Source organism: Musca vetustissima, unplaced genomic scaffold (genome assembly GCF_032173495.1).
Source record: "Musca vetustissima isolate MV318-11 ecotype Yass unplaced genomic scaffold, APGP_CSIRO_Mvet_v1 utg72596, whole genome shotgun sequence".
NCBI classification, from domain to species: domain Eukaryota; kingdom Metazoa; phylum Arthropoda; class Insecta; order Diptera; family Muscidae; genus Musca; species Musca vetustissima.
The window spans coordinates 1-54,997 of NW_026876166.1; the positions used below are offsets into that span (position 1 = coordinate 1).

Here is a 54,997-nt window from a genome sequence, read left to right on the forward strand (position 1 = left end):
TATAATATCTTCCAAATTAAAAGTATTAACAATTAGAACACTATTCTAAGTTTCAACAAACTTTATTTATTATGACATGATGTGACCTCATATTCGTGCAACAAACACTTCAAATTACATTCTCGTATAAAATGAAGAAAAAAAAAACAACAAAAACAATAAAGTACTTCCTTTGTCCTACTGACTTCGTAAACAATTCTAATAAATTTCTTTGCAAAATTACTCCTCAAAAAGCAAGGTAATGTTCGACTGGCATACTAACAATGCTGCAGCAGACATTTTTCAACCGAAATAAAATATCCTGTATTGTCATTTTTCATGCCATGCAATCAACGTGATGTGGCACTTGTGGCTTAGTTACTCCTCCTTTTGGCTGGCAAACAATATTCAAACACACATCCATATATACAATGTGCATAGTTTTGAACAGGTTGTTGTGAAGAAGTATCTCGTTTTCTTGTATTGAAGGTCTTTTGTGGTTAGTTCGTTATTTTTGTCATTTTAGTACTATTTTAAATTAATGGTAACATTTCAGTTAAGGAACTAGATATGTTTAAAAACAACATGCAAAAGGCTTCGCAGCCCCCACTAAAATTCTGTAAATAAATGTATATGAACATATAGCAATGCACACGTATAAAACCATCTATATGAATTTGGATATTCAGTTTTCAGTTCTTAAATTCGGTGATATTTGCGCTTGTTATTTCCTCTACAACTCCTCGAAATATTACGTAAGATATATCCGTTTGATGTCACCCACATAAAGGTATGCCTTAATACAGGGTCGCCCATATTCGACGGACCCATGTTTTTTTTTTTAAATCAAAGAAAAAAATAAAAAAATTATCGGTTGGCAATGTTAATTATTTAATTCCGAGTAGATTTGTTTACATCAATTTTTGAATATGATATCTCTCAAATGGCCGCCTCTGTAGTTGATGACGTATTGTGCCCTTTTTGCTGCATTTTCCATCGTTTTTGCCAACATTTCGCCCGGAATAGCGGCTATTTCTTCACGAATGTTGTCCTTGAGCTCTTCTATGGTCCTTGGCTTGTTAACGTAAACCTTTGACTTCAAATATCCTCACAAGAAGAAGTCAGGCGGCGTCAAATCGGGCGAACGCAGTGGCCAAGTGACCAGTCCACTTTTCGACATCAAACGGCCCGGAAACAAATTCTTCAGAAAATCGAAAACCGACTTGTGTGCGGTGGAGCACCGACTTGTTGAAACCAGAACTGCCTCATATGCTTTCGACGAATAATTGGCATCACAAAATTGGTCATCATGCCGCGATAACGCTCCTGATTGATTGTAACAACATGACCATTTTCATTTTGGAAGAAAAACGGCCCAATGACCGTTTTCGCACTAACGCCGCACCAAACTGTGACTTTTTCGTCATGAAGAGGCACTTCTTGAATCTCCTGAGAATTTTCAGTGGCGTAAAAACGGCAATTTTGCTTATTTACGGTCCCATTCAGTGCGAAATGGGCTTCATCGGACATGATAAGTTTGTTCCAAAATAGGTCGTCATCTTCGGCCATTTCGATGACCCTTTGGGCCCATTCCAATCGACGAGGCTTGTCCGCAGGCAACATTCTTTGCGTCAATTGAATTTTGTACGGGAACAAATGCAAATCAATGCGAATAATCCGTTGTAAAGTGGACCGAGCCATGCCCAACTGCTGAGAACGGCGATTTTGGGATGTTCTTGGGGACCTCTCAATACTGGCTCGTACGGCAGCGATATTTGGTCGACTTTTATATGGCCTCTTAGGATTAGAAAGAGCCTTGGCAGTCGAACTTTTTTCGTATAAACGCTTAATGGTGTTCTTAGAAGGCGCACTTCTCACTTTTTTCTAATGTTTTAAAAGCACGTTGAGTTTTTACAATTGACTTCTTCTGTTGAATGTAAATTTCAACTATTTCAGAGCGCTCACGTGGCGTGTATTGGTTCATGGTAAAAATCTGCTTGGACTGACGCTTCAAACGCGGTATGTCATTAAGCGATGTTACATCTCTGTCAAAAGTTATGGCGTTCCCAGATGGGTCCGTCGAATGTGGGCAACCCTGTATTTGATATTTGGCTGTAATTTTATATTTTTGATTGAGTAGGAAATACTCCTAACAGTATTCGACAAGCTTCCGAATAGTCCCCACATCATTCGATGTTTTGGAGGGGTTGGAAATGTTTTTCAACCTAATCAGCTGTAATTTGGTACTGTAAATGGGATATATCGGTCCAAGTTTTGGTGTAGCCCCTTACAACGGTACCCCCCATATATTCGGTAATTTTTATACCCTTCACCACACTGTACCTAGGGTATTATGTCTTTGTGCATATGTTTGTAACAAGCAAAAGTAATAGAGATAGACCTTGGTTCCTTTTGCATAGAATCACTTTCTAAGTCGATTTACGCATGTCCGTCCGTCCATGTATTTTTGTTAACAAAGTACAGGGCGCATGTATGATCCGATTTGGATGAAATTTGGCACAGTACACTATTTTGGACCAAGGACGAACCCGATTGAAATTTGAGAAAATCAGTACAGTACGCCAAACTCCAAATATTTGTCCGATTGGGACAAAATTTTTGCAAAGATTACTGAATTAGGTCCAGACTGATGTCTGCGAAGTTTTGTTAAAATCAGTTCAGATATAGATCTAGCTCCCATATATAGTTTTGTCCGATTTTTTGTGAATGATACACCAAACTCTCGATATTTGTCCGATTGAGACAAAATTTTACACAGAGTACTGAATTAGGTACAGACTGATGTCTGTGAAGTTTTGTTAAAATCGGTTCAAATTTAGATCTAGCTCCCATATATAGTTTCATCCAATATTTTGTGAATGATACACCAAACTACCAATATTTGTCAGATTGAGACAATATTTTATACAGAGTACTGAATTAGGTACAGACTGATGTCTGTGAAGTTTTTTTTATACCCTTCACCACACTGTGGTACAGGGTATTATGTCTTTGTGCATATGTTTGTAACAGGCAAAAGGAAACGAGATAGACCCATGGTTCCTTTTGAGAATATGCATAGAATCACTTTTTAAGTCGATTTATGCATGTCCGTCCGTCCGTCCGTCTGTACGTCTGTCTGTCTGTCTGTCCATGTATTTTTGTGAGCAAAGTACAGGTCGCATTTATGATCCGAATTGGATGAAATTTGGCATAGGTCACTTATTCGGCCCAAGGACGAACCCTATTGAAATTGGGAAAAATCGGTTCAGATTCAGATATAGCTCCCATATATATATTTAACCGATTTAATGTAAACGGTCCCTATATATCATTCGATTTGCACGAAATTTGGTACAGCCTAATCATTTAGGTCTAAAATGATGTGTGTAAAATTTCATAAAAATTGGTCCAGATTTAGATATAGCTCCCATATATAGTTTCGTCCGATTTCATGTAAATGGTGCCCCAAAGTCCTAATATATCTTTCAATTTGCACGAAATTTGGCATAACGTACTGAATTGAGCCTAGAATGATGTGTGCCAAGTTTCGAGAAAATCGGTCCAGATATAGATATAGCTACCATATATAGTTTCGTCCGATTTCATGTAAATTGTGCACCAAATCTCTCTATATATCTTTCGATTTGCACGAAATTTGACATAACGTACTGAATTGAGCCTAGAATGATATCTGCCAAGTTTCGAGAAAATCGGTCCAGATTTAGATATAGCTCCCATATATAATTTCGTCCGATTTCTTGTAAATGGTGCACCAAAGTCCCTATATATCTTTCGATTTGCACTAAATTTGACATTACGTACTGAATTGAGCCTAGAATTATGTCTGCCAAGTTTCGAGGAAATCGGTATAGATTTATATATAGCTCCCTTATAGATTGATTTTAAGTAATTGACGCACCAAGGAGCCAATATATGGCTGATAGGAACAAAACGTACTGAAATTAGTATAACTTAACCTGTACCAAGTTTCGTTGAAATAGGTTCATTTTAGCATCCATATATAAGTAAATTGTGCATCAAACTCCTCATATTTGTTAGATTGACATCAAATTTTGCACAACGTACAAAATTGAGCATAGAATAACGTAGTTGGGTTTTCTAGAAGTACAGACATAGCCCAATGGATTAACTATTGATATTTTTTTGAAGTCGATTTACATACTTTTGTCCCATTGTAAGAAACGAATGACATGTTTATGGATAGATCTAGGTCGTTTCACATTTAGATAAATATCACATATTTTATTTCATACAATTTCATGATAATAGTCCTGTTTAATATACCCATAGTGGTGAAGGGTATCATATAGTCGGCCCCGCCCGACTTTACTACTTTCCTTACTGGTTTTTTTTTTTTTTAAATCGGTTCAGATTGCAATGCAAGTGAGGAAACAATTATATGTGATAAGGTTTGTTGAAATCGGTTCAGATTTTGATATAGGTATTATATATATTTTTTCGTTCTATTTTATGTAAATGGTGCACCGAAGGAACTATGTTTTTTCGTTTTACACGAAATTTGGCAGAATATATTGAATATAGAGTGATAACAAAAAACAAATGGTGTATGCAGCGGTTGCTTCTTTAGGTCCATGTGTTTTTATATAGCTCCCATACATAATTTTACTCGATTTCATACAAATGGTACACCAAAGAATCCAAATTTGACATGCAATTTTTTCATTGATTTCAGAATGGTATGTGTATGGGATTTTTTCAATTGGTTCAACTATCTATGTTAATTTCGCCCGATTCCATCTCAATGGTTCTCCAAAGATTCAGGAATATATATACTTTACGGGGTCTTCGACGATTATTTCAAGGCATGACAAATAAAAGTTGAATTGTTTAGTAACATATTCCGGCCCAACCTAATGTCTAGAGAGAATATATTTAATTCACTCATCAAAATGCAAATACGCTTGATTCCAAACAACAAAAACAGTAGCAAAAGGCAAATCAAACACCGATAGAGTATTTTGGCCACAATGTGGTGTTCTCTGCTCTCTTCGCCTAAAGGTTACTGCGACCACGACAACAATGATGATGACGTTATTTAATGATTAATTGTGATGGGAGAGAAGGGGGGGCGATCCCAAAACAAGCTAGAAAGCAGACGTGAGTAAATTATAAAAGAAAAATGAAAACAATTAGACTGCCGCCGTGAGCTGGATAGAAAGAATGAAACAAACGAACGAACGAATAACAAAATATAAAAATAAATATCCAGCTAGCTGTTGAATCAAACAAATTGGATGAGTGTTACAAGGTGCACGCTTGACTGAATGAAGGCCGGTTAAGCTGTTTTCGTTTGTTGCCCAAAAATAAAACCGGAATACTACGTCATTATATTTTTGTTAGATGAAAATAACAACAACAATAATAACTACCGACAGAAAAGCCCGTATCAGTAATGAAAACAAAGCAACAACAATAAAAAGATATCAAAGCCATATAGAGGTATGTCTAAATTGGCATTATCATAGACGGCGATGAAGAGTTGAGTTGTTCACCAACAAACACCGACTGCTCTCCAAACGGCGTCACCATCAGCTCTTGAGAGCTCTTCGCAAAGCAAACAGCTAATGGGGAGCACCTTCTATTCTATGGAATATTGAAACACTGTGCCTTTGATTCAGTTTTGAACGTAACGCTCGCGTGGACACACACTTCTACGTTAACTGAAGTGATATTCGGTTCGGAAACGAAAATAATCAAACCACAACAACAATTTCGCGCTTTTATATTTAAAACCAAAAAAATAAATACGAATTAAATGAAAACATATTTGTTTGTTGTTGTTTTTCCTCGAATAAAAACAAATATGAAAGAAAAATTAATTTGTTGATAACGAAAAAGTGAGAATATTAAACAAATATCAGACCAAATTAATTAAGTGAAATATTAAAAGAAATACAACAAGAAAATAAACCGACAAATTATTATTAAATGAAACACATTTTTATCATAAAACAACACACAGAATCGATTAATAAAATAAAATGTTATCGCCGCCATGATGTCATAGAAATAAGTGCGAGTCTAAAGTCTTTAGCATTTTTAAATTATCCAAATAAAGACACATAGGGATGTGTGTTTTTTTATATTAACAAGTTAAGATTTAAACAAGATACCCAAGGCCAAGATTAAAATGTTTGAACTTGTTTTATTTGAATTTTTTAGTTAGTCTATAGTCTATAAGTGGAATATTTCCTAGGCAATATTAACTATAATAAACGGGTCTCTCTTACCCAAATATAGATCGGACGAAAATATATATGGGAGCTATATCTAAATCTGAACCGATTTTCACGAAACCTAACACACTTCAGCGTAGACTTTATTCAGTACACTATGCCAAATTTCGTGCAAATCAGACTTTGGTACACCAAATACATAAAATCGGACAAAAATACGAACGAAATATATATGGGAGCTATATCTAAATCTGAACCGATTTTCATAATTTCAATATGGTTCAACACATCGAGATATTTACGGGTGACCCCATAAAGTATATAAATTTTTGATCAGAATAAAATTCTATACCGATTTACTGGTATCCGACTGTCTGTCTTTTGAAATCACGATATGGATCGCAATATTTGAGATAGAGCTTTGAAATTTTGCACTGGCATTGCCATTACTCCCAGGACGATTCGTATTGCAAATGGTCAATACTTTTTAACAACAAAATTGGCTTTAATTTGCTTTGTTTGGATCTCATTGGGTATCAGATATTCCTAATGAAAAAGATCAATATTGGTCCCCTTTTTTAGGGCGCTACGGTACCTCCCACTATTGGTATTTTGGGTGATTTTAGATATATTTTTCAACAGAATCTGCTGTAATTTGATATTTATGATTCACTTTGGTTTCAGATCTTCTAACGAATAATAATCAATATTGGCGTATGTTTCGGGGTAGTCCCCATGAATAGGTACCCCCAATAATCGGTATTTTTATGGTTTTGGTTGTAATTATACCCTTCACCACACTGAGGTACTGGGTATTATAGTTTTGTGGATGTATTTGTAACAGGCAAAATGAATCGAGATAGACCCATGATTCCTTTTGAGAATATGCATAGAAGCACTTTCAGATTCGACTTATGCATGTCCGGCCGCCCATGTGTTTTTGTGAAGAAAGTACAGGTCGCATTTATGATCCAATGTCCATGAAATTTGCACATGCCACTTATTTGGCCCAAGAATAAACCCTATTGAAATTGGAGAAAATCGTTTCAGGTTTAGATATAGCTCACATATATATTTTCGTCCGATTTTATTTAAATGTAGCACAAAAATTCATATTTAGGCCGATTGCACAAAAATTCTGGACAGCGTACTGAATTAGGTCTCAATTATGTTTGAGAAGTTTTGTTGCAGTCGGTTGAGATTTATTTTTAGCTCCCATATATAGTTTCGTCCGATTTTATGTAAATGTAGCACAAAAGTGTCATTTGGGCCGATTGGCACAAGTAATTTGCACAGCGTACGGAATTAGGTCCAAACACTGTATGCAAAGTTTTGTTGGAATCGGTTCAGATTTAGATATAGCTCCCATATATATTTTCGTCCGATTTTATGCCAATGGCGCACCGAGGAGTCTATGTTTATTCTATATTCACGAAATTTAGCAGCGGGTATGGAATTTAGTTCAGAATGCTTTCGTTAAGTTTGAAATCGGTTCAGACTTAAATATAGCTCACACATATACTTTAGTCAAATTTTATGTAAATGATGCACCATAGATCCTGTTCTATGTTTACGATGTTTTAGTATTGAAATTGGTTCAGATTTACAGGTCATCAAAAAGCTAGCAATTTGCGACTTTAGTCGCACAACGGTAATCCTGATGAGGGAGGCTAACTTAACAGCGTGTTTACTTGTTGTTACTTTAGTGTTTTATTTAGATGAAATCGTACGAAATATAATTACCATATAAACCGATTTCAACAAATTTCATTAAAGTTGGTCCTCTTGTTCGCACAGACTTTTGCGAAGAGGTCCAACAGCAATTTCAGATGGTAGATGTTGTGGAAACCGTCAATAGAAAATTTCTATGCTCGATCTGATATCGATTTGTTAGGCATACTCAGCCTGCACTGCGTCTACAACACTAACGTTAACATCATAAAAATTTACTTCTACAAAATTCCACTTTAATCTCTACCTAGAATTTTTTTATCGTAACTGAAAATGTTGTTTTGGTCCAAGTCAAGATTTCAGACCCAGACCGCGACGACCTACATTTGCTAACTACCGGGAATCATAGGTATGTGCTTATAACGTTTAGACTGGCGAATCCATTTCTGTAGAATGTGTATTTTTTGCTCGTCACTTACGTCGATTGTAGGGGTGTTATATAAACAAACATTTAGGGCATATGCTCCATGTAAACATAATGTGTGTGTATGTCAAAACGCTCAAAAGATAAGCAGTTGTAAGATCAAGGTTATTAAACAGAGTCAGTTGTTGCTTATGAACGATATGCATGAGTTGTCACACAGCACTTTGATATTTCTGTGGGAGTGAATCCATACAAAATAAATTGTCTTACATTTATTCAGATCGTATTTCAAACATGCGGAAGATGTTTAGGAAAAAGGGGGATTTTAATGTTGAAGGTTAATAACATTTAATTACGTTTAGGCCCTCTTTATATTCAAAGTAGTAAATAAATATATGGTACCCTACATTACTAATTTTTCTCTAATTATATATTAATATTAAGATTGACCTAAATGCTGGTAACAAAAATGACATATTATAGTAAATTTGGCAAAAAATGAGTTTTAAACTACTTACAAGTTGTCTAACCATTTTATACCCTTTACCATAACATGGAGTAAATATTTAGTTTGTGGAGAAAATTCACAGATGATTCTGTGCGTCCATCTATTGCCAAAAATGCTAAAAGTTCGAAAAAAAAAGTAATTTTGAGCAGGAAGATCAAGTTGCACGTGACAATTGCCCCATTTTCGCATCCACCAGTGCAAAATCCATCTTACAATGGCAACTTTTCCTGACTATGTAATTGTTATACCTTAAATATGTAATTTCGTTCCCAACACCACGAAATATGCCTTGGAGACGCCGTATATATTCTTGATGAGAATTCATGCACGTTCTTCTATTGAAATCACAATAGAGGTCGCAATATTTAAGATAGAACTTTGAACATACTTTACTGCTACTCCTAGGATGGTTGGTATTAAAAATGGTCCAATTTCATTGAGTAGAAAATCTCCCTATTAAATATGGACCCAAGTTTCCGGATAACCACAATATAATGGTACCCATATTTCAGTATTTGGTCGGTTATTGAACTGAATTGGATGCAATTTGATTTTTTGTCGGCGTGTAACATATGCTGTTTTGTGTGCAGAGTGTCATTTCTGTTCACCTGTGCCTCTCGTATGACCTTTTCCAGCAGGATGTTAAAAAAGTCACACGAGAGGCTGCCATCTTGTCTCAAACCTCGTTTGGCATTGAACGGCTCCGAGATGTCCTTTCCGATTTTAACTGCTGACCTAATGTCATTTAAAATTATCCTCCATAGCCGTATTAATTTTACAGGAATGCCGAACGCAGACATGACTTTAAAACCCTCTGAACGGAAAGGGCTGTCGAATGCGGCATTATAGTCGACGAACAGGTGAGGAAAATGTAGCCGATTGTGAATTTGCCAGGTTTGAAGCCGCATTTGAAGGCTTTAGCTCGATTTTCCTATTGATGTGGTAGTAATTTGTTACAAAGGGGGTTTGAAGGCAGACAAACATAACGCCGGTAAGACTGCATTTTGCCAGGACATTTTTAGGTCCTGCCCCACGATACAGGCCACAGTTATCTTCACGAAATTTTGCATGAAGGATGGGTTCTGGTTAATGAAGACCCCTATTGTTTTTGGTGAAGATCGGTTAATATTTAGGGGATGAAATGGGCCAAATACATAATTCTTATCTGTTTTTCTGGTCACTCCAGAGGCCGCAATTTTGGCCCCAACATCACGAATTTTTACATGGAAGAATAAGCATGCCTGTTTTCAATATTTAGCGGGTCAAATGGACCTTGACTTTTGTGTGAAAAATTACAAAATTTGTATTTTTTGGCGTATATATTTCCTCCTGAAGAACGGGTCTATGTTCTTCAGGAGGAAATATATACGTCAAAAAATAGTTGAAAGGATATCCAAGAGGAGTGGTTGGGCTTTAAATTGATACCAATTATATTGACCTATGTACTCGGATGTGATAGTTAGACTTAAATACGTTACAGGTGCTAACGTATTCAGATATTATTTAACCCATTACCACACTGGATGACGGAAATATAGCGATGATCGCTTTGAAATGTTCCATGAAGTTCCAGTTATGGTGAAGGACAACGCCAATAATTTTCGGCGATGATCAGATAATAATTTTGGTATGAAGTGGACCGTCGTCTTAATTTTTTGTGTTTTTTCGAGTCGATATGTAGGCCACAATTGAAAGCCGTACATCACAACACAACCCACGGTGTGTGGAATATGGACAAGTAATTAGAAGGACTGAACAGAATATTAGGAAAATATGTCAGTGTAAGGAACAGGGGGTAGATATCACGAAATATTGCCGCAGAATGTTACAGTTCCGTGGCAGTTTTGTAGGATATCGTATGGTCGGCCCCGTCCGACTACACTGCTCCGCTCACTGGTTTAGGTTAGGTTTCCATATAAAAACCAGTAAGGAAAGTACTAAAGTCGGACTGGGCCGACTATATGATACCCTTCACCACTTTGGATATATTGTACATATGTATTCTAACAGTTTCATGTCAATGTTCCCTCGAAGGAACATTGAAATGAAATTGAACGAACTTAAATATGCGATCTTTATCCTAAGTAAACCGACTAAACTCAATTCCAACACATGCCATTCTGCAACCTATTCTTAACTTTGTAAATAAATTTTAAGCGGAATTTACACACTCTATTTGGTATGATTCACTGTTTAAAATGTTACATCAATCATACACACATTGATTATTTGGTGTACAATCAATATAAATAGGTCGAAATTATATATCGAAGCTATGCTATGTATGTAAATCTGAACTGACTTCAAGGGTACTTGCAGAGATTAATTTCAGTACGCTTTGTCAATAGGCTTAGTCTTTAGTGCACCATTTACTTAAAATCAGACGAAAGTATATATTGGTGCCCCATTTACCTTAAATAGGATGAAAATATATATGGGAGCTATATCTAAATCTGAACCGATTTCGTTGAAACTTGGCACACACCATTCTGGACCTAATTCAGTATACTATTCAACATGTCGTGCAAATCGAAAGGTACTTTGGTGCGCCATTTACCTTAAATCGGATGACATTATATATATGGGAGCTATATCTAAATTTGAACCGATTTCCTCAAAACTTGGCACACATCATGTTGGACCTAATTCAATACTCTGTGCCAAATTTCGTGCTAATCGAGAGATATATAGGGACTTTGGTGCCCCATTTACCTTAAATCGGGTGAAAATATATATGGGAGCTATATCTAAATCTGAACCGATTTTCTCGAAACTTGGCACACATCATTCTGGACCTAATTCAGCTCTATGCCAATTTCGTGCAAATCGAATGGTATATAGGGACTTTGGTGCCCAATTTGCCTGAAATCGAATGAAAATATATATGGTAGCTATATCTAAATCTGAACCGATTTTCTCGAAACTTGGCACACATCATTCTGGACCTAATTCAGTACTCTGTGCCAAATTTCGTGCAAATCGAGAGATATATAGGGACTTTGGTGCCCCATTTACCTTAAATCGGATGAGAACATATATGGGAGCTATATCTAAATCTGAACCGATTTTCTCGAAACTTGGCACCAATCATTCTGGACCTAATTCAGCTCTATGCCAAATTTCGTGCAAATCGAATGGTATATAGGGACTTTGGTGCCCCATTTGCCTGAAATCGAATGAAAATATATATGGTAGCTATATCTAAATCTGAACCGATTTTCTCGAAACTTGGCACACATCATTCTGGACCTAATTCAGTACTCTTTGCCAAATTTCATGCAAATTGAATGATATATAGGGACTTTGGTGCACCATTTACCTTAAATCGGACGAAACTATATATGAAAGCTATATCTAAATTTGAACCGATTTTCTCGAAACTTGACACACATCATTTTGGACCTAATTCAGTACTCTGTGCCAAATTTCGTGCAAATCGAAAGATATATAGTGACTTTGGTACCCCATTTACCTTAAATCGGATGGTAGCTATATCTAAATCTGAACCGATCTTTCCCAATTTCAATATGGTTCGTCCTTGGGCCAAATAAGTGACTTGTGCCAAATTTCATCTAAATCGGATCATAAATGTGATTCTATGCATATTCTCAAAAGGAACCATGTGTATATCTCGTTTCCTTTTGCCTATTACAAACATATGCACAAAGACATAATACCCTGTACCACAGTGTGGTGAAGGGTATAATGACATGAATGGACACATTAACAAATATATGTAGATTGATTCAGCTCGTCGAAACATTTTAGAACATTTTCAATAACGGACTACGTTATATTTCAAGGTGCAATTCAATTTTTTGTGTTTGAAAACTTATTTGGGGAAAATTCTACTTTTTCTCTATATTACGGCACGGGTCCATTTTCGATATTTTGAAGTTTTTAACTGCATATTCCATATTGTTTCAATCTGATAGTATAACCATTGCATTTAAATCTATGACACAAATTTAAAATATCATTATGAATTAAAAAATAATATATGAAAAACAAAAAAATTCTTTACAGTTCTTTCCAACCATAACAAATACACTGGATAAATGAACTTTCGATACGTTTAATTGGCAACATAGAAACCATATGTGACCTATATATGCAAATAGTTTTATATACAAATGAACATGCTCTCTACTTGGTATGTAAATAAAATAATGGTTGTATGAATGAATGGATCATTATGGCGATGGTTCATTGATATTTATGTGCGCGTACTATTACAATTTCCGTCCATCAAGTGAGCGTTGTGTGTGAAGTGAAAATTCTGAAAAAAATGTCGAAATAAATAACCGACCGAACGATAACGAAAAGAGAAGACTTGTGTGCGTTTGTGATTGATCATCAGCAAAAAAATTTAATAGCACTATCAACATCAGCATCGCTGTACGACGACGTCATTACCACCAACTGCAAAACATAGAACATCTGGTCATGACACCAATGCTGAACTTACAAATTTGTTCATCAGTTTAATGCTCTACAAGACGAAAAACCAGCTCCGATTAATTTAAGCAGCTATATTCGACACCAATGATATAAAACCTTCACCAATCTGGATTTGTTTACAAGTTCTGGTTTCCTAAAAATTCTGTTTTGTGTATTCTCTTTTTTCGATTTAAAGAACCACGGGCTTTTATTGCCCTGTCTGTGTTCTTATGAACGGCCATTTGCACTTGTCTACCGCGCTAACATCATCATCATCATCAACATTGGCTTTAACAAAGTTTCAACATAAGTCCCCAACTCGACTTTATTGTCGAAACTGAAAAGAGAGAGTGAGAGGGAGAGAACGAACGAATGAAAAACATGTATTCTGCTGGTAATTAACCCATTAATTTTATTCCAAACGGCTTTGAATGTAAAACATATTTAATTTTATGCGTATAACTGTTTTTTGGAACTGTGTTTTTTATTTATAAATATAAATTTATTTAAATGTATTTGTCTTTTGTTAAAATAGTGTTTGTTGTTTTCCTCATTAGCATCACATTGTCATCATTATGGAACTTTTAAATACATTTATTTCATGTTTTTTATTCTGAACGCAACATAATATTAATGAAATGTGATTAATGTCAAATTTTGAAGTTTTGAAATTATAAAAAAAAAAAATGGTTAGTAACAATAATACCTAAGAACAAATAGGGTCATAACAAAATGTTTGATAATGTTTTTATTTTCAGCTAAGGATTATTTATTTAAACTACTAGGTTATATTAAGATCTATAGAAGATTTGAAATATTTTTTCATACATCCTTCATTATATGCAAAGAATATTATAAAAATGAAAAAAAAAAAATCTGTTCGGCCGTCCCCATCTCTTTATAACCTGCACCATAAGGTAGACTAAAAACAAAATACATAAAATCGATCGGAAATTTTATGCGGGGACTATGCCATTGCACCCAATGAGGAATCAAAATGCAGCCACATTGATTGAAAAAGGTGTTCAAACTTAAACAAGTGCAAAAGCGAATATTTGGGGTTATAAGTATATGAGGGCTATGTTTAATTAATGACCGATATACGTCAATTTCTAATCCAATATTTTTGTTTCGTGTCTCAATTCTTTCCTTCAGGAGGTATAATTATATGGAGGAGATGCCTAAATGATGGCCGATATATTATTATATTATCGTCTAGTTCGAGTTTTTTTATCACGATTTCCTTAGAATACAAAATTACGGCGAATTCAATTGAAAAGCGCGCTCAAGAACGCCAAAATGCGGAGGCTACCCGAAAAATGGGCCTATATTTATAATTTTTAGTTAAGAAATTAGGTACCCAATAAGAACCCATTGTACCAAATTTACACGAACTCGGTTTAAAAACGCGCTTAAACCCCTTAAAATACCACAAATTGGCTACCGTTATATGGGGGCTACCAGAAAAATTGGACCGATATTTATCATTTTTAGTGGAGACATTTGGTACCCAATGTATCAAATTTCAGCGAATTCGGTTGAAAAACGCGCTGAAGAACCCCAAAATACCGAAATTTGGCGGGTACCTTTATATGGAACTATGCCAAAACGTGGACCGATGTAGCCCATCTTCGAACTTAACCTGCCTGCAGGCAAAATACGACTCTATGCAAAATTTTGGCGATCTATCTCAATTCCTTCAGATGATAGCGTGTTTACAACAGATGGACGGACGGACAAACAGACGGGCGGACTTGGCTAGATCGTCTTAGAATTTTACCCTGATCAAGAATATATGCTTTATAGGGTCGGAAATGAATATTTCGATGAGTTACAAACGGAATGACAATATTAATATACCTTACATACTTTGGTGGAGGGTATAAAAATACCGAAAAATTATATGAGTCGTTTATTTTGAAAGTGGTTTAAGTCAGTTTTAGTTTCCGATATAAATCTTAGTTTTATAATAGTTTACAAAACATATTACGTGATATTTTCTAACATGTTCAAGGGTACAACTTATGAATATTTTTGAAACAAATCAAATCCATAACTTTAAATATCATAATATAAATAAACGACTTGGGGTTTTGTACCCCGGAATACCAAATTACAGCTACATACAGGACTATGAAAAACATAAAATAGAGCCGGACCTTATATATTATGTTAAATCATGGGCCTGTTAAGAGGTTTTTTATCCACCTAGGTATTTTATCGATCTATCGATGTCGCGTTGAAGGTCTACAGCATACAATACACATTCAGAAGGTATTATATAAAAATCAACTATAGATAGTCTTTCATCTGTCTACGGAATTCAGTCATTCTATGGAGGACATACTGAACTTCTCATATCTATAGAAAATAGAAGCTCTTTTATTTATAGAATAAACGATCTACTACCTGAAGAATTCAATCGTAGAATTGATGGTTCATCCGCCGCACAGCTCTAACTTGGACCTAATTATTTTTTTTATGTTCATACAGTTTCAATAAATATGTAATTCAGATGATATTGAGATAAAAACTGTAACGTCAGGTTCCATAATGATCTATATTGGCCCGCATTTAGGCTTACCCATATAATGATATCTACCGATTTTGAGTATTGTTAATATTTAGCGTGAAGGAAGGTATTGTTATGCAAAAATGCTAGGTTCGAAATTGATGTTTATCGATCCTCAATTAGGCACAGCACCTCATATAATGAAAATTCCTACATGATGCAATACATATTGGCCCCGCTTTAGGTATAGCTTCCAGTGACGTACGCATACAAACATTTTTTTCTGCAATGGATATAAACTAAGATTTATACCATAACCCATAATGGACTTAAACCACTTTCAAAACAAACGACATAAATAGTTCGACCATAGCGTACCAAATGTTATGTTTACTTAGTTTCTCCTGTATCCCGCATAACATTTAGACTTTTGGAAATATGAACGCATTTCATACCAGTTTTTACCTGAAATTAAATGTAATTAACCATTGATGTCATTATGCACACATATGGGCGTCAATCAATGTCTTTATAATTATAAACATAAATCCATTTCAATTATTCATTACTCTGATTGAATTTAGTCGTTTTTTTTCATTTTACTTTCCATTAAAATATTTGTTTGTTCATTTGCATGCCGAAACGTTCCAACCTTGCGTCTGCCTTTTATGAACTCATAAATATATTGGGAAAATGTGTGCGCAGTTTATTTTATTCTTAATTTTTGTATACAAAAAAATATTTTATATCCACTAAAGCAATCAAAAGTTGGCACGTAATTATTAATTGTTATTATTCTTTAAGATGTTGCATTTGAATTTAATGATTATAAGATGAATTTTTAAGAAGAAGATAAAATCACAAAACGTTGTCAATTTGTGAAAGGTTGGCCTTTAACCTGAAATCTATTTTATTTTTGATGTAGGAGGGCCGATAAGGGAGATATGCTAAAATTTTTTAATTTTCTCCATATTCTAATATTGTATAATTTAACCACACGAGAGAATGAAAATTTTGCTAGGATGTTAAGGTTTATTGTAGGTTATCAAAGGGTTGGCCACTCCAAATATTCTGCTTCTCTTACTTGTGTCCAATCTTTTAATTGTGAGTTTTGGCGAGTTTTCTCGCATTTTCGGAAGTGATTTACACATTTCGTCTGTCTCTTGTAATCTAAGCGAAATGTGATAGATCGACTAAATTTAGCATATAGTTGTCATTCGTCTGCAGGCAGGGTAAGTTCGAAGATGGGCGATATCTTTAAGGCGTAGCTCCCATATAATAGTACCCCCCAATTATTAGTATTTTGAGGTTCTTGAGCGCATTTTTCAATGATTTCGCTAAAAATTTGGCATATTGGGTTATTATTGAGTACCAAAAAATATCAATATATGCCCTTTTTTGGGTTAGCTAAAAAACAAAGGTACCCTCAACATTTTTTTGAGTTCGTTTTTTAACCGAATTCGCTGAAATTTGGCACTTTGTGTTCTTACTGGGTATCAAATCTCTACACTGAAAATTATCATTATTATTATTAAAGGTACACCCTAAAGTATGCGGTTCTTGAGGATTTTGGGCAAGTTTTCCATCAAATTTACTGTAATTTGGAATGTTGGGTACTAATTGGGCACCAAATCTTCCCGCTAAAAGTATTGGTTCAATTTTTTGGGTAGCCACCATATAACGGCACCCTAAATTTTAGGTATTTTCTTAATGTTTTGAGCTTCTGTGGAAGGCTGGAGGTATTCTTCTTCCTATAGGAGAGCTTGAGTCATTCTTCTTCCTGTGAAATGCTGCAGAAATTCCTCTTCCTTTGGAAGAGTTGCTAGTATTCTTCTACCTGTGGAATCGCTGCACAAATTCGTCTTCCTGGGGAAGCTCTGCGGGTATTCTTCTTTTTGTGGAAGAAATGCAGGTCTTCTACTTCCGGTGCTTCCTTTGAAAGATGTATGTATTCTTCTTCCTATAAGAGTGCTGGGGGTATTCTTCCTCCTATAGCAGAGCTGCAGGTATCCTTCTCTGGGTTTAATTTTTGTATACAAAAAAAATTATATCCAATAAAGCAATCAAAAGTTGGCACGTAATTATTAATTGTTATTACTCTTTAAGATTTTCCAATTGAATTTTATGATTCATCTTATGAAGAAGATAAAATCACGAAAAGTTGCTAGTTTATGAAAGGTTGACCTTTAATCTGAAATCTATTTTATTGATATAGGAGGGTCGACAAGGGAGATATGCTAAATTTTTTTGCAAATTTCCCCATATTCCCCATATTTTACCACACGAGAGAATGAAAATTTGGTAGGAAGTTAAGGTTTATTGTAGGGTATCATAGGGTTGGTCACTATAAATATTCTGCTTTTTGGCGAGTTTTCTCGCATTTTCGGAAGTGATTTACAAATTCCGTCTGTCTCTTGTAATCTAAGCGAATTGAGATAGATCGACAAAATTTAGCATACAGTCTTTCGTCTGCAGGCAGGATAAGTTTGAAGATGGGCGATATCGTTCAGGCGTAGCTCCCATATAGTAGTACCACCCAATTATTAGTTAATTAGTGGAGTTCTTGAGTTAATTTTTCTACCCTCAACATTTTAATATTTGGTAGTTTTGAGTTCGTTTTTTAACCGAATTCGCTGAAATTTGGCACTTTGTGTTCTTACTGGGTACCAAATCTCTACACTGAAAATTATCATTATTATTATTAAAGGTACACCCTAAAGTATGCGGTTCTTGAGGATTTTGGGCAAGTTTTCCATGAAATGTACTGTAATTTGGAATGTTGGGTACTAATTGGGCACCAAATCTTCCCGCTAAAAGTATTGGTTCAATTTATTGGGCAGCCACCATATGTTTTGAGCTTCTGTGGAAGGCTGGAGGCATTCTTCTTCCTATAGGAGAGCTTGAGTCATTCTTCTTCCTGTGAAATGCTGCAGAAATTCCTCTTCCTTTGGAAGAGTTGCTAGTACTCTTCTACCTGTGGAAGCGCTGCACAAATTCGTCTTCCTGGGGAAGCTCTGCGGGTATTCTTCTTTCTGTGGAAGAAATGCAGGTCTTCTACTTCCGGTGCTTCCTTTGAAAGATCTATGTATTCTTCTTCCTATAAGAGTGCTGGAGGTATTCTTCCTCCTATAGCAGAGCTGCAGGTATCCTTCTTCCTGTGTAAGGGCTACAGGCGTATTCTTCCTATGGAAGAGCTGCAGGTATTCTTCTTCCTGTGGAGAAGCTGCTGCTATTCTTTTTTCTATGGAGGCATTTTTCTTCCTATAGGAGAGCTGCATGTAATTTTCTTCCTATTGGAAAGCTGGAGGTATTTTCCTCCTATAAGAGAGCTGGAGGTAATTTTCTTCCTATAGGAGAACGGGAGGCATTCTTCTTCCTGTGTAACAGCTGCAGAAATTCGTCTTCTGAGGAAGCGCTGCGGGTATTCTTCTTTCTGTGGAAGCGCTGCAGGTCTTCTTCTTCCTGTGGAAGAGCTGTTGGTACTCTTCTTCCTATGGAAGACCTGGAGGTATTCTGTATGTAATTTTCTTCAATTGAATTCGTTGTAATTTTATATTTTGTAATCGAATTTGGTGAAAAGTCTCCCTACAAAAATTTAATAATAACATTCACCTTCTGGATATCCCCCACGTGTTGGGGTTATCCCCATATGGGCGTATACCACCATAGTCTGGGGAATATGCTTTACTTGAAAATGTCAGTTTAAACCCTACAATGTATTAAACTCAACGACGAATTACGCATATGTTGTAATCATTCTACCATTGGTGGATATCGATATAAAAACATGAACCGGATTTAGGCAAATCCCCCAATCTGATTTTCGGTATTTTTAATATTTAGCGTGAAGGAAGGCATTGAGATATAAAACTAAAATTCTACCTTCGCAATTTAAGCTATAAAGGCCCCTAATTAGGCATAGCCAATTATATAACCAGTGAGGGGAGCAGTATAGTCGGACGGAACCGCGCATACGATACCCTACACAACTACAACGGAACTCTAAATTTCTACGGATGTTTATTCCAAGCTTGGGCAATATTTCGAGATATTTGCTCAATCTGGCACCCCTTTCTTACACTGACATATTTTCCGAATATTACTATTCATATTCAGTACAGCCCTTCTAATTAATTTTCCAGATTCCTTCCCTGGGTTGTGTGGTGATGTTCGGCCTATTATTGGCATTGACTCAAAAAACACAAAAAAATATGTTTTCGGTCCACTTCATCCCAATATTATAATCTGATCATCGCCGAAAATTATAGGCGGTGTCCTTGAACATATCTGGAACCTCATGCAAAATTTAAAAGCGATCAGCGCAATATTTCCGCCCTCTAGTATGGTAATGGGTTATTAAATAATATCTGAATACGTAAGCACCTGCACATAGCACTCCTCTTGGATATACTATCAACTTCCCGAGTCTATGTCCTTCAGGAGTAAATATATACCCTATAGAATAAAAATTTTGTAATTTTTCACACAAAAGGCAGGGTCCATTTGACTCACTAAATATTGACCGATCTTTATCAAAACAGACATGCTTATTCTGTGGCCCGATCCCCTTCTACAAGTAAAAATTCGCGATGTTTGGACCATAAGTGCGGCCTCAGGAGTGACCAGAAAATCACACAAAAATAAAGTTTTTGGTCCATTTCATCCCCTGGTCCATTTCATCTTTACCAAAAACATTAGGGGTCTTCATTGGCCACAACCCATCCTATATGCAACATTTCGTGAAGATTGGACCATAACTGTGGCCTGTATCGTATTTACAAATTATAATGGGCAGACGGACGGACGGACACACATGTCTAGATCGACTGAGCTAGTCAAGATATGACGATCAGTATACTTAAAGGTTGGTCTAGGACCAATATTTCGCTGCATTACAAACTCTTGGGCCTGCACAAAGCTATAATACCCTAACAACATAGTTGTGTAGGGTATAATGATAACTCCAAATATTCGCTAATTCTTACACGATAATCCATATTGGTCCCTCTTTATGTTTAGTGTCATTTTACTTTGCCCTCTAAATTGCATTATTTTGAGGATTTTATACACATGCTAGTGGTTTATAACAATCGATTGGAAGAAATGCTGGCCTAGGTCCACTTTATGGTATGTTCCCAATATTTTCAATTCAGTTCGAGTTCGAATTTGATATTTTGAGTTCTCATTTGGTGGCTAATCTGCCTACCAAGAATTTTAAATTGCGGCCATTTTTTTGTATAGCCTCCATGTATATAGATGGAGCTCCTTTATATCTATCTTTATGGTTCTCGGTACATTTTTAGCATTACGAAGTGGGATTTCCAGTCTATGTTTCTATAAAACTCCTAACAAAGATCACTCGTGATATCTGCCATCATGAAGGTCATGGTCCAATTTTCCAAACTGAGTGTTCGTAGTCTGATGTTACGGGTATTCTTGGTAATTATTTTGATTGTCCAGCTGATATTAGGTTAACAAGTCAACTTCAATACATATTACGTTATAAACGTAATTCTATATAACCTTCCCACGTTGTAAAAAACAATATATGAGTTCAATAATTGATGATAAAAGAATTGTTTATCATTTAATAACAATAAACCCGAAAGTAAACACTTTTCACCATCCATAACAAACACAAACATTATCTAATACCCATATCAACTAATCAATTACAAACCTAACATTACTGTCTGTCATCGCACACCCTTTGTCAATAGATGTCATTGTAATAAATTATTTATATTCGATTGGCTTGTCCAGTTTCTGTTTAATTTTCATTGTTGTTATAAAAAGCAAGTAGTTCTATTGTTTTGTTTTATTGATCTTTATCCATGTGTTAAATGATAGATATTTATTGATTTTTCCAACATTTGTTTATATTTGCAGTTCGTACACACGACTACGATTATCCCGAATCGGAAATGGATGATCGTGAAAGTTTATATTTTGATACCATCTCCCTTGCCGATTCAGAGGCTGCAGCGGCCGCAGCCGCTCATCGCAAATCGTTGTCACAATCGCGCAACACAATTTACTATTCGGCGGCAGATTTAGCTGGTGATGAAACACCAGCTAGACGTTCGAACAGCATACGCCTTGAAAATGGTCTAAAGGCACGCGCTTCATGGAATCCCAATTATCGGCACTCCTCACCACTGGATCAATACATGCCACCGAATACCAATGGTAATGGAGTAGCCGCGGCATCAGTTGGTGGTGGCGGTGTTGCTAGTGCAGATTACACAGATGCCGTTATAGCTGCACAGGTAATGGCTCTACAGAATGGTCGAACAAATTACATGAATGCGACAGGTGCTAGTGAGGCAGCCCTGCACACGACGATGACCAACGATATGGAAGTGTCTAGACGTCTGATACAAAATAGTACACAGAATAGTAGAGATAAGAAATTGCCCATTACATACTCGCAATGGAAATTTAGGGTAAACAATTCTTCAATATCCCTTGATTTTTTTTTAATACAACACTATTGGTTTCATGCAAAAAAACAACAAATTCCAAATTACACTACAATTCTATATTTCCAAATTTTATTTTGCATCTTTTCATTTATATTGCACAAAAACTACAACAAAAATGCACAAAATTTTGACTTATTCCTCTCCTACTTCTCCCTTTTCTTTCTGTCATTATATTGGTTTATTGCATCATTTTGATTGGTTTTTCTCATTCCATCACTAATTGGTTACATACTTTTGGTATTCACTGTATTGGTATTTTTTTCAAATCTCTTTTCTTAACCTTCTTGTTTCCAAAAAAATGCCTTGATCTTTTTTATTATTAATAATTTCAAATTTGTTTCTATTTTTATGCTCTTTTGTGTATGTATGTGTGCGCGCGCTCTCTAAACCAGAATATTATTAAAAGCAATTCTTAACTTACACCAAACAAAAACAACAACAAAAAATTTGTTTAAAGAAAACGCTTGCGGGAACGGGTAATGGCAATTTGTTTTCTAATTTCATTTATTTGATTTTATTCGAATATTTTTAGCTAATTTAGTTAGAAATTGTTTTAAGTAGTTTTTTTTGGCTTTGATTGATACGTACACAAAAAAATGTATTTAGTTGATAACACATTTAACGCTTGACTGCATGGACACTTTGTTGATAACGATACGATTATATTGACCTCGTTAATACATTTTATATTTAGGCCAAATTGTAAAGCTTTTAGTATTTAGCATAATTAAAAACTAAATCGAACTGAAATTTGAATCTTTCATAGGGTAATTAGCAAATTTTTAAAATTTTTGAAGACCAGTTTCAACGAAACTTTCCACACGTTAGGTTATACGAATTTTAATACCTTGTGTAAAATTGTGTGCCAATCGGCTATATTTTTGGGAGCTATATCTAAATCTGAACCGATTTCAACGAAACTTCCCACACGTTAGGTTATACTAACTTCAGTTAGTTGTGCAAAATTTTGTGCCAATCGGTTTATAGATATTAAACAATATTACAATACGAAGCCACCTGTAAGTACTTATGTAAAACTCCAACATCCGAGCACATACAACAATATAATTGGCATGGATTTAAAGGTCAATCACTCCTCTTGGATTTACTATGAATTTGTCGATCAATACAAAATTTGCAATTTTTCATACAAAAGTCTTGTTCGATTGTTATGGAAAGAGACATGATTATTGTTTAAGCAAGAATTGCTATTTAAAATCGTTACATATTTTGCCTTTAAATCAAAAGGCCGTAGCCGTTGAAATCTGTCTACTCATTTTTATACCCTTCACCACAGTATGGTACAGGGTATTATGTCTTTGTGCATATGTTTGTAACGGCAAAAATAATAGAGAGTCACTTTCTGAGTGGATTTATGCATGTCCGTCTGTCCGTCCCTCCATGTATTTTTGTTAACAAAGTACAGGTCGCATTTATTATCCGATTTGGATGAAATTTGGCACAGGTCACTTAATTGGCCCAAGGACGAACCCTATTGAAAATGGGAAAAATTGGTTCAGATTTAGATATAGCTCCCATATATATTTTCGTCCGATTTAAGGTAAATGGTGCACCAAAGTCCCTATGTATCTTTCGATTTGCACGAAATTTGGCACAAAGTACTGAATTAGGTCCAGAATGATGTGTGCTAAGTTTCGAGAAAATCTGATCAGATTTAGTTATATCTTCGTCCGATTTAAGGTAAATGGTGCACCAAAGTCCCTATATATCTTTCGATTTGCACGAAATTTAGCATAGAGTACTGAATTAGGTCTAGAATGATGTGTGCCAAGTTTCGAGAAAATCGGTTAAGATTTAGATATAGCTTGTATCAAACATTTCGCGGTGTTACAAAATCCAGGGGCACACAAAGATTTAATACCTTGACAACATACTTGTGTTGGGTATAAACAGTAGAGAAAGGACGACCGTTGGACGGAACCCACTATACGCCACTCCACACCTCTTAAGAGAATAAAAGAGTTGCAACACATTAGAAATTATATTTGATGCCACACATATCGACATAAGCAAATGTTGATACATCCGATTCTAGACTAAATTCAGAATTATAAGCAAAATTGCGGGTAAATCGGACCAATTTTTGGGGGTTTTTATATATACCTTAATCATTTATATATACCTTAATCTGAACAAATTTCGACAAAACTTCACATACATCAATTTGTACTTAACAAATACGCTGTGAAAAATACTGAAAATCGGGGGCTACATTTTTCAGCAACATATCTTAATTGGTTTAGTAGTTATTAATTTAGCGGCACCAAATCAGTGATTTCGAGCCTGTGCATTGCCGAAACAATTAATATGATTACGCGAACAATACATTTTGTTTGTTTAGCTTAGTTCTGATCGTTTTTTATCACATTCTTCAAGATGGGTTGGTCGAACATCGTTTTTATACCCTACACAACTATGTTGGGTATTATAGCTTTGTACAGCCCCAAGAGTTTGTAACGCCGCGAAATATTGGTCCTAGACCCACCTTTATATATACCGATCGTCATATCTCGACTAGCTGAATCGATCTAGACATGTGTGGCCGTCAGTCCGTGTGTCCATTATAATTTGTAAACACAATACAGGCCACAGTTATTGACCATGGACCAATTTCTTCACGAAATTTTGCATGTAGGATGGGTTCTGACCAATGAAGACCCCTATTGGTTTTGGTAAACATCTGTTAATACTTAGGGGATGAAATGGACCAAAAACTTTATTTTTGTATGATTTTCTGGTCGCTCCAGAGGCCGAGAATGGGATCGGGCCAAAGAATAAGCATGCCTATTTTGATAAAGATAGGTCAATATTTAGGGGGTCAAATGGACCCTGACTTTTGTGTGAAAAATTACAAAATTTGTATTCTATGTCGTATATATTTACCCCTTGAGCATGTAGACCCAAGAAGTTGACAGTATATCCAAGAGGAGTGGTTGACCTTTACATTGATACCAATTACATTGTCGTATGTAGTCGGATGTGGGAGTTACACTTAAATATATATAGGTGCTTACGTATTCATGTATTATCAGATAATAATATTGAGATGAAGTGGATCTTAAACTTATGTTTTGTGTTTTTTCGAGTCGATCTATAGGCCACAATTAAAAGATGAACATCACAACACAACCCACGGTGAAGGGAATATAGACAAGTAATTAGAAGGGCTGTACTGAATATTAGTAATATTTGTTAACCTCTAGTCGGTCACGAGGGTTCAAATATAGCGAAACATTTTCCATGCTCAGAATATAGAACCACAGATTTAGATTTTCGTGGAAGTTGTGCAGGGTTTCATATGGTCGGCCCCGTCCTTATTTTGGACATCAATTCCCCGTTCATTTTTTTGTTTTCCCCCTAAAAGGTATTCTGAAACAGAACTCACAGGCAATTTTTCGCATTTTCATTTTCCCTTATTCTGAATAAAGTTCGAAAGCGAAAAAATCCGCTTTGGGGAAAATTTGTTATTCTAGATTACAGGGAGTGGCAGAATGTGATGACATTTTGCGCGAAATTTTTCCCAATACATTTAAAGGGAGCTGTTGTAGTTGTTGCACCAAATTGCATCAAAACAATAAACAGCTGTTTCACACGCTGTTGTATGTTGCCATATTTTCAAACATTAGCGGATTATTGGTATTTCATATTTATGTTGTTATAAAGTTTAAATAACAACAAAGAAGTAACACTCAAAAAAAAAAAGAATAAATAAAATATTGAAAAATATTACAAATTTAAATTACAATTACAAACATTACAACTTAAATTACAATATGACAACACACATTACAACTTAAATTAATATGGCAACACGAATCTTTTTTTAACAATCATTTTCAAAAATTCGAATCCGCACCTCGCATTTCTTGCTTCTCCTAATTCATTCAGAATAATGCGAGAATGTGAAAGCGAACATTTTTTACATCCAGAATAAGGCTGATAATTTCGTTATAAAACTGTATATCTCTATTTTTTATATTTCGTTTCAAAAAACGCATATTTTATTTTTTTCTTCAATTTGAATCCCATACAAAAATTTTCAACTGTTGTGACTATAAAAAAATGCTAACTAACATTCAACGGAACACCTTATTAGTCTGGGGCAAGTTCAATAATATATGTCAAATATATTACCGGCAAGGCCAATTTAGTCGAATTTAGGTCATGTGGAATGTAAATAATAAATGTACACAACACAATTTATTTTTTGTTGTTGTTGTATTTTATTAACAATGAAAGAGAAATTTTTATTTCGTTGATATGGGGTTGCTGTGATTTTGATATCCATGTCATAATCATGGGCGATGATTGTACATTTAATTCATTAATGTAAACAGTTGTAGCAATAAAGAGAATATTAAATGATCTACAATGGAGACTTGGAATAAAAAGATATTTATACTGTATGGATCGGATCTTCAAATAAATGAAACAAGTAGCAGAGACTTCTATAAGGGGAATATGCCATCGTATATTGCTACCAGAAGAAAGCGAAATACCAGGGACATACACTCTGACTGAAGAATTCCGCCATAACCTTGAACAAACCAAATAGGGTGATCTATATAGAAATATTGAAAATGGGAGATTCCATATTACCAAATTACAGGTGTTTCGTAATGGGCAAATATGGCAAGGAGGGCTTTACCCAGAGATCGACCAATATTTAAAATAGCTTGGTGGGAAATCATCCTACCAAAAACATTAAATTGGAGCCTATTCGGTTATATGGGAATACCCGGAAGTTTAGTCCGATATTTAAAACTCCATATTAAATATTTTAAGCTCTAAGTTGTTTTCTATAGACGAGCTGAATCGATATAGAATTTTATTTTTATTATGAATATTTATCGGTTCTCCGGTGAACATTTCGAGGTATTCATCCACCCTATGTTGAAGTCATGTCGATCACAGGCGTAGCAACTTCAGTGCACCATTGACATGAAGCCGGACTATATCTAAATTTGAATCGATTGCAATAGAACTTGAAAAACATCATATTAGAGCCGATCCACTGAGCAATGCAATATTTCGAAGATGGTACATCCGCCACAAAAAGATTAAAATTTTATTGAAAATTAATTTCATAATATCATGCGAACGGACTATCCGATGTACACCAAATTTTGAACCACCTACTGTTTTATCCAAGTCTGTATAATTTTCGAAGGAATTTTGGCTTATCAGTCGCCTCCTTCCAGTACCCAAACACACAATGGGTCAATTTTTCGAAATCTTATAAATCTCACATGAACCGAAAGTAATATCAAATTTGATCGGATGTCTGCACAGCGTAGTATTTGTATACACTCCACCATATGGTGAAGTATATATTAATTTTGTCATTCCGTTTGCAACACTTCGAAATATTCACCGCAGACCCCAAAATCTATATCTATTTATTCTAGATGAAATTAAAATTATATGCCTATATCGGCGCCTCTGAAAATTGAGTTTTTCAGTAGAAGCTTTCAAAGTATGGAAGTTTCTTTTATCGTACGTGCCATGCTAAGTACATTTTTACTTATAACTCCTAGAATGTTTGGTATTGCAAACGGGATATATCGGTCCATGTTTTTGACCGATATATCCCATTTTTTTGGCTTTAATTTGGTATTTAGGGTTCTCATTGTATAGCGCATCTCCGCACTAAAAATTATTAATATTTACACAAGTTTCATAGTAGCTTCCATATATTCGATATTTAGACGAGTTTCGACAAGCGTTTCAACCGAATTGGCTGTAATTTTATATTTTGGATTTGTATTGTACATCTCCATTCTAAACACTATGCATATTGTTCCAAGTTTCAGGGTACCCCCCAATATTCGGTATTTTGGAGATTATGGACAAGATTTTTAACCGAATTAACTGTAGTTTAGTATTTTGGGTTCTTAATGTATACCACATGTCCGCACCACAAATTATTAATATTGACCCAAGTTTCAGGGGGGCCCTATTTAACGGTACCGCTAAAATTCGGTATAGTGATAATATTGAAATAAATTACGTTTACTACATGTATTAGATTTTATAAAGGTTTATGACTTTTACGCCTTTTTGACAGTCGAAAACCTAAAACTTCGTCACTCGGACCATCCCTGGTATATACATTTCGTCCGATTTTATGTAAAAGATTTGCCAAACCCTCCACGTTTTTCCGAATGCCACGAAATCTTTATATGTTTGCTTGGCATCCAAATATATAGTTTTTGAGATTCTCAAGGAACCTGGTGTATATACTCAAAGTCGGACCCGTTCGACTTTTGTCTCATCCTTACTAGAAATTTTCTTTAAGAAGCAATATTTTTGATTTTATGCACTTGTCTTATGCGTGTCATTGTTAACTAAAAACCGTACGGATTTTTTTGTCCATATACATATGTGCAAGACGGTGACTTTTCAATTGGCATATTCTATTTACACAAAAAATCGTCTTTAAATCATCCTATCACTAGCTATGTGTGTACAATGTATAAAATAAACTGTAGGTAAAAATTCGAATCAAAACCAGTAAGGAAAGTAGTAAAGTCGGACTGGGACGACTATATGAAACATACGCATGTCTTTCTACAACCTATGATAAATTTAATTTCATTCGGGCAGACTTAGAGTCGTCTGTGTACCATGGGACAAATTTATGTAAAACGTTTTATAGCAAAATTGATACACGTTATTCGTTACGCCGCACTGTTAAAATTTTAATTTCAATCAGACACCTGTTCGAAATACATATTGAAGCTATGTCCGCATCTGCACCAATTTCAACACAACGCATTCAAGTCTCAATTTGTCGTGTTAATCGGAGAAACATTAAAAGTTTGGAGCGGAATTTATGTAAAATCGGACAAATATATATCAATATATGAGAGCCACATAGACATCTGAACCGATCCTAACCTTACCAAATGTCATGCACATCGAAGGATATAAAGGGACTTTGGTGCACTATTTACCCAAAATCGGACGAAAATATATATGGGAGCCATATCTAAATCGGAACCGATTTTCACAATACTTAATGCACACCATTCTAGACTCAATTCAGTACGCTGTGCCAAATTTCGTGCAAATCGAATGATATATAGGGACCATTTACCTAAAATCGGACGGAAATATATATGGGAGCTATATCTAAATCTGAACCGATTTTCTCGAAATGTAAAAAACATCGTTCTAGACTTAATTCAGTACGCTATTAAAATTTTCGTGCAGTATTTACCTCAAATCGGACGAAAATATATATGGGAGCCATATCTAAATCTGAACCGATTTTCACGAAACTTAATACACATCACTATAGACTTAAATTAGTACGAAGAGGCACGAATACACCTCATTTTATTATAAGTCTTCTTTCAAGAGAAGAGAACATACACATTCTCTTCAAACAAATGAGTCAATTGAGATCCCCCATCATGCAAATGTGTTCCACAGCCCACAACAAAAGACCGGTAGTGTCACCTAAAAAAATGTACCCAGTTTCTGATGGTATTGTTTTTGTTGTTGGTTTTTTGGCGTCTCATCTGTTCTTCATAGAATTGTTCAAAACAGTTGATTCAGTGTTCTTGTCGGTGTTTCGACAGAGCAGCAATAGTTGCAAAGCCGAAGAAGCGTGAAAAGAATTCGAAAATTATCAATTTTTTTATTTTGTTTTTATTTGATATTTTTTACAAAACAAAGGCTGTTCATAAAAAAAATGTTCCAATGAAATACAAGAAAATATTAGCTTTAATGACTCAGGGCAATAAATCTTCCGGTGTTTTGTTTGTTTGTTTGGTGCTTTCCTCCTAATGTTTTGTTTTAAAAATAGTAATTAGTTCTAAAAATAAGAGTATTGCGGACCATGGGAAATTGTATGGAATTATTTTCCAATCTCGATACGGTAGTTGGTGATCCACGAGTAAGAAAATATTTATATTTGAAAATATCAACATTTAAAAATTCCAATTTTCAATATTTATAATACAGTGGAATTGTGTTGTGGCGATTCTTTGGCAACAGAATTTCTTTTCATGTGTTTGGTTAATTATGAAGAAAAAAATATATTTTGTATGATGATACATATTGACTGCCAATTAACACCTATAATTTATTTGTAATAAGCTATATACATGTATTTCGTTATTCAACAGGTGGTAGTTATAACTATGTATGTTTGACAGTATTTAATATAATTATTTATTATTATTTGTTGTTTTTGTTTTAATGTAGTGTGGCTTTAGTGTTAGGTTGACCATCCCCAAAATATGCTTATGTATACATTTTATTTATATATGTATATTATGTTTTTATATTTAGACCAAGTCATCCAACAGTTTATTAATTTTTGTATTTATGAATAGTTTTATATATTCTAGAGCATAGGAAAAGAAACACTGAAAATCTGAATAATAATAATTATATATATTTTTCGTTCTCCCCTCTTTAGACTCGACGACGTTTCCAAGATGGTGTACGTGGTGTTGACTATGTTCTGGCCTACAATGGTGCCGATCACAAATTGGACAATATCAAAAAACGTGAAACATTCGAAGCGAATTTAGAAAAAGAAGGCCTCCACCTAGAACGTGATAATACCCAACGGATACATTTCATTAAGATTCATGCACCCAGAGAGGTGTTGTATCGTTATGCTGAAATACTTAAAATTAAGCTGCCAATGAAAAAGGTGTGTATAAAGAAATTGTTAAGATTGATAGCTGTGGAATTTGTGCAAATGTTATTGGTGATTTAAAATACATTGACATTGGGTTGATAAGTGAATCCCTGTTATATGTACTTCAATCTGTTTCTGCATTCTGACAGTTTGACTAAAAGTAATTGAAGAAGGCGTTTAGTACCCTTCATCGTTCTATGCTGAAAATTACTTTTAATGACGTTTCCAACCCCACATGGAGCTATACTACACTGCTTAATTATACTGAAACTAGTGCAAATATTAGTTATGCTTTAAACCACTGTTCACCAAACAGGCGCCCGTGGGCGCTTTGGGAGAGTATCAATACAATCACAGTTCTGTGTTCGAACTCAACATTATTCTCGACATCGAACATGTCGTATGCTTTGCAATGCTTTAACATAGACGATCTGTACCGAGAGAGCGAAAATTACTCTCCCAACGGATCTATGCGTGTGTCCAACACAATCATAGCAGTTTGCATATGTATTGTTGGCTAACCCTGCTTTAAACCAACGTTCACCAAACAGGCGCCCGTGGGCGCTTTGGGAGAGTACCAATACAATCACAGTTCTGTGTTCGAACTCAACATTACTCTCGACATCGAACATGTCGTTTGCTTTGCAATGCTTTAACATATACGATCTGTGCCGAGAGAGCGAAAATTACTCTCCCAACCAAACTATGCGTGTGTCCAACACAATCATAGCAGTTTGCATATGTATTGTTGGCTATCCCTGCTTTAAACCAACGTTCACCAAACAGGCGCCCGTGGGCGCTTTGGGAGAGTACCAATACAATCACAGTTCTGTGTTCGAACTCAACATTACTCTCGACATCGAACATGTCGTTTGCTTTGCAATGCTTTAACATATACGATCTGTGCCGAGAGAGCGAAAATTACTCTCCCAACCAAACTATGCGTGTGTCCAACACAATCATAGCAGTTTGCATATGTATTGTTGGCTATCCCTGCTTTAAACACACATTTCTATTAATTCGATATATACATTCTGCTTATAAGCGCATCAAACTGGATTTATGTTCGTTAGGTTCGGTGCAGTACCGAACTTTTTTACACTCCACCATGGGTATCCTGACATTTACTTCAAACAAAGTTTCACCGTTGATCCATTTATATTTCCTAATTCATAGGGTAATAACAATAATAATAATAATGTAGTATTTTTAATGTAATGTAGCCGCTTTTGATATCAAAATTTCCTAAAATTTAAAAATACTGACATTAGGTATATAATGACATGGAACAATATTGAAACACAGAGTGTCTTCATAGGTACACTGACATTTTTATATGCAGTATAAAATCGAGCAGAAGTCTAAATGAGCTAGAGGCTCTGATATGTTTTATGGGATACCTGGAGGCTGAGTTCTCCATATAAATAAACTAGAGACTGGAGGTTCAGAATCTTTATAGACAGTCTAAACCTCAGAAAGAGAGCTGAAGTTTTATTTCACAAAGGAATATGCATAAAATCATTTTCTTTTGCTTGTTACAAACATATGCACAAAGACCGCAGTGCGTTGAAGGTATAATAATAATACTACATTGCAGGCACTTTTCCTAAAATTTTAAAATACTGGAGATTAGGTTTACAATTACATAGAACAATATTGAAACAAATAGTCAAATAGTCTTTAGAAGTGAGCAATTGAAGATTCATAAAGTCCTTATAACAGTGTTGAAATCTCGTGGAGTTGTTATAGAGAACTTTAGTAGTGCGCAGAATGCTCTGGTATTCAATATAAGTGAGGTCATAAGCAAACTTAAGTAGTGCTGGAGGCTCAGTGAGTATTTATAAGCGAGCTTAAGATCAGAAGAAGTTGCTAAAGGTGTGCTCGTGGAAAATGTATATACGAGCTGAAATTCAGAGGGTATATTTAAAGGCGAAAGAATGGCTCAGATAGTCCATATAAATGAACTGCAATTGTAGGAAGATTTTTCACATAATATGAACCTAAAATACAAAATAAATAAATAAATAAAAAATTGTCGCCCAATAAGAATTCAAAACCTCAACTTACAAATTCCATTGAAAAAGATATCTGAAATCCTTAACATATCCAACAGATATTGATAATTTTTGGTAAAAAAATGATTCGCTTAGTGAGGACACAAAATATATATTTACTTCAAATTTGACTGCAATCAAAAGATAAATGTGTGAAAAATTTATGTATAGCGTGGTTTGCACAGGCGGACACGGTATGCAAATTTTTCACTAGGGTAGTTGGTCGATGGTGACCCAAATACCTAAAATTTTTCGTATCGATACCAACATTTTAACAGCGTGTCAAATTGAGTCTCTTAAAATCGTCCGATTTCATGTAAATAGTGCACCCAAAGTGTGTCCGATTGAGACAAAATAATGCACAGCGTATCCAATTGATAATTGAAGTTCAGAACCATTCTTCAATGATCAATTGGATACGCTGTGCATTATTTTGTCTCAATGTTGTTTCAAGTTTTAGTATAATTTAAAGTAAATGACGCACAAAAGATATTATGTTTGTTCAGGAATATGTACTCTATAATTCGAAAATGAATATTTCGATGAATTACAATCGGAATGACAAAATTAACTTTCATACTGTTTTAAAAATACTATTTCCAGAAAAACACCTTGATAGTTTGATAATCACTTTTGACGGCACTTGATGCTAAATCGGCTATATCTTCAAGAGTTGTTAAGACTTTAACATGAAATTTTATAGGAACATTATTGAAGTAGTGTAGATTCGGCATAAATCAAAAACCAATAGTCATTTTTTTAAAACCTATAATGGGGGTCCCCTCATTTCATTCTGTCCGAAAGTAATAAAATTTAGGATAGGTTAGAGAATGGCATGTGTATGGATTTATTTAAGTTGGTTCAACGATTACATATTTAACTTCGTCTAATTTCATGTCAATGGTCCTACGTTATTAGGATGCATCTGTTGAAGTGTATCATATTGTCGTCCCCCGTCCGATTTTACTAGTTTCCTTACTGGTTATTTTATTAATTGTTTATTCTTATATTTCAGATACCCGGTCAAGATCAAATCTATAGAGAAGAATATGAACTCAGTGATAGTGTACGAACGTGTTGTGGCAATTTATTCAAATCAATACAACTGAATCCTGAAAAGTTTCCACCTAAACCAAAACGTATTCATTTTGAATTTCAACGCAACTATGAGCATTTGTAAGTATTTATCCACTGAAATATTCTTAACACATGGTAACTCAAAAAGTACCAAATTAACCTTTTTGGACCGATGAATATCTCCACTTTTTTAAACTAACTATTAATCGGTCACAAAATTACTGCTTTTTAACTAGTTGAAATGTGACTGAATATTGCCCCGCTCATCCCCATGTAAAAATAGTCAGTTGGTCCAAAGAAAAATAATCGATAAATGGACTAGTAGTGACTATTTTTAAATTAGTTTCTAGTTAGTTTAAAACTAGTTCATTTCCCTACAGGGTAATTACTAGAGCATTATGTGTATGTAAGTCATTAACACACGCATATAAACATTTCAAAACACATCTAAAAGTTAAAGATTCTATGAATATCCTCCTTCTGAATTTTACTAACATAGGTACAAATCGTACAACAGTTTGGCGTAGGGTATAAAAATACGATCGCAATATTTCAATACACGTTTGTAAGGTCTTCACAGGTTATGAATTAGGTATCTATGCGTATGAACACGGAATAATACTGATATCAAACGATGTTTATACCCTCAAATGGATATTTATACCCTAATGAGGGTGTATAAACTTTGATACGGTGTAAAATGTGCCCAATCTAAATATTGGCTCCAGACCCCATGTTTCTTTAAACCAAATCCGTTTCAGAAAACTTGGATTTCATCCAAACTTTGCACAACCTCTTATTTCTTCCAAACACTACAAAATACCAAATCGGTTGGAAAACGTGCTCAAGAACTCCAAAATATAGAAAATTGGATTGTACCCTTATATGGGGGCTATCCAAAAAAAAATAACCTGTATTCATATTTTTTTTTGTGGAGAGATGAACAACCTATTAGGAATTCAAAATACTAAATTACAGCCAATTCGGTGGAAAAATACGATAAAAACCTCCAAAATACTGAAAATTAGGGGGTATCATTATATGGGGGGCTACCAGAAAAAGTCTACCTATAATTGTAGTCTTTTGTTGAGAAATTTAGTACCCCAAAAGAACCCAATGTACCAAATTTCAGCGAATTCGTCTGAAAAACGCGCTCAAGAACCCCAAAATACTGCAAATTAGAGGGTACCGTTATATAGAGGCTACTAGAAAAAGTGGACCTATGTTCATAATTCTTTGTGGAGAGATTTGGTACATATTAAAACAAATCTGGTCAAAATCCCCGCAAAAACTGAAAATTGGGGGTACCAAATAGGGGGGATACCAGAAAAAGTGGACCTATATTTATAACTATTACTTGAGAAAGTTGGTTCCCAATAAGAACCCAATGTACCCAATTTCAGCGAATTCGTGAAAAGCGAACTCAAGCCCCAAAATACCGAAAATTGGGGGGTACCCTTATATGGGAGCTATGCCTAAACGTGGACCGATATAGCCCATCTTCGAACTTGACCTGACTGCAGACAAACGGCTCTATGCAAAATTTTGGCGATCAATCTCGTTTAGAGGCTAGAGTGATTACAACAGACATACGAACATGGCTAAATCGTCATAAAATTTTACTCTGATCAAGAATACATATACATTATAGGGTCGGAAATAATTATTTCGATGAGTTACAAACGGAAAAACAAAACTAATATACCCTCCATACTATGGTGGAGGGTATAAAAGTGAAGGTCAAAAGAATTTAATTTTGTCGTATCTGTTGATAGATGTAACTGAGTTTGTTCAGATTTCATTACCAAAAGGTCGTGCATATGAACTCAGCTGGAAATATTTGAAATCTCATAATAACTTTTGTTCAATACATAACTTTGTTCTCCTTACAGATTTGATTGTGAGCAACCAAATTTCTTTGATGCCGGTACTCGAATTTATATAATCAATTTTATATTGGAGCGACAACATTTTATAGAAGGTGAAGAAACTCCCGATAATTTAGGTATAGAAAAACTTTTAGCTGATGGTGTTTATGAATGTGCATATACGCTGCATGACGTAAGTTTCGGAATTTCAATACACATATGAACTTTCTTAATGGCTATATAATATTTCAGGACACTGATAGAGATTTACTGTTAAGCGAATGGGCCAATATAAGAAAATGGAAACAGTGAGTTTGAAAATTTAATTAAATTTATCATATACATCTATTAACTGTATCTTGCTTTTAGTTTACAACCACTAGATGCAATAAAAGAATACTTTGGTGCCAAGGTTGCCATATATTTTGCATGGCTTGGATTTTATACACACATGTTGATACCGGTTAGCATTTTTGGTATACTCTTCTTTATTTATGGTTTTATAACGTGGCACACTGATCCAATCAGGTATGATGACGAATACGCTGACACACCTATTGCAAATCAAATTTTATTTTGGAATTTTTTTTTTATATTTTTGACAGTCAAGAAATATGCAATGCAAACAAAACCACCCTAATGTGTCCGCAATGTGATCGTAATTGTGATTATTGGGAACTGAAAAATACCTGTGCAGCATCGAAAATGAATTATCTGATAGATAATAATATGACAGTGTTGTTTGCGTTTATAATGTCAATGTGGGGTGAGTATCAAAAATTAATAACTGAATAAAAAATAGTTTTTGAAAAATGAGTCTTCAATGAATCCAATTTTTATACCCTTCACCACACTGTGGTACATGGTATTATGTCTTTGTGCATATGTTTGTAACAGGCAAAAGGAAAAGAGATAGACACATGATTCCTTTTGAGACCAGTAAGGAAAGTAATAAAGTCGGACGGAGACGACTACATGATACTCTTCACAACTTTGGGTATATTAAACATATGAATCTTAACAGACTTCATTTTCAAAGGACCTGTAAAATTAAATTGGATCCATAAACATTTCATTCTGCAACCGATACTAAATTTTTCATTTGTCCAGATATGGAAAATATATCTAAATCTGAATCGATTTCAGGAAACTTAACTCACATCATTCTAGACCTAATTCATTACGCTGTGCCAAATTTCGTGCAAACCAAAGAATATTAAGGGAATTTTGGTACACCGTTTGCCTTAAATCGGACTAAAGTATATATGGGAGCTATATATAGATGTGGACCGATTTTCACGAAACTTGGCAGACATCACTCTAAGCTCAATTCAGTACGTTATGCCAAATTTCGTGCAAATCGAAAGTTATTTAGGGACTTTTATAAACCATTTACATTAAATCGGACGAGAATATATATGGGAGCTATATCTAAATCTGAAGCGATTTGCAGGAAACTTAACACACATCATTCTAGACCTAATTCATTACGCTGTGCCAAATTTCGTGCAAATGGAGAGATATTAAGGGACTTTGGTGCACCATTTACCTTAAATCGGAAGAAACTATATATGGGAGCTATATCTAAATCTGGACCGATTTTCACGAAACTTGGCACACATCACACTAAGCTCAATTCAGTACGTTATGCCAAATTTCGTGCAAATGGAAAGATATTTAAAGACCTTGGTGCACTATTTACATAAATCGGACGAAAATATATATGGGAGCTCTATCTAAATCTGGACCGATTTTCACGAAATTTAGTAGACATTACTCTAGGCTCAATTCAGTACGTTATGCCAAATTTCGTATAACTCGAAAGATATATAGGGACTTTGGTGCACCATTTACATGAAATCGGACGAAACTATATATGGGAGCTATATAAAAAACTCGACCGATGTTCTCGAAACTTGGCAGACATCATTCTAGGCTCAATTCAGTACGTTATACCAAATTTCGTGCAAATCGAAGGATATATAGGGACTTTGATGCACCATTTACATAAAATCGGACGAAAATATATATGGGAGCTATATCTAAATCTGAACCGATTTTCACGAAACTTTGCACACATCATTCAATACTCCATTCAGTACGCTATGCCAAATTTCGTGCACATCGAATGATATATAGGGATATTGGTGCACCATTTACATAAAATCGGACGAAACTATATATGGGAGCTATATCTAAATCTGAACCGATTTTCAGGAAACTTAACATACATCATTCTAGACCCTATTCATTACGCTGTGTCACATTTTGTGCAAATCGAAAGATATATAGGGACTTTGGTGCACCATTTACATGAAATCGGACGAAAATATATATGGGAGCTATATCTAAATCTGAACCGATTTTTCCCAATTTCAATAGGGTGCGTCCCTGGGCCAAACAAATGAGCTGTGCCAAATTTCATCCAAGTCGGATTATAAATGCGACCTGTACTTTGTTTTCAATTTAACACCAACAGACGGTCAGACGGACGGACATGCATAAATCGACTCAGAAAGTGATTCTATGCATATTCTCAAGACTTCTCACGACTGTGGAAATTTATTAAAAATATGTTTAAAAAAATTTTAAAAAATCCCCGCTTGGGAAATCTTCAAAAATAGTTTTTGAAAAAGTCCACGCTTGTGGAAATCTTTAGAGAATAATTTTTAGAAAATCTTAAAAAAAATAATTTTTAAAAATCCATGCTTGTGGAAATCTTCAAAAAATATTCACCAAAAAATCCACGCTTTTTTTAATTGTAAACTAACCCCACCTTTCGTTTATAGCTGTGACCTATTTGGAGCTTTGGAAACGTTACTCAGCCCGTTTAATACATCGATGGGGACTAACTGGCTATACGCACGATGTGGAACATCCTCGCCCTCAGTATTTACAAAAACTAAGGAAAAATAGAAAACTTGCTCAAAAATTGGATCAATTAGATCCGGAGAGTGTATTTGAACCGGAGGTGCCTTTTTGGACGACAAAGTTTTTACCCAGTTTTACCAGTTACAGTTTAATGGTATTATCGGTAAGTCCGCGACACTTTGCTTTCTAAATGTTCTTTACTTAATCGATTTTCACTTGATCTTTCAGATATGCATATCACTTATAGCCATATTCTCGATGATCGTCTATCGTATGGCCCAGCGAGCATCCCACAGTGTTTGGGGCGACGAGAATTCAGCAACATACAAAATTATGGCCATGCCTTTTACAGCTGGTATCATTGATCTGATTGTCATTTCCATACTAGATTATGCTTATAGTTCGTTGGCTGTTAAACTCACCGATTGGGAATATTGTCGTACCCAAACCGAATATGACGAGAGCTTAACCATTAAACATTATGTATTCCAATTTGTGAATTACTATTCTTCGCTGTTCTATATTGCATTCCTCAAGGGCAAATTTGTTGGCTATCCCATGAAATATAATACGATATTTGGTTTCCGCCAGGAAGAATGTAACCCAGGTGGTTGTCTCATGGAACTGTGTATTCAATTGATTATCATTATGGTTGGTAAACAGGCTGTGAATGCTATTTTTGAAATGTTGGTGCCATATTTAATGAAGAAATTCCGGAAATTCTCAACGCATGTTGGTTTGCGTCGTCGCAAAAATGAAGAGAAATTGGTGTCGTGCAATCAATGGACCGAGGATTATCATTTGGAACCATGGACGAATACATCGATGTTCGGGGAATATTTGGAAATGGGTAGGGCTTGTGAAGAAAATGTAAAGACAATTTAAAAATAACGTTTCTTTAATTTCTTTGCAGTTATTCAATTTGGTTTTATCACCCTCTTCGGTTTGGCATTCCCCTTGGCCCCTCTGTTGGCTCTTATCAATAATGTCATTGAAGTACGATTGGATGCTGTAAAGATGTTAAAATTCATACGACGCCCCGTGGCACAGCGGGCACGTGACATTGGCGTATGGTTTAATATTATGACAGTTGTAACAAAAATTGCCGTCGCCTCATGTGCCATGATTATTGCATTCTCCACCAATCTTATACCGAAACTAATCTATCAACATGAGACGCATGATTACAGTCTACAGGGTTATTTGAATTTTACACTGGCCTATTTTGATACCAAAGATTATCGAGTACAACCGATATTGGGTGAATCGAAATATGGTAATGTGACAGAATGTCGTTATTCGGAATTTCGTAATCCACCATGGCATGAGCATCCGTATAAGAGGCCCATGTATTATTGGAAAATTTTAATAATACGATTGGCGTTTATTGTGATTTTCCAGGTGAGTAATTTTCTAAATATTTAATGGTGAATTTAGGTGTAAATAATTCATTTGTTTTTTTCAGAATGTCATTGGAATGCTACAAACCATAATTGCCTGGGCCATACCTGATGTCTCAGCCAAGTTATTACGCCGCATTAAACGTGAAAACTTCTTGTTACGCGAACACATCATTGAATATGAAAAACGCCAAGCCCAAAAAGATGCTGCCAAAAAATTAGCTGAAAAAGTCCACGGCTTTGCTTCGAATGTCATTAAGGGTATCAATAATAATATTAACAGCAACAACAATAATAATCCCTTGAATAATGGTGGCACATTTTCCGATCCCATTGAAGAAGAAGATGATGATGTTGTGCAGCTACGCAAACGCAATATAATTCAAGATGATACAACGCAACTGTAGTTATTAGTTAATCTAAGAATATTTAGAACTAAGCTAGCATCGCCGATTGCCAAAGTTGCCAAAGTAGTGGGCAATCGTAAGCCAGTTGTAATTGTTTTCTTGTTAATTGTGAACTATAGCAGCTATTTATTGTTTAGAATATTTGATGTAGTCATCAATCAAAGGCTTCCTTTATTTTTTATAACTTTGGTATGACGGAGAAATTTTGATAGTATGTCTGGTCGCAATTCTGGAGAGATTACAATTAGAGTTTTTAGAATTTAGGTATATGAGAGTTGTGAGGAAAAAAAAAAAACGGGGAAAGTAAGGCCTGCTAAATGTCTTCTATCCTTAGTACGTATTTTACTTTTGGAAGATGTTTCTCGTTGGAACCCTTTTGAATACCTTTGAAGGCAAGCCATTTATTCAAAATCATTCAGGTATTCTGCATTCGACTGACCTTAATAATTCAGTAAAGGTCAAATCTTAGAATAATTTCTTTAGTAGACCTTTTGAAGACATTGTAAAAAACAATTGCACATTTTGAAGGCGGATGTCTATATAAGAAATCCTGAAGAGGTTAGTAGACCTTTTGATGGCAATTGAGCCATAAAAAATCATTATAAGATCTTTTGTCCTCAATTTACTTTTAGAAGGTAAATTGTTCGACTTTCCAAAGTTCGTTTATCTATAGAAACACTATTTATGTGTATACTGCCTTTAAAATACCTTTGAAACAACTTTTACGGACTTTGAAAAAAACCAGAAAAAGTTAGGAGAACTGTATTTAAAAGTCCCTTGTACGGAATACATTTTGAAACACCACCCTCTAGAAGGATTTTCATAATAATTTTGTCCATAGAAGATCTTTCGCAGAGCGGCTAGAATTAGAAGATGTTTGGAAGAGATTTTTTTTATAGAGTCTTCTATTTATAAATGAAGAACATGTGTACAAAAGGAGACCTTTGGAATGAGTCCTAATTTCCACATATATATGATTTTAGAGGAACATGTATACATAAGAGACCTTTGGAAGATATGTAAAGTATGCTAGATTATTGAAAGTTCAGCTTAAGAAGGCCTTTAGATGATATCCTATCCATAAAATGCCTTCATTAGGTCTTCTAAGTAATAATGCCTAACTGTACCTATATTGGAACATTAGAATTATCCACTCAATTGGTAGAAGACTATTGCAAAAGAGTACGTTCAGAACGTCGTATATTCATAAAAGGCAGAACCTTTGACAGAACCGTCAAAGGTTCTAGAAGATACCAAATGTACTATGATCACCCTCCATTGGGAAATGTGAGTTAAAATTCTTTATTTTTGGAAGTGGTAATTCACATTTCCCAATTCCCAAAATGTTTGTAAAAGGGTAAACGTCCACTGCCTTCAGAAGAATTTTGAAAGTTTATCCAAATGTTTTCGAAGTTTTTCTAAAAGGTCTTCTTTCTACAGAGGCAGTGCAGAAAGTGAAGAATTTTTAGAAGATCTATCAGTGCAAGAACTTACTTCTGTTTAAGGGAATTGTTTATTATACCCTACACAACTATGTTGTCAGGGTATTATAGCTTTGTGCAGCCCCAAAAGTTTGTAACGCCGCGAAATATTGGTCCTAGACCCACCTTTAAGTATACCGATCGTCATATCTCGACTAGCTGAGTCGATCTAGACATGTGTGTCCGTCCGTCCGTCTGTCCATTATAATTTGTAAACACGATACAGGCCACAGTTTTGGACCAATCTTCACGAAATTTTGCATGTAGGATGGTTTCTGGCCAATGAAGACCCCAATTGTTTTTTGAAAAGATCGGTTAATATTTAGGGGATGAAATGGACCAAAAACTTTATTTTTGTCGGGTTTTCTGGTCGCTCCAGGGGCCGCAATTATTGCTGTAATTAGAGGGGCTGTACTGATTATTAGTAACATTTGCTGACCTCTAGCCAGTCAAAAGTATGCAAATATAGCGAAATATTGCCCAATCTCAGAATATAGAACCACAGAAAGTTGGATTTTCATGGAAGTTGTGTAGGGTATCGTATGGTCGGCCCCGTTTGACTATACTGCTCCGCTCACTGGTTATGTTTATGGAATCCAATAGTTCAGAAAACCTTCCCTTCCAGATTCTTTAAGACTTTGTAATTTACCTTTGCATGTGTTATATATACGCACTATAGATGACTACTTATTATTAAAATTGTATTTATTTTTTTATCAATATTTTTTTATGACAAAGAAAAAAAGAAAATGAAAATATTAAAGAACAAAAGATAAAACCAAACTAAAATGAAAATTGAGAATGAAAAAAAACCAAACTAAACCACAAGAAAGTACTTAAAGTACGAGTACTAACAAATGTTAATTTTTAATAAAAAACATAATACAAATCAATACTGCTGGACAAAAAATATATTTATAAGTATGAAAAATAAAAAAATCGAAATAATCATTTTTTTATAAAAGCACTACAAATACCTGCATCACAAATTGTTTTTTTTATTTTATTTGCCTTAAAATAGTAATGATTAAATTATTAACTACCAGTAAACACACACAAACAAACACAATATGCCTTAATATACACTCAAAGATTACAAATTAAGCAGTCCATTAATTTTTTTTGTAATAAAATAAACATAAATTAAATTTAGTTGTTTTTTATATTAAAGAATTTGTACAAAAAATGTTTATAATGGAAAGAAAAGGAATCAAATACACATACACACACACAAAGACTCTCTAAGAAAAATAAGTAATAATAACACATGCAAATAAATCAATATAAAGAAAATCAAGTTACAAAATGCATACACATTTCGAAAATATATATAAAATAATATTAAACTATTTGGTTTTTATTTAGTTCAGAAATAACAACTATTCTAATCATTGGTCGTATGAAAAGAAAACACGGAAAAAACGCGGAGAGTTGCAACGTTTGCTTAGTATTTTCATTTTCATAAAAGGAGTTGTGAATTTCTAATGGGAGTTAACCTGCATGGAATTTTTGATATGTTCGGCGTAGGATCTTAAGCAACTTTTTTATACCCTCCACCATAGTATGGAGGGTATATTAGTTTTGTTTTTCCGTTTGTAACGCATCGAAATACTCATTTCCGACCCTATAAAGTATATATATTCTTGATCAGCGTAAAATTCTAAGACGATTTATGCATGTCCGTCTGTCTGTTGTAATCACTCTAGCGTCTAAACGAATTGAGATAGAGCCCCAAAATTTCGCATAGAGTCGTCTTTTGTCTGCAGGCAGGTCAAGTTCGAAGATGGGCTATATCGGTCCACGTTTAGGCATAGCTCCCATATAAGGATACCCCCCAATTTTCGGTATTTTGAGGTTCTTGAGCGTGTTTTTCAACCGAATTCGCTGAAATTTGGTACTTTGAGTTCTTATTGGGTAGCAAATATCCCCACCAAAACATTATAAATATAGGTCAATTTTTTCGGACAGCCCCCATGTAAGGGTAACCCCAAAATTTCGGTATTTTGAGGTTCTTGAGCGTGTTTTTCAACAGAATTCGCTGAAATTTGGTACTTTGAGTTCTTATTGGGTACCAAATAAACCTACTAATAATTATAAATATAGGTCAATTGTTTCTGGTACCCCCCATATAACGTTACCCCTCAATTTTCGGTATTTTGGGGTTCTTGACCGCGTTTTTCAACGGAATTCGCTGGGTTCCTATTGGGTAATAAATTTCTCCACAAAAAATGATGGATATAGGTCCACTTTTTCTGGTAGTCCCCATATAACGGTACCTCCTAATGTTCAGTATTTTGGGGGTTTTGATCGTATTTTTCCGCCGAATTAGCTGTAATTTAGTATTTTGAGTTCTTAATAGGTACCAAATCTCCCCACAAAAAATTATGAATATAGATCCATTTTTTCGGATAGCCCCCATATAAGGATACCCCCAATTTTTGGTATTTTGGGGTTCTTGAACGCGTTTATCAACCGAATTTGCTGCAATTTGGTATTTTGTAGTCGTATATGGTAACAAATCTCCCTACCAAAAATTATTAATATTCGCCCCCTTTTTGGGGTAGTCCCCATATAACCGCCTTTTTTATATTAAAATAGTTATCTGATTTGTTACGCGTTTTAATGTTGGTTCTAAGACTCTGTTGTAATCATTTCACCTGCGGAGGATAGCGAGATAAAAAATTAGAACGTAAGGTTCGATAATGAACTATAGCCGCATTTAGACCTAGCCCCTGTGTGGAGGTACCAGAAGAAGTGGACCGATATTCCCCATCTTCGAATTTGAACTAAGTTTGGAAGAAATAATAAGATGTGCGAGGTTTGAATGAAATCCAACTTTACTGAAACGGATTTGGTCCAAAGAAACATGGGGTCTAGAACCAATATTTCGATGAGGCACATTTTCATTGTGTTAAAGTGTATACACCGTCATTAGCTGTAAGGCTGGAGGTATAATTATCCATTAAATTTTTCTGAAATTTGTATTGTTGTTTACATTATGGTTTACATAATCCGTTTTTAGAAATGTCGATATAGGTCCACTTTTTGACATGTTCCCTATATTTTCATTTCTAGTACCTGCCCGTATATCTATGGTGGAGGGTATCCAAAGTTCGGCCCGGCCGAACTTAACGCTTTTTCACTTGTTGCAGCTGATCTCGTCATATTTCGCAATATCCATTAACTCAGGATGTTCAATTTTTAAATAATTTCTAAATTTCCTTTTCGATGTCGATATTTATACCCTACACCACTATGTTGCCAGGGTATTATAGTTTTTGCAGATCCATGCGTTTGTAACGCCGCGAAATATAGGTCTTAGACCCACTTTTCAGTATCCATATCGTATCTCGACTAGACGAGTCGATTTAGACATGTGTGTCCGTCCGTCTGACCAATATAATTTGTAAACACAATACAGCCACAGTTATAAACCAATCGTCATGTAGGATGGGTTCTGGCCAAAGAATATCCCTATTGGTTTTACTAATGATCCGTTAATATTTAGGGAATGAAATGGACCAAAAACTTTATATTTGTCTGGTTTTATGGTCGCTATATAAGCCACAATTATTACCAGAACACCATGAAATTTTACGCCAAGACTGTTTTGATGAATATCGTTCAGTATTTAACGGGTCAAATGGAACGAATTTTGCGTGAAAAATTACAAAATTTATATTCTGGGGCGTATATATTCACTTCTGAAGGACATAGACCCGAAAAGTTGGTTGACCTTTAATTTGATACCAATTATATTGTTGTACTCGGGTGTGGGAGTTATACGTAAATATTTTAAGATGTCCATATGTTATGATGATGAACCTGAAAATCGATTCAGACTTTGATATAGCTCGCACATATATTTTCATTCGATTTAATGTAAATGTTGCACCAAAATCCCTATATATCTTTCGATTTCCACTAGATTTAGATATAGGTCCCACATATATATTTTCGTCCGATTTTAGGTAACTGGTGCATCAAACTCCTAATGTTTGTCGGATTGGCACGAAATTTTGCACAACCTACCATATATATTTCGAACGGGAGTAGCGTGTATCTAGTTTGCTATACATCTATTTCCATAAATTTGTCCAATTGTGCGCAAACTATTCTTAATCTGTCCGATTGAAATTTAGCATAGGTTGCAGAAAGGTATATGTTCCTTCGGGGGAACATTGACATGAAATTGTTAGTATAAATATGTACAATATACATAAAATGGTAAAGGGTATCACATAGTCGGCCCAGTCCGACTTTATTACTATCCTTACTGGTTTGGTATTGTTTTAGTTACATTTCCTACCGAGGCGGCTATTATTTGTCATTCCGGATTGTTGGAGGATGGAAACTGATTTTGCAGACATTTTTTTTAAAGCTTCCACCACAAGACCGGGTGTATAGTATTGTCATTCCGTTCTGAATAAAATTCTATGTCGATTTATCCACGTTCATATGTTGAACATGTTTCTGAAAATTAATTAACATCATGCGCATCCGATTGGAACCAAAGATTGAGATGGGACTTATCGTCACATTCCTTCTTGTACCTCCCCCGCAAAGGCCAACATTTTAAAAACTTATAAATCTCATATCAAATTTAATCGAAACTTTACATATCGTATTATGTTTACTTTACATAGATAAAATTCGAAGTGGGGACCCGCCAGTACCTCACCACAATGGGTCAACATTAACAATCCTGTAAATTTAATTTGAAGCGAATTGAATAACCGATTTAATTTTTTCATTTTCTCATCGTAATATTTTACTAAAGATGCGGTCTATAAGGCAGCCTCTTCTGGTACCTCTCCATAGATGGTTATCTCTTTGAAAGAAACATATACCTTTTATACAACGAATACTAAAAACTGTGTATAAATCCGCAGACTATACCCAACCATAGGCTGTGGGTATATATCTGTCGGTAACACCGATTGACACTCTGTTACGTTTTGCCAAACATGGTTCATTTGCCGGCATAAATTAAACAAAACTAGATTTCGCAAAAAATGTGTTTTAATTTTTCTTTTGCCTACCGCGTTACATAGAACAGACCAGTAAGGAAAATACTAAAGTCGGACGGGGCCGACTATATGATACCCTTCACCACGTTGGGTATATCCAACAGATGAATCCTAAAAGACGTCGCATTTTTAAAGGACCAGCAAAATGAAATTGGATCCATAAACATGTCATTCTACAACCTATACTAATTTCTTTAATTTGGTCAGATAAAAAGCAATGTCTAAATCTGAACCGATTTCAACGATTTCAGGAAATTTAACACACATCATTCTAGACCTAATTCATTATGCTGTGCCATATTTCGTGCAAACCGAAAGATATTAAGGGACTTTGGTACATCATTTACCTCAAATTGGACGAAAAAATATATGGGAGCTATATCTAAATCTGAACCGATTTTCATGAAATTCAGCACACATCATTCTGCACTTTATATAGACCGCTCTGCCAAATTTCATCCAAATCGAAAGATATATAGGGACTTTAGTACACCATTTACCTAAAATCGGACGAGGCTATATATGGGAGCTATATCTAAATCTGAACCGATTTTCATGAAATCGAAAGATATATAGGGACTTCGGTGCACCATTTACATAAACCGGTCGAAAATATATATGGGAGCTATATCTAAATCTGAACCAAATTTCATCCAAATCGGATCATAAATGCGACCTGTACTTTGTTCACAAAAATACATGGGCGGACAGTCGGACAGACGGACAGCCGGACATGCGTAAATCGACTCATAAAGTGATTCTATGCATATTCTCAAAAGGAACCATGTGTCTATCTCGTTTTCTTTTGCCTGTTACGAACATATGCACAAAGACATAATACCCTGTACCACAGTGTGGTGAAGGGTATAATTAACTTCCATAGCTGCTCAAACTGAGTTTTTTAAACAATATGCCATCAGGCATAGCGAACAATTCTGTATTTTTTTTTTTCAAAAAACTCGATTTTTTATGATCGATTTGTACAACAAATTAAGCATATTTGTAACTTGATCAACAAAATCTCTTTACAACATCACAAACCAATGGCCAATAACATATTTACATATGAACACACTTATCAACTAAATGCAACAAACAACATACATATATATGTAGTTGACACACCTATCTATCTATACCTTCAATCAAATTTTATGTACAATCTTTAGAGTACCTTCGAAACATACACTGACAAACAAATTACATATATTTATTTTATTGCCTCTACAACTGTTAAATGTACATACAAAAATACATTTATACCTATTAGTCATAGAATACAATAATTGTTAATAAAAAATCAATGCTTGTCAATGTTCTTTGAAATAAGGCAACAAAAATCTATAAATTCTAAATTCCAAAAAGAAAATATATTGTTCTCTCTAAGTTGCATTTAAAATGTGTTGTTATGAAGAAAAAATAGGTTTTGGTTTATAAAATGAATATAAAATCAAACTTCCAAAACTTATTATGTAAATAGAAAAAATCAGTAAATAAATTATTAAAAACAACAGACATAAATTTAAACATACATATATTTTTATAAGTAGTTGTATAACAAAATTTAATAGAAATTTGAAATAAATGTTATCATTTGAAATGAAAAGTATAGTGAATTTTTATTTCAAAATATATTTTTTTTCAAATAAGCAAAACCGCATGTATTTCAAATAAACAAAACCGCATGTATACTGACAGGTACTTGAAATAAAAATATAGGGAACATAATGTACCTATACCGACATTTCTACAAACCGATTATGGTTCTAAATATTGGTCCTAGACCCCATGTTTCTTTGGACCAAATTTGTTTCAAAAATTTTTGATTTCATTCCACCTTTGCCCATCTTATTATTTCTTCCAAAACAAGTTCATGTTCGAACATGGGGAATATGGGTCCACCCCTTCTGGTACAACATACACAGGGGCTAAGCCTAATATAATATATATAAAGTTAATTATCGAACCTTATGTATTAGTTTTTTTGGTATCTTAGGCAGATTAAATGATTACAACAGAGTGTTAGAACCAAACCCAAACACGAAACAAATCATATAACTATTTTAATATAAACCAGTAAGGAAAGTAATAAATTACGGTGCCGACATAAATTTACCCTTCACCACTATATATATTAAACAGGATTATTAACATGAAATTGAATGAAATAAAATATGTGATATTTATGTAAATGTGCATCTAAGATCTATCCAAAAGTATGTAAATCGAGTTCAAACAAATATAAATAGGTCATCCGTTGGGCTATGTCTGTAATTCTAGAAAACGCAACTGCGTAATTCTATGCTCAATTTTGTAAGTTGTGCAAAAATTGATGTCAAACTGACTAACAATTTACTTGAAATCGGGCGAAAATATATATGGAAGCTATATCCAAATATTAAGCGATTTCAAATAAAAACTTGTCACAGTAGTAAAGGGATACTGATACCCTTCACCACTTTGTGTATATTCAACAGATTAATCCTAAAGGACCACTAAAATGAAATGGGATCCATAAACATGTCATTCTGCAACCTATACTAAATTTTTCATTTGTTCAGATAAAGAAGCTATACCTAAATCTGAGCCGATTTCAACGATTTCAGGAAACATAACACACATCTTTCTATACCTAATTTATTACGCTGTGCCGAATTTCGTGCAAATCGAATGATATATAGGGATTTTGGTGCACCATTTACATTACATCGGACGAAAATATATATGGGAGCTATATCTAAATCTGAACCGATTTTCAGGAAACTTAACACACACCATCAGTGTTGCCAATTTAGTACTTTTAGTGCTAGATTTAGCACTTTTTAAACTCGTTTAGCACCAAAAAAATTTATCTAGCACCTGGCACTTTTTTTAGCATTTTTAATTTGATCCAGGATTTTTTCAAAATTTTTAGTATAACTCCAAAAAAATTTTCGTTTTTCGATTTTACATTGACACATTGAAGTTTTTGTATGTTTCACATGGTGGATTTGATTTTCTAATTTTTTTTCCAGTGAGCGGAACATAGCGAAAAATACGTGTGGAAAAGAAAGACATCTAACAGTGTAGCTACCGTTATATGGGGCTATAATAAAACTGAAATCAATGTTGATATTTTTGGAAGCGAGATTTAAAAGCTAAAATATTTACTTGGGTCAATATTAATAATATTTAGTGCGGAGATGTGGTGATACCGTTAATGGAAACCAAAATAAAAAATTAGAGCCAACTTGATTGGGAAACGTGTCAAAACGTGGAAACGTGTCAAATTTTCCAAAATACAGAATATTGGGGGTACCGTTATATGAGAGCTAGACCAATACTTGGAAGGATATATGACAATACCAAACACCATAGGAATATTAGCAATGTCTGTGTAAAATTTCGTAAATACTGCGATCTCTATCATGATTTCAAAAGAGGGACATCCGTAAATCGACATAGACTTTTATTCTGATAAAGACTTTGTGGTGTCTCCGGTGAATATTTCGAGGTGTGGCAAACGGAATGCCAAATTTAGTATAGACTCCACCTTATGGTGATGTGGTAATGGTAATACTAAACTCTATTAGAATATGTAGACCCCTATAAATATTTACGAATAGCTCCCACACCCGGTCTCTGTGCTTCAAAATAAATGTATACAGCATAGAATGCACATTTTTTATTTATGACACAAAAGTCTTGGCCAATTTGACTCGATCAATATGCTTATTCATTCGCGTTTCCGCCATGTAGAATTTTGTGACCTCTACAAAGACCAGAAAAACATATAAAATGCTTTTGGTTGACTTCAGCCGGCAAATATTGGCCGATTTTACCAATCACAATAAGTGTCCCCTCTGGCCAAAACCGGATATGCAAAATATCGTGTTTCATAGCTTTGACCGTTACTTTGTTTACAAATGTGAATATACAGACGGACAGACACACACATATCGACTCAGCTAGTCGATATATGATGATCCGTATACTAAAATGTGAGTCCAGTACCAATATATTGTGAAATTACTTATAATACCCTCACAACATAGCTGTTAATTTATATTTCCTTATTCGTATTTAAGTGTACAAATAATTTTCTAAGAAATATAGATCTCATTATAAACTATAATAAAATTTCTTTATATTCATTTTTAGCACTTTTTTCTGGCACTTTTCTAAAATTTTTAGCACTTTTTAGCACATTTTTCAACAAAATCTAGGATTTTTTCTCTATCAAGTTTTGGCAACACTGCACACCATTCTAGACCGAATTCATTACCCTGTGCCAAATTTCGTGCAAATCGAAAGATATATAGGGACTTTGGTGCACCATTTACATTAAATCGGACGAAAATGTATATGGTAGCTATATCTAAATCTGAACCGATTTTCAGGAAATTTGACACACATCTTTCACATTCATATGCGTAAATCGACTCAGAAAGTGATTCTATGCATATTCTCAAAAGGAACCATGTGTTTATCTCGTTTGCTTTTGCCTTTCACAAACATATACACAAAGACAGAATACCCAGTACCACAGTGTGGCGAAGGGTATAAAAAGGGGGTTATATGGGAACGACCCAAGAAGGGGGCGAATATTAAAATTGTTTGGTAGGGAGATTTGTTACCATATACGACTACAAAATACTAAATTGAAGCGAATTTGGTTGAAAAACGAGCTCAAGAACCCCAAAATACTGAAAATTGGGTGTACCCTTATATTGGGGATATCCGAAAAAATTGACCTATATTCATAATTTTTTGTGGAGGGATTTGGTACTTATTAAGAACTCAAAATACTAAATTACAGCTAATTCGGCGGAAAAATAGGATCAAAATCACCAAAATACTAAAAAAAATTAGGAGGTACCCTTATATGGGGGCTACAAGAAAAAGTGGACCTATATTTCTAATTTTTTGTGGGGAAACTTAGTACCCAATAAAAACCTAATGTAGCAAATTTCAGCGAATTCGGTTGAAAACGCGCTCAAGAACCCCAAACTACCGAAAATTGGGGGGTACCCTTATATGGGAGCTATGCCTAAACGTGAACCGATAGAGCCCATCTTCGAACTTGACCTGCTTGCAGACAAAAGACTCTATGCAAAATTGTGGCGATCTATCTCAATTCGTTTAGTCGCTAGAATTTTAAGCTGATCAAGAATATATATACTTTATAGGATCGGAAATGATTATTTCGATGAGTTAAAACGGAAAAACAAAATTAATATACCCTCCATACTATGGTGGAGGGTATAAAAACGACTTACATTCTGGGTATTCCATAGGGAGAAATCTCACAAATGAGAAATATTTTTGTACCATAAAAAAGGATGCAATGTTTAATATTCCAGACGAATCCGACAGCTCCTTATGCGATATTTATTGGGGCACATAGATATACGATTTTTTTGGGCAAGTGGAAAAGTACGATTTAGAATGTTTTCATCCATCCCCAAATGGAATATTTCACCACCCAAAAAATGATTGCACATTATCAATATAAATGCAAAATATCATTTCTAGTTGGTATAGCGAAGAAAATCAAAACACGATATGTATCTTTATAGCTTTATTGAAGTTCACATATTTTTCTTTATCAAACACTTATCCAATTCTTAAAGACGTTTCGAGTTGACTGTAGCCAACAAGACATAAATATGAGGGAAAATAGGACAAAGGACTCTGCAGGGAGGGATTTTATCACCCCTGCTGTGGGTTTCCTATAGTCCTTATGAGGAGGGATTTGAAACGTCTGTTATGCAGACGATATTATAATACTTTTGGGGAGAAAGAATCCAAACTTGTTATATGGGAAGGCTTAAATGGTGCTAAACATCGCCTATAACTGGACGAAGCCGCGGAACCATAACGTAAATCCGGCCAAGACGGAAACAAAGTGATAACCATATCAAACAAAGTTAAATATATGGGGGTCATCCTAGGGAGAACATTTAAATGAATTTAAATTATGGAATACAACATACAGGATCCGATAGATAAAGCCACAGATGCTGGTCGTTCTGCAGAAGAGCTGTAAGCTTTAAATGGGGTTTTAACACAAAGAGGATACACTGGGTCTATAAGAGCGTTATTAGATCAATTCTAATATACGCCTCGGTAGTTTGGTTGATGGCTATGTACAAAAATGAAATCTAAAATCGTTACAGAGAGTCCAAAGAACATGCTGCCTAGGTATATGTGGGGAAATGAAGAATGAAAACAACAACAAGAGCTTTGGAGACTATATTGTATATACATCCAATTGACATCCAAATGGGGTATGCAGCGACCCCCGCAGTTTTAAGACTTAAAGCTTCAAACGTGTGGATCGACACCAGATACAATAGACCGCAATAAAATATTTTACAGACCACAATCGGATCCTCGATTAGTAGTTATGAGTCAGACCGGGTACTTAAAACAAGAAAGGAAAGTAGTAAAGTCGGACTGGGCCGACTATATGATACCCTTCACCACTTTGGGTATATTGTACATATGTATCCTAACAATTTATCCTCAATGTTTCCTCGATGAAGCATACACATGCCTTTCTGCAACATATGCTAAATTTAAATTCATTCGTGCAGTATTAGAGTCGTTTCGGACAAATTTATGTAAATTAATTTAGTTATCACAGTTAATAATTTTATCTCAAGCAGACACCCGTTCGAAATATATATGGAAGCTATGTAAGCATCTGCAAAAATTTCATCAGAATCCCAAACGATTTTCTCGATCATCATTCTAGACTCAATTCAGTACATTCGTGCAAATCGAAAGATTTCTAGGGGTTTTGGTACATCATATACATAAAATCGGACGTAAATATATAAATGAAGCTATATCTAAATCTGAACCGATTTTCATGAAACTTAACATATATCATTCTTGACTCAGTTCAGTACGCTATGCCATATTTCGTGCAAATCGAAATATATGTAGGGACTTTTGTGCACCCTTTACAGTAAATTTTACGAAAATATATTTGGGAAATATATCTAAATCTCATCCGTTTTTCACGAAACTTAACGCACATCATTCTAGACCTAATTCAGTACCAAGTACCAAATGCCAAATTTCGTGCAAATCGAAAGATATATAGGGACTTTTGTGCACCATTAACATTAAATCGGACGAAAATATATATCGGAGCTATATCTAAACCTGAACCGATTTTCATGAAACTTAACATATATCAATCTAGACTCAGTTCAGTATGCTATGCCAAATTTCGTGCAAATCGAAATATATATAGGGACTTTTGTGCACCATTTACATAAAATCGGACGAACATATATATGGGATGTAAATATATAAATGAAGCTATATCTAAATCTGAACCGATTTTCATGAAACTTAACACACATCATTGCCGAATTTCGTGCAAATCGAATGATATATAAGGCCTTTGGGCACCCTTTATATTAAATTTTACGAAAATAAATCTAAATCTCATCCGGTTTTCACGCAACTTAACGGACATCATTCTAGACCTAATTCAGTACCAAGTACACATTTCGTGCAAATCGAAAGATATATAGGGACTTTTGTGCACCATTTACATTAAATCGGACGAAAATATATCGGAGCTATATCTAAATGTGAACCGACTTTTCCCAATTTCAATAGGGTTCATCCTTAGGTCAAATAAATGAGCTATGCCAAATTTCATCCAATTCGGATCATAAATGCGACAATTTGTTTATAATTTAACATGGACAGACGAACGGACATGTATAAATCGTCTCAAAAAGTGATTCTATGCATATTCTCAAAAAGATCCATGTGCCTATCTCGTTTCCTTTTACCTGTTACAAACATATGCACAAATCAGAATACCCTGTACCACCGTATGGTGAAGGGTATAATAAGAGTAGTCACAACATATGAAACTAGGA

At 34.8% G+C, this 54,997-nt stretch overlaps 1 protein-coding gene across 1 annotated transcript; it reads left to right on the top strand.

Annotated features, from left to right (window-relative positions):
• Nucleotides 1-21,636: 21,636 nt before the first annotated feature.
• Nucleotides 21,637-40,597, top strand: LOC133338637 (anoctamin-6-like). Its single transcript, XM_061546806.1, has 11 exons — nucleotides 21,637-22,201; nucleotides 30,693-30,932; nucleotides 33,990-34,150; nucleotides 35,944-36,112; nucleotides 36,172-36,227; nucleotides 36,289-36,447; nucleotides 36,525-36,685; nucleotides 38,709-38,953; nucleotides 39,019-39,640; nucleotides 39,704-40,191; nucleotides 40,256-40,597. The coding sequence occupies exons 1-11, from the start codon at nucleotides 21,680-21,682 to the stop codon at nucleotides 40,595-40,597; spliced, it is 3,165 nt and encodes a 1,054-aa protein (XP_061402790.1). The 5' UTR covers nucleotides 21,637-21,679.
• Nucleotides 40,598-54,997: the final 14,400 nt, after the last annotated feature.

Coding starts and splice junctions, on each gene's coding strand:
- LOC133338637 (XM_061546806.1), top strand. CDS start 21,680: ATGGATGATCGTGAAAGTTTATATTTTGATACCATCTCCCTTGCCGAT. Junction 39,641..39,703: donor CGGGGAATATTTGGAAATGG/GTAGGGCTTGTG, acceptor ATTTCTTTGCAG/TTATTCAATTTGGTTTTATC. Junction 40,192..40,255: donor CGTTTATTGTGATTTTCCAG/GTGAGTAATTTT, acceptor TGTTTTTTTCAG/AATGTCATTGGAATGCTACA.